The 60948-nt window shown below is 28.7% G+C and overlaps 8 protein-coding genes and 1 long non-coding RNA gene across 24 annotated transcripts in view; 3 read left to right on the top strand and 6 right to left on the bottom strand.

The window, feature by feature from the left end:
- Positions 1–2519: 2519 nt before the first annotated feature.
- LOC126925547 (mitochondrial import inner membrane translocase subunit Tim29) lies at positions 2520–4283 on the top strand. Its single transcript, XM_050741206.1, has 3 exons — positions 2520–2688; positions 3470–3571; positions 3779–4283. The coding sequence occupies exons 1-3, from the start codon at positions 2649–2651 to the stop codon at positions 4168–4170; spliced, it is 534 nt and encodes a 177-aa protein (XP_050597163.1). The 5' UTR covers positions 2520–2648; the 3' UTR covers positions 4171–4283.
- Positions 4284–4357: 74 nt separating this feature from the next.
- LOC126925484 (1,4-alpha-glucan-branching enzyme) lies at positions 4358–8584 on the bottom strand. 2 transcript variants are annotated; one of them, XM_050741071.1, is made up of 10 exons: positions 8259–8584; positions 7948–8117; positions 6977–7218; positions 6651–6860; positions 6235–6542; positions 5947–6147; positions 5495–5847; positions 5230–5414; positions 4875–5163; positions 4358–4811 (listed from the first exon to the last, which is right to left on the bottom strand). In XM_050741071.1, the coding sequence occupies exons 1-10, from the start codon at positions 8369–8371 to the stop codon at positions 4804–4806; spliced, it is 2079 nt and encodes a 692-aa protein (XP_050597028.1). In that variant the 5' UTR covers positions 8372–8584; the 3' UTR covers positions 4358–4803. The 2 variants fall into 2 exon arrangements, with proteins under 2 accessions (XP_050597028.1, XP_050597033.1); XM_050741076.1 differs by having other exon boundaries at positions 8190–8320.
- Positions 8585–9329: 745 nt separating this feature from the next.
- Positions 9330–13766, bottom strand: LOC126925542 (ceramide synthase 6). 3 transcript variants are annotated; one of them, XM_050741169.1, is made up of 9 exons: positions 13603–13766; positions 13189–13286; positions 12885–13074; positions 12467–12584; positions 11166–11278; positions 10673–11003; positions 10468–10586; positions 10249–10393; positions 9330–10162 (listed from the first exon to the last, which is right to left on the bottom strand). In XM_050741169.1, exons 1-9 carry the CDS (start codon positions 13626–13628, stop codon positions 10040–10042), a joined length of 1263 nt encoding a protein of 420 aa, XP_050597126.1. In that variant the 5' UTR covers positions 13629–13766; the 3' UTR covers positions 9330–10039. The 3 variants fall into 3 exon arrangements, with proteins under 3 accessions (XP_050597126.1, XP_050597136.1, XP_050597148.1); XM_050741179.1 differs by lacking the exon at positions 13603–13766 and having other exon boundaries at positions 12885–13088; positions 13156–13432; XM_050741191.1 differs by lacking the exon at positions 13603–13766 and having other exon boundaries at positions 13156–13432.
- Positions 13767–14183: 417 nt separating this feature from the next.
- On the bottom strand, positions 14184–17889 carry LOC126925526 (beta-1,4-glucuronyltransferase 1-like). 2 transcript variants are annotated; one of them, XM_050741155.1, is made up of 4 exons: positions 17181–17889; positions 16031–16419; positions 15456–15657; positions 14184–14773 (listed from the first exon to the last, which is right to left on the bottom strand). In XM_050741155.1, the coding sequence occupies exons 1-4, from the start codon at positions 17724–17726 to the stop codon at positions 14561–14563; spliced, it is 1350 nt and encodes a 449-aa protein (XP_050597112.1). In that variant the 5' UTR covers positions 17727–17889; the 3' UTR covers positions 14184–14560. The 2 variants fall into 2 exon arrangements, with proteins under 2 accessions (XP_050597112.1, XP_050597113.1); XM_050741156.1 differs by having other exon boundaries at positions 15456–15633; positions 17181–17876.
- Positions 17890–19666: 1777 nt separating this feature from the next.
- LOC126925508 (open rectifier potassium channel protein 1-like) lies at positions 19667–30562 on the top strand. 4 transcript variants are annotated; one of them, XM_050741151.1, is made up of 6 exons: positions 19667–19808; positions 22483–22607; positions 25118–25357; positions 27125–27457; positions 27978–28208; positions 29256–30562. In XM_050741151.1, exons 1-6 carry the CDS (start codon positions 19747–19749, stop codon positions 29510–29512), a joined length of 1248 nt encoding a protein of 415 aa, XP_050597108.1. In that variant the 5' UTR covers positions 19667–19746; the 3' UTR covers positions 29513–30562. The 4 variants fall into 4 exon arrangements, with proteins under 4 accessions (XP_050597108.1, XP_050597080.1, XP_050597099.1 ...); XM_050741123.1 differs by having other exon boundaries at positions 19669–19808; positions 22354–22607; XM_050741142.1 differs by having other exon boundaries at positions 19775–19808; positions 22317–22607.
- Positions 30563–30710: 148 nt separating this feature from the next.
- Positions 30711–35254, bottom strand: LOC126925499 (protein tumorous imaginal discs, mitochondrial-like). Of its 3 annotated transcripts, none has more exons than XM_050741110.1 (6): positions 35015–35156; positions 34431–34620; positions 33745–34211; positions 32479–32742; positions 31937–32381; positions 30711–31246 (listed from the first exon to the last, which is right to left on the bottom strand). In XM_050741110.1, the coding sequence occupies exons 3-6, from the start codon at positions 34207–34209 to the stop codon at positions 31050–31052; spliced, it is 1371 nt and encodes a 456-aa protein (XP_050597067.1). In that variant the 5' UTR covers positions 34210–34211; positions 34431–34620; positions 35015–35156; the 3' UTR covers positions 30711–31049. The 3 variants fall into 3 exon arrangements, with proteins under 3 accessions (XP_050597067.1, XP_050597047.1, XP_050597057.1); XM_050741100.1 differs by lacking the exon at positions 34431–34620 and adding an exon at positions 31392–31499 and having other exon boundaries at positions 31020–31246; positions 35015–35254; XM_050741090.1 differs by lacking the exon at positions 34431–34620 and having other exon boundaries at positions 35015–35254.
- A 454-nt stretch (positions 35255–35708) lies between these two features.
- LOC126925548 (uncharacterized) lies at positions 35709–36673 on the top strand. The gene is made up of 2 exons (XR_007713988.1): positions 35709–35857; positions 36376–36673. It is a non-coding gene; the product is annotated as an uncharacterized LOC126925548 (long non-coding RNA).
- A 2529-nt stretch (positions 36674–39202) lies between these two features.
- Positions 39203–51205, bottom strand: LOC126925431 (uncharacterized). The gene is made up of 5 exons (XM_050740963.1): positions 50758–51205; positions 50278–50345; positions 49172–50179; positions 47971–48300; positions 39203–46299 (listed from the first exon to the last, which is right to left on the bottom strand). The coding sequence occupies exons 1-5, from the start codon at positions 51167–51169 to the stop codon at positions 43855–43857; spliced, it is 4263 nt and encodes a 1420-aa protein (XP_050596920.1). The 5' UTR covers positions 51170–51205; the 3' UTR covers positions 39203–43854.
- Positions 51206–52335: 1130 nt separating this feature from the next.
- The window catches only part of LOC126928860 (transcription initiation factor TFIID subunit 3), a 17025-nt gene continuing 8412 nt past the window's right edge, over positions 52336–60948 (bottom strand). For 5 of the 7 annotated variants that reach the window (XM_050744697.1, XM_050744702.1, XM_050744698.1 and 2 more), the window contains 3 exons: positions 59028–59122; positions 55953–56053; positions 52336–55328 (listed from right to left, as the gene is read on the bottom strand). In XM_050744697.1, coding sequence (XP_050600654.1) covers positions 55264–55328; positions 55953–56053; positions 59028–59122 — 261 coding nt within the window. In that variant the 3' untranslated portion in view covers positions 52336–55263. The remainder of the gene's footprint in view (positions 55329–55952; positions 56054–59027; positions 59123–60948) is intronic. The other 2 variants (XM_050744700.1, XM_050744701.1) reach the window with 1 other exon arrangement.

Genomic DNA, 60948 nt, shown 5'->3' with positions numbered 1-60948 from the left:
TAATATTTGGACACAGTACTGTCGCTGTACTTATTGTTTCGCGTGAGAGAAAATGGTTTGTATCGTGTTATTTATTCTACGAGAATACGAACCATTTGTCGTAGCTTGAAAATATCCTAGATATGAAAATTTCTTCCTAAGGGTGCCCTCGGACAATCAATAATATCGCCAATATATCAAAGTTCTCAGTGAAAATAAGGTTTGTCGATAAATATTGGCAATCCATATTGATCCTTTTAATTGAGAATCTTGAAATATTGACAATATACTCGGTGGTCTGGCGCTCTAAGGAGGGCACTGCAAGATCCACTGTCCACGAAGCTTCGTTCCATAAAAGTTTAAGCATAGTCTATTAGACATGGCGATATGTCTACGAAACGTACAGCAAGGTACATTTTACCTCGTTATTAGACTACGGATTTTTCATGCAATTGTGAGAAATTTGAAGATACAAAAATGCATGGGATGCGCATAATACGTAAAAATATATAAGATATCCAAAGTACAGTACTTCTTGTAGTACTTAATGGATAAAACAAATCTCTATCTAGATGCTGTATTTTATCGTATTCGCGAAAATGTGAATTTACATCAGAAATCCGTGGTCTATTCGTTATTCGTTATTAAAACGTCGAGCGACGAGTGAAACCTTTTTCACCCTGTATCGCTGCATTCTCGTTTATAGCTGCAACGTACACCTCGCTACTGACAATGTTAGCGACAGCCGTCGTGATGAAAACATGTAGCGACGAACACCGTTTGCTGCTGTTTCATGGACAGGTGCGCATTACTTCACAATAAACACTGCATGGAAGCGTACTTAGTACTCTAATACGTCTATGAAGCGACTCTTCGTGGACAGTGGGCCTAAAAATAACGTTTAAGTCGATCAAGGAATCATTAATCATAGCGTTATTTATTCTACGAGAATATATACCATTTATCATAGCTCGAAAATACATAATTAGTTTCTTTCCTAAACAATAATAGTTGATTATACAATAAATTCTGAACAAAAAGAAAAGTTGTCACCTTTGTTTCTTAAATTCGATCTAGTCTATTCCTTCTAATAATATCTGCTGCATTTAATACTAATAATAACTTTCAATCTTTTCTCTGTGATAAGATACAAGTTGTCTTGTATCGACTAGTATTCATTCCTTTCCGTGATATGTTAAATCTCTTGATGTATTAAAATATATTGGTGTTAGTTTCTTCTGGCGTCGATTATACAAAAGACTTGCAAAAAATAAATCTGTTTCACGGTTCAAATGATTTCTAAGAATTTCTAGATTGCATAATGTAAACAGAAATCAGAATATTAGCGCGATGTAAAAGTTAGATAAGTTTTTCGTTAAAAATCTACTGTACCGTTAAATGTCATTGTTAAGAAGAAATTGTTTACGTATTTTCAAGATACAATAAATGGTCCATATAAAATAAACAATACGATATTTAAGTCATCTTCTCTTATACAATGCAACAAATACAGAGATAACACCGTACATATGTATATTGCAAGAAAATGATTCTCAAAATTTTGACGAGAAGAATTTATCTGACATTACTTGTCTCGTGTTTCATATTTGGCAGTTGTCTCATGTTTGTTTTAAAAAAAATTTTGCCACGTTATATGTATATATAATCGTTACAATTGAACCTTGTAACAGTTACATTAAACGAGGCGTTGGATAAAAATTAGAATTACGTAAATCGTCGTAATTAATTAGTGTACGTACTTAGCGTTACGTTTAATTATATTTATGAATTTAATGACATTAGGTGGTAATGATAAAATCCGCAATCACTTAGTTGCCAGCCCAATAATACATTAAAGTTTAAAAATATAAATGATTTAATAAATTTAAAACAATGTTATCAATTGTAAGATAGTGACAAAGATCAATAAAGTTTCCTTAATTATTTCAAACCAATAGTTTCAATTTTATTCATCACTACCTTTATACTTACATAATGTTTAACATTTACTTCATTTTATTTGAATGAATGAGAATGTTACTATTACTTTGAATGTAAATTAGCGTATATAATGAATTCTTTTTACAAACACGGAATTTTCAAAAAATTGAAAAATAAAGATATCGGTTGTCTAGATTTCTCAATTTCTATTTTAACTACGTGGATAACCCCAATTTTAATACAACATAAACATCGTACCTGTTTATAGCTGAAAAAATATTATGAATGATGCTATATTCATTTCAACATTGATATTGCAAGTTTAATAAATGCAAATCATAATTATTTCATTTAGTTAGGTATAAATTTCCTTTTTGACGTAATCTTTGTACTAATTATTAATTCCAATTGGTTCAAACAAAATTTAATTTGTCACTTGATTTTGAAATAAACAAAATTTAATGTAAAGTCGTTCCAAAATGTTAAATACAACATTTTAAATCTTCTTCTTCATAATAAATTCTAATTATCAATTTTTGTTCATTTATAGAAGGAGTAACATTTCCTACTACAAAATCTAGAGAGATAATAAACAGATAACTTCAGGCATAAAGTGACGTAAGTAACTAGAATAACTAGAATAACATGTTACAAGCACGCTACAAGTTTAAGATGAACAATTTATATTACCTGGTATTACTGATGTTTTGAGGAAGAAAAGTTTCGAAATGTCAACAATGACGAGAGCAGCGTTTCTCCAACGATGGGGTGAGTAGCTCTCTTATGCTACAATTACTCACATTAATATTCGGACATTATCTCTTTATTTGTTACTTCGTATAATAGAGGATGATCTAATGCTTAGTGCTTATTCTACAAGAATATGTACGATCTATTGTAGCTTGAAAATACGTAAACAATTTCTTCCTAAAAATAATATTGAATAGTACAGTAAGTCTTTAACGAAAAACTGTATTACTTTCACATCATACTAACATTCTGACATTTGTTTACATTCTGCAATCTGGCAATTCTTGGAAACAATTTGAATGCAAAATAGATTTATTTTGTATAATTGTTTTGTATAATGAACGCCAGGAAAAATTAATATCAATATTTTTTAATACATCAGAAGACTTAACATGTCATAAAAAGGAAAGAATAGTAGGTGATAAAAGATAACTTGTAACTTATTATAAAGAAATGAATAAAAGTTATGCAGAAGTTGCACAATTATTAGTATTAATTGCAGCAGATATTAGAAGACATAAAGTCCAAGACTGCATTGAATTTATGAAACAAAGAGGACAACCTCTTTTTTGTCAAAAGTCTATTGTACAATTAAATGTTATTGTTTAGAAAGAATTGTGATTATATTTTCAAGGTATTGTAACTGGTACATATTTTCATAAAATAAACAACATGATTTTTAAAAGAAACAAATACTGAAATTAGTGCTGTGTCTGAATATTACCTCGAGTAATTGTTTATGAGAAAGAAATTTTAGGAAAACAAGATTGCTTTAATTGAAATAAACCTTCATTTGCAGGAAAATATTGGAAGAATCTTTATACAGATTATAAAGAATCAGCATTAGGTGCTGCTAAAGATTGTAAAGAACATCCTATTAGAACATCTATTTATTTTTCTCGTGCGTACATTTATGTCTCATTAACGAACAATAATAATTTTAACAATATTGGTTAAGCACAAAAAGTTATTAGCGTATATTTTTGTTCTGGAGACTAGTAAAAGATTAAAGTATAAAATGAATATAAAGAATACAAATTTTTAATATATGTTTATATTAAAAATTGTTCTTACTATTTTTGACATACTAAAAACTTTATTTAATTAGTTTTAGGATCTTGTGTATATCTGCACAGGCATAATCCAGATGAGTGTTCCTTCAAAGAACATTTATTACAAAATACCATGAAAATAATGCAAGTGGGAGAAGCTATACGTAATCCAATGTCTGTACAATATGTACAATGGTTAGGTCAATGTTACAATGAAGGAATTGTGCGGCGGATGAATTTAGGTATAGTTAGTTTAATCTGGTTAGATGATTATGACGAAATGTGTTCCTTGTACAAAGCTGTTTGTCCTTACTTAAAAACACGATATCTAACCTTTTATCAAAGAGTGGTAGATATTGGATTTTTAGATAAATGGTGGATCTTAGACAATAAAATGCAAGATTACGATGTAAATGAAGCACAATTTAGTGATATAAAATATAAATAAACATAGAAATGAAAAAAGTTATTTATTTTACAAAAAAATAAAAATACGAATTTACAATAACAAACAATCCAACAGCACAACAATATATTTGTTTCTGCATTTAATAACATAAATTTAAGTAATTTATTTTTATCTTGCTCTCTTAAAACCAGAAAATAATTCTATATATTAATGATTAATACACAAATTGAAAAACACAATCCTTTATTAAAAATATTTATAAATACTAAAATTTGGTATCAAAATATAAAACATCTTTTATCATGTTGTACATAATTATTAGTGCAAACTTATTTAATTTGTGTCTTTTGACTACATTATTTTCAAATATAAATATGCATACTTCAATGTGTATGTATATGTGTCAAATATATATGTAAACCTTTATTTAATAAAAGTATTCCTTTAAAAAATGGCATGAGTATTTTGGTTTGTACTTTTCTTTTTTTAACTGTTTTATATTAATTGCACCTCCTGAACTCTTTGCAAAGCTTTAAATATATATTATTTTGTTTTCTTTTACTTAACCTTAACGCTACATATTGATCTAAACTTTGGTAAGAAAAATAGTAACTTTTATTTATATATAACGCTAAAATCAATTCTTCCTCTGGCTATGCCTCCGTAAAGCTCTTAAGTTTCTGAAATTAAGAAATTGATATATGTAAATTATCATTACTATAACCAATATTATAATGACTTACCTCGAACATAAATAATAGCTGTACGACAAGGAATGTAAATCATCATATTATTTGAATAATTAGAAAATGGTTCTGGTTTGGTAAAATGTTGTACATTAGTATCAACACGGTTTTCCCCACCAAAATCTTTATCATCGCTACATAATAGAACCTTATAAGTTCCTGCATTTTTTACTCCAATAGTATAATCAGGAAATGATTTGATTGGATGAAAATTGAACACAAATATAAGTTCTGCTCGATCAAAAACAATTACTTTGTCCTCTTCGTGTTTCCAACTTATATATGCCTATAAAAAGCACATAAGTTTTATCACTGGAGTTAATATACATAAATATTTTTATTTAAACCTTACAGGGTCTGCATGCAGCCATCCATATTTTTCTTCAAGAGTATTTATAGTACGATCCCAATTATTCATAAATTTGTATTTTAGCAACTCATCATCTACTAAATTCCACTGTCTTCTAGCATAATGATAACTATCTGCATTACCAGCTCGTGGAAAATCCAACCATTCCGGATGTCCAAATTCATTACCTAACAGTTTATATATTGAGAAATATATAACTCTAAATTATTAGAAGTTACAATTACAAAAATATGTTTTTAAAACTAACCCATAAAATTTAAGTAACCTTCACCTCCCAACCCGTGTGTAATTAATGTGATAAGATTATGAAGAGCAATTCCACGACTTATGATTGGGTTAGGTGGACTCGTTATACTCATATGCGTGTACATTTCTTTGTCCATAAGCCAAAATGCAATTGTTTTATCACCTACAAGAGCTTGATCATGAGATTCTGAATAAGCCACTGTTTTTTCCATCCATCTTCGATTACTTAGTGCCCAACAAATATCTCCAATACTCCAATCTTCATCTTTCACCTCTTTTAAAAGTTTAATCCATTTATCAGGAATCGCCATAGCTAATCTATAATCAAATCCTACACCGCCTTCAGCAATTGGCCTATAATATTTATAGAAAAAAAAATTAGTAATTAATTTATGAAAAATTTATGCTAAAAGAAAAACTTATTTAACATTGCAATCTTAAAACATTTTATACCTGCAAACCCCAGGCATTCCACTAACATCCTCAGCTATTGTAACAATTTCCGGATACAAACAATGCAGCATATGATTTGCAAGCATTAAATATACTACACCTTCAACATCAACATTAAGACCATAATATTCGTCATAGTGGCCACTAAAACCTTGTCCAAATCCTCTTGAATGATATAACATTGATGTAACTCCATCAAATCTATAAAATTTAATATTACAAGTATTTGCAATGTAAATATTATATGATAAAGTGACATTTTAGTGAATTTAAGGTGTAAGCAAATACCTAAAACCGTCAAAATTATATTCCTCAATGTACCAACGTAAGTTGGAAAGCAAAAATCGCAACACTTCGTATTCTCCATAATTAAAAAGTCTACTGTCCCAAAGCGGATGTTGACCACGATTGCCAGTATGGAAGAAACAAGCATCAGTACCATCGAACATATTTAATCCATCTAATGTATTCTTTGATGCATGTGACTGCACCATATCCAATAAAACATATAAACCATGTTGATGTGCTGTATCTATTAACTGCTTTAATTCTTCTGGTGTACCATAACGAGATGAAGCAGCATAAAATGAAGTCACCTTATTAAATTTAATTAAATATATTGAAATATATATATTGAAATTTAACATTCACATACATTAGTTTTATAAACAAACCTTTTAAGATTATCCATGATAGGTACACACCTGATATCCAAAACTTGCATAATAGGCATGCTCCATAATAGCCATCAGTTGAATAGCATTATAGCCTTGTCTTACAATGCGAGGAATTATTTTTTCAGCAAATTCTAAATATGTGCCAACTTTCAATTCTTGAGTGGCAATACCAACATGACATTCATATATTCTGAGACTTTCTGGCTTTTTTGGTTTGGAATATTTAAATTTATAAACCTGAATAAAAATATGTCACTTTGAGGTCTTAATATATACTATGAAATTAATTGAAAATAATGTAAATTTCTAGTTGTATAAAGTAATTATATACATATTTATGTACATATATATACATTTTCAGATGATGGATGCCATATACGTTGTTTATATGTAACACTTTCTGCTCGATTTTGTGTAACATATGTAGCCCAAGGGCTTAATCGTTCCAATAATTCATTGTTATGATCTTTTACAATTATTTTGACTTCTGAAAGATGTTTTATAGGGCAACTACCATCGGCATTAGGAGGTAAATGTAATTCCCATTTACCATAATCCAATTTTTTGTATGAATTAGCTGTCTTATTCCAACCATCTGGAAACAAAAATATAAAAATATTATAATGTTTAAAATACTTTTGTTTCATACATCTCTTATGCAACAAACAAAAATATTAGAACCTATAATAGATATAAACCATATCTGAAAATCTGTAAACAGAAAATTTGCAAACATATCCTATATCTTAAGATTTTAAGACCAATAAAAAAGTTTTATTTTATATTATATATATATCATTAAAAAAACATAGGTATTTTTAAGCTCTAAATGAACCATACATTCAATTTTGAAATATGTATATATAATACACATAGTACAAAATTTTCTCTGATTTTTACAAAAATTAATATATTAACAAACATTTGCTTCCCAATCTCATTTTTTGATTAGAATTATATTAATATTATAAATAAATAAAAAATGCATTAATTCACTGGATTATATACAAACAAATATATCATGCTATATCCTTTAAAATAAATACAATGACACAATTGAATACAGTGGTATTTAATAATTAACATGTTAAATGTTCAATTACTTTGACATGACTTTTCATTTAGGCTTCATTTATAAAGCATTTCATGATCAAATTTTCTTTTATACAAAATAACTACAATCAGTGGACTGTTGGTGGCCTATGCAATGTTCAATGTGTTAATTATATTCTATATTGATCAATTGAATAAGCTGTTTCTGTTACATTTGCTTTTTTACAATTTTATATTAGTTTCACATAATTTATAGTTTTAGTCTACTTACTAAAATCTCCCATTAAAAATAATTCTTGTGCACCTGGTGCCCATTCTTTTGCAATAACACTATTGTCTTCTTTTATATGAATTCCAAAAGTTTTATAACCTTCTGAAAATTTATCCAAAGTGCCATCGCCGGTTTCCACTTTTTCTACATAGTCTTTAAATAAAGCATATCTGGTAAAAAAAAATTATTTTACATATAAACACTTTTTGATGTCATTTAGATAATTCTTTATCCTGAATTACCTTAATTGTATCTAAAACTATACATATCCAAAGCAGACATTTACATATATTTAAAAATGTACATAATACCTTTTGCGAATCTCATTTTCATAAGGTTTTAGGTATGGATCTCTTTCCAATAAAGCATTTATTTCTGGAACTTCGACTTCAGAAGGATCCATACTTGACCATTTTCCTCCCATATTTATCTTTTTTAAATAAATTTATTAAAAAATAAATAGCGATCGATTTAAAGTCTAACGAGACTTTATACTTCACTCAAATTCAGATAACACTTCAAGGTGACCCTCAGTATAATTCTATCGGTCGAATCTCTACCGGCCAAAAAAATAATACGATTTTGTAAAGTATGTATTTGCAATGAAACGACTTTTAAGAGTGGAAGCTTTACGATTTAACGATGTCTATCAAATATGGCGAATAATTTACTATAATTGGCGCTAATTTCAAATTTTTATCATTCGTTATACAGTACATAATGTATGATATTAGAAATGACCCAAATCATTTCTTCCTATTTTAAATTTTCTAAGTATTTAATATATTATAATTCGGCTGCAAATTTATATGCAAATTCATATTTTTAAGAATATAATTAAAACAGTGGAATCGCAATGGAGAATTGTCTTATTTGCCAAGTGTTATAGAAAGTAATATACAATCACCCCGCAAAATAAATTAATGCTCCCGCCAAAAATTTAAATCTAAAATTGTTAACTTACTTTCCAAAGGGACTGTATGTATATACTTTGGATATTTTATACCTATATTTTTTTATATTGTGTGCAGTCTATCCGCAGTCTATGTAATTATAATATTTATAAAGAATAACAACAAATAATAATACATAATTTATATATATGATAATTATCATCATTATTGTAATCATTATTATTGTATATTATTAACATTTACGTCTATATTTGTAAATTAGATTATACAAATCACAATACTGATAAAGTAATTAAAACATGTAGAAACAAGACAGGTTATACATTAAAGAATATTACAATCAATATTTATTTACAAATTTCTCCTCTTGCTTGTCATATATGTAAATAAATTAGTGCATATTATATATTTTCTAGATTTTTATTCATAGTGCTTTGATAACTTTTATAGTCTAAATATCAATGTACATTTTGGAAAGTAAAATGAACAATACATTTATTTTTATATAAGAAACACTAATATTACAATAATTAAATTAATTAAATATTCTCAGAGAATTATAATAAAGGAGGTTAATTAAAGAAAAAGTGGATTAAACTTATTTGATACATTATTATTAATTTCCTTAATTCAAAAATTTTGGACATTATTTGTAAAACATATAAGAGAATAAATAAGCATTATTAAACATAATGAAGTACTAAACTTTAAGAAGATTTAGAAATTACAAATATTGAACGTTTTTAAACTTTGGTCCATCATTTGTTTGACTAAATAATCAAAATTTACTTAAAAAGGAAGAAAAACACGATTTCTTAAATTATTAAATAAGATATATATAAATAAATGGTATGAGTAATAATAAAAAGAATAATTCGTAGTTCTTAATATTCACTCTTTCACACGTAAAAACATTAAAATAATGAGTGATTGTTTCATGAAACAATTAGATGACATCTTTGTGGTGCTAGATTATTTTAAAAAATAACTAAAGAAGGCGAATGTTTTAAAGGTCAATAACCTTTTTAATAACTTTATCGAAGTTAAGGTTTTTAATTATCATACTACGATAAATGCAAGGGTTTATTAAATTCGCTGAAATTAATTGGCGCCCGGCTAAATATTTGAATTCTTGCCTTATTACTGTTGCAATAACCTTTTTTCTAGAAAGTTATTTGTTAGTGAACCTTCTGTCTGGAATTTTGCTTGGTAACATAATTTGTAGAATTATTTAGTGGTGTACTATCAATGGAGTTATCTGAAATATCTTCACTGCTGCTACTACGAATATCACCTTCCATCTGAAAAATTACAAGTATAAATTAAAATTCTGAAACATTTCACAATTACATTTAATTTATATGGTATCAAGAAGTGTAATACTTACTTGGCCGGCATAGAAAGCGTTGTATGCGATTTTAAGAATTAAATATGTCCAGATCATGTGAAGGAATAACAATAAAATTAGCAAAGAATTGAAAATATAATATGCTGGGAACATAGGTACTATTTTAGGTGCCTTTATCGATGTGCTGCAACATTTAATGTAACATGAACAAATTAATTGTATGGAAATATATTAGAAATTAAAATTATCAGAACATACCTATAAATTATCCAAAATGGGTAAACACCAATACGTGTGATAATCCATAGGACTGTAAAAATGACGAATATACAATCACATAATTTCTGGTAGTTAGCATATTTAGCCATTTTTGCAGCCTAAAAAAATATATGTATTTTCCATGTACATGTCAAATCTGTCATATCAGTATTACATACCAGCAGTTTGAATAAGGCATACTTACTTCTAGAAAAATATCTGCACAATCATGCACTAATAACACCAATGAGCCAATTCTGGTTAGGTTTCCAACCCATGAAAAGCACATTAATATAATAGTAGCTATATGGTGAATGAACATTTGCCAAAAATCTTTTCTTTTTACATCAAAAAATTGAGAAAAACTTAGAGACCAGTAAAACGCCATTGATATCATATAGTACCACCATATATCATTTGAAACTGGATGATATGGATAATTATAATAACAGTGATTTATGTCCCATAACCATGGCTTGTTCCATAAAATAATTAGTCCGTAGAGAAATGAGTATATGTAATATAAACATCGCCAGCTGTAACAAAAGAATAGATTATACTAAATATTTAAAGATAAATATATATAGACATAGCATGAATTTCATTGCAAAATTTACTTTATCATATTATTAACTTTTATATAAACGAAAAATTGAGAAGTATATTTCGTTTTTTATATTTCACTCTAAAAATCTAACCTGTTTTCACAAAATTTTGTAAGTGTTGATGGCTTATCCTGAGTACGTCTTAATCGCAACCATCTTTCTACTTGTCGTTCAGACCAATCTAATTGTTTAGCCAGTGCCAGGATCTTAAAATATATCCACATATTACAAAAAACCCCATAACATTTAATTTCTCAGTTGCTTTGATTTAGATTATATGAATCTGTTTGAAGAAATTAATATTGAACACACAATTTAGAACTGAACAAATTTTTTATGCTCTCAATATAATTGTTGTTTAATATCATGGTGTATTGTAGTATTGAAGATCAACATTGATTTACTATAATTACTATTTACCATAACTATCTATTAAATATTTCTAAACTATTTTTCTCTTTACATATTAACTGAGTAAAATGGATAATAACAAAATATTCATTAATTAAATTTTACTATTCAAATAGTTATCAACATTTTTATAATAAAATATGCAAATAAAATAGATTGAAATAACATATTTACAATTAAATTTTTATTTGGATAAGAACCAGCACAAAAGATATTTGACACAGTGTTAAAAGCGACATTATTACATAATGCATACTACATGACAAGAATAGAAACAGAAAGAATACACTTTGAATTAGGGATAATGAGAAGTTGCTGGGACATGGTAGCACAGATGAACATAGATTTCGGAGAAAATGCTGTGAGAAACTGAAGATAATGGAGAAAGAGGTACCAGACAAAAAGGGGAAGCGGATCACCCAGCTATGGCGTAAACTATAGCAATTTGGACATGGAAATAATAACACATTATAGGAAACAGAGGAAAGCAACATACAACAAACAATAATAGAAACTACATCCAAAACACTATAGGAAGATGACAATGTATACGGAAATCAGACGAATCACGTTGAGAAGTAAAAATAATAAATAATAACAATGGAAATAAAAAAAGCAAATATGAGAATTAGCAAACTTCATAAAGAGAAACACAAAGTTAGAAGGTTTCTGCTTAGATGAATAGAAAGACCAAAGAAGAACAATCAGAACAAGAACAAAATACCAAAGACTGACACATAGAAATTTTGTAGTAATCTGTATATTAAATTAAGATATAAATATATCTAAACAGATAGTGAATTAAGATTTAGCTTTAAGGAATAAGCCAGGGTAGAAACAAACTGTATCAAGCATGCACATATATAGAAAGATTATAATAGGCATAAGCCTCAATACAATAAACAAATACAATACAATTCATTCTTATTTATTAAAATTTTATTAATGACATCAAGAAACCAGTTATTTTAATGCATGCTTACCTGTTTATGTTTAATTTTTCTGCTACGATAGGCTTTTTCTAATATTTCATTTGGTGTAGCTTTTTTTGTTCTTGTATTTTTTATACCAAGGGACTTACCAATGGGTGCAAAACAGTACCTATAAAAAGATTAATAAAACATGTAATTTCAATTAATTGAGTTGATGTAAGAGTTTAGAATGTCCTTGCATAGTATCATGTGATCTTTTTCTATGTAATACACATTATTATAACATGTCAAAGATTATGTGTGTATTATAATTTAACTTACATTGAAAGTTTAATGAAATACTTAAAAAATGAAATTCCAATAATAAAGAATTTCAAAAGATATAAAATATAAATATTTACTTAAATACGCTATAACCTTAGTTCAATTACAAATTTGATATATTATTACAAAAGAATAGAGTGATTACCTTTCTAGGGCGTATCTAATTATCAAAAGAATAAATGCCATAGGCAGAGGATAAATTAAATGTTGATAGTCTGCATATTTATTATCTGAATTTGGTTTGATATCTTCCCACGTTATATTAGGCGGTAACCAAACATCAGTTGACCAAAAAGCCGACGATACATTCCTTAATATATCCATTATTAGAATTCCTGCAATTGATGATCTATATTTTAATTCCAGTAAATATTCACTAAATGTTATAAAACCGAAATAATTAAAGGAATACATACTTAATCTGCTTTAATAAAGCAAACTTTAACTACCTTCCTCTGCTTGTACGCCACCGCTCGAAGATTGAGCCTGTAGCTTCAATCTCCAATACACGCGTAACTTAGTTTTCCTTTTGACTCTTATTTCTGTTCTTGTTTTCAAATAAACAGATAACTTATCATTATCTTTTTTTCCACAAAATTCTTACTCAAAATCGATTATTCGAATTAATATCTATTTTTATTGCACAACTATTATTTACGAATATTAAATGTACATTAGACGTGTATGTAATCATTCTGATAAAAAACATTTTATGGATAACCTCGTTTTTAATCCAAGCAGGAAAGTAATAGTAACGAATATAAGATTTTAATTTTTCTTAAGAAATATCAAAATTTGTCACAAAAAATAAAAAAAATTACTAAGATTATAATATATATTTTTATGAATTATTTATGCCTTACCTTGTTATGGTCTTACATATATACATATGTACATATCGCGATTGGCATACGAAGTATTATTTACGAAATTTTATAATCTATCTGTATCGAATTATGTATTTTAATACTTAAAACAGGCATTAAAAATTAATCTGTACTCGTTGTTAGTTTCGCATTATCACAGTGCCGTATTAAGGAAAACTAATACCTTAAACTTAAACTTACAATTACCTAAGTTCTTATATTAAATATACATTACTATAAATTAATTGTCGTTTTAATAAAATTATGCATAAATTATTTGTAATTGCAAAAAATTGAAAAATATTGTTTAAATTAACATGGTTACTTAATTTCGTAGATAAGTATAATATTTAAAGTAAATACTTACATCTAAGAAAAAATCCGTCCGATAATCTAACATTTCAAAACGTATGAAACATGCTTAGGTAAATATATTTTTTTATCATTAATATTTACAGATGTAGTATGGGAAAAATATTCTAAGGTTTTTATACAAAACCTTAACTTTTATATTTGTTTTATCAAACAAATGCAGTAACGCTTTAGTTGGGAGAATATATTTATATTCTTTACACGTATCTATCTTTATATTTTTTATGTATAATAACAAAATTCCTCAATGTTCAGTGGAACTAAAAAATGAAAATAATAATATATTATACTATTACTAAGTAATAATAAACTATTGTGATATATTCATTATTCAGGGAGTTACTGCTACGAGACATTTTATGTTTTGTATTTTAAATAGGCACATATTTTCAGTTAATTTTATAAATATAAAAACACTTTTTTATAATGGATGGTAGTATAGATACAACGTATCATTTATACAGATAACAATATTAGAAAACAAACAGCATTTATCTAGCTACTTCGTGTATCTTTAAAAGTTTATTTTATTCCTACAGTAAAAGCGATTACTCTGTATACTGATTTCCTTTATCAAAAAATATTATTGCGCGCATTTGCGATTAACAGGATATTGTTTCAATAAACGTCTAATTATACGTTGATAGATACGAGCGTTCCTTCTCTCGTGAGGTTTTAAAAATTCTCGTTTTGCTTTGTCAATCTTTATTGTTTTTCGTTTAATACCTGGTGTATGGACTAAAAAGGCACCATCAAGTATAATTAGTCGATAGCGTAAAAGACACATCTCGAACATCTATAATAAAATATTGAAAATTAATATAACATGTTTCTTACACAATTTATTATTATTTATAAAATTTATTATTCATATGACATTCTGTTTTAAAAATCTACCATTATGAAACTACTCATAACAACAATAATAGTAACAACAACAACAACAACAACAATTTATTTGTACTTAAGGCCAATAGCCTATTACAAGCAGGTTGTTGCATTCTTATTCCTAGTTTCTTACACTATATTGTATCCTTACATTGAGCTTTTAATTACCATATTATATTGCTGCTTTATTGTGTTATATTGCTCATCTTTTTCTTAATAATTAGTATCTATCCTAGTATGTACAGTACAGTTAACGAAATTAATTGAAATTTAAAATGATATTTTTTATGATTAATCGTTAATCTGTAGTTACTATGTATATTTTTATTATAAATAACCTGTAAATACTAAAATTTATATGTATATAAAATTGTTATAAATTTATATAAATTAATTATAAATTCATTATAAATTTAATTAATTAAATTTAACAAATTTAATTTTTATAAATCCTTTCATTATGGTAGATCTTCTAAAATGGAATGTTACACTAATTTTTATTAATACATATGTGCATAAAATTGTATAAAACAAGTATAATTCTATTAGTATTTTATTTCTGTTGTAAATCTGTCGAATACGCGCAATACCTGACTCATTTTATCTTGTCTGCCTTCCCAAGACATTTCTTCAGCATAAAAGGGATCATTTTGCGTTCCTATGAATACAGGCTCCCATCTATGATATGGATATTCCCTTTTCGTAATAATAAGAGGTTTCACTTTGCCCGGATCAGGTCTAATTAACCATCTACTAAGTCCAGGGAACCTTTGACAATGTGAACAGAGAAATCTATAAACCAGGAATTCTCTGTAAAATCCTTTCTATCTTCTCATTTATGGTTATACAGTGGCTAAAAGAAACTATTTGTACATACTTTTATATTCTAATGAAACATTCTTTTATTAAGTTCTACGTTTCATTTACGTAATATCAAATTTTGACGACAATCATATGAAAATATGTACCATTAAGTGATACAAATTTTATTATAATTGGACCTAGTTAACTATAACAAACGCAGTAGTGTACAAATACTTTTTTCTTTTTTTCTTGTTGCTAGTCTATATAACGTAATACATGTTAATATATATAAAATTAAAACAACCCTCCGATATGAATTTTGTAAAATCATTTTCGCACAGTTGTAATTATTTTTACAAACCTGTGAAAATAAACGGCTAGACCAGCCTTCGTTGCTAAAAGTAATTCCTTTTTTGTCAATGGTGGCACTTCATTTGATTCTATCTCAAATACTGGTACCACGAATACGATTCTGCCTTTTGGTGTTTTTTCCCGGTCAATTTCCATAAAGCCGGATGCTAATCTTTGGCTAGGTAATAATTCGATATCGGTTACTAGAACACGAGTCGTGTTTGCTTGAATTCTGGCTACATTTCTGGCTACGTTAATAGGATAAATCATGTTTCTTCGTTTCCTTTCTGTCGCTCCATCTCCTCTTTGAAGATCGGATGCCGCACAGTCACCATGAATTCGAGTAATCTGTCCTAAAGCTGGTGGACGACTCGCCGGAAATATCAAATGAACAGAAACCTGCGAAAGGGCATACGTTAAAACTGTAGTTAGTACTTCCGTGTACTTACGTGTGTATTCATCTCTATATTTAACCCATATAATTTTATATAGATACGATGCGATGTATTTTAGTAATTAAAAAAAACTAATTAAATGTACTTATGTTTACTCACATGTTTTATAGAGATTATTTAGAAACAATGTAATTTACTTTATTCTTTTCATACAATTTTTAAGGTAGAGGAAATTTAAAATCTTGCATTTCACTTTAAAGAGCATAATTTTTATAAAACATGATTAGCAGTATTTCTGACCGTGACAGTAGAAAATTATAGCGTGCTGTTAATTACGTAGAGTAGAGGACAGAAATAAGTGGACAGGCAGTGTAGATAGGTATCAATGAATTTTCCTTAAAGACAGTTTGTTTACGGAAAGGTGTAAATGTTAATTTCAAATTAACTAAACTAACTAAATAATCTATATACCATAAGAATATATAACAAACAAAATCTAAGTACTAAAATCTAAGCAATACTAGCACTAGTTCGACGATACCTACTTCCTTTAACTATCCACGTATCTTTGTCCCAGATTGCATTTTTTAAGATACGATTGCTTTCGTATCGCAAGCAAAGTAATTGGCGCTGACTAAATTAAAATTGAACGAAAATTGATATAGTCGCGATGGAGAATAGATTTAGACATGCGGTATGCATATAATGCCTGAAGTTTAATCATACTACTAGCGACTCATTTTGAGAGCGAGTGCATAGGGAAACCTTGTACATTTCAGGTTCGCATCGACAGGCCCGATCGAGGAGAGCAACGGCGATACCAGCGTCGAGGCCAGGCGCGAAAACGGCCAAGCTTAATGGACCCTCCCATCTCCGAGCTAATTCCACGATTCCATAGACTTGATCTGCAGTGGCGTGCGTACAGAGGGTCACCCGAGGCAGCTTGTTCCTCTCCTCGGTTCCGCGCAATACAAACGGTAGAATTCTGTAGGGGCTCTTCTCACCGATTTCGGGGCTCCAGGTGACTTTGGATGCCGGATACGAAAGCATATTCGGCAGGCCATGGTACCATCTGCAGAAACTTGTGTTCCTAGGTTGCAGACCTGCCATGTACATGCCGGCTACGAAAGCAAGTGCTCCAGTCTGTACATCTTGCTGAAAACTTGAATAAGTCTTTGGTATTAAGATATCGCTAGTACCGATCACCAGTATCGGTAAATCGAATCCACGATCGATCAAGAGACGACCAATCAGGAGAAAGAAGAACATTAAACTCGACCAGATTAGGAATTTTCGACCAGAGCAACGCATTGTCGTTAAAGAGACGATTTTCCATGTTCTAAACGCGGTAAATTCATTGAACTGAGATGTACTTGGGCACTGCTGTTGCTGTTCAGGCAAGACGAGGCCGTCAATTTTGGATCGATACAGCGCAGGCGTGCCTACCTTTGATACAATTCGCCAGAATTTAAACCTACGAAAACAAAAACTTCAGCTTAAATTCACAGAAAAACTCAGCTCAAATTTTTAGTAACCGCTATAAAATAAATGGCAACTAAAACGACGACTAGACTATACCATTTCATTTTTTATGGGTATGGCATTAAATGTATTTGTATGGCTATAGGTATTGTAATAAAATTATTATATTAATTTATATACATACATGTGATCTTGTACAATAGAAAAAACGTTTGTGTACGTGCATGAACACATATCTATGTATATTATGAGATGTACCTACCTATGTATATTGTACTTTGTAATAATACCTTGAATATAGCTAGTAGGATTATACGTAAGCTATTTAAAGTTATTATTAGTGGTTTAATGCCATCAACAGATCATTATTGTCGTGTTTGTTATGGAGAATTTCAAGGTTGCCTTTATCCAGCGTTTGTATTATGATATTATCGCGATGAAACATCTTTTTGCGGTTCATTAAAAATGATCAACTTTCCAGTAAAACTCTATGTAGACGATCATGTCGTTGGCTATAGACCTATCCCACAAATACAGATTTAACAATTTATCGTGAATTAAATATCTGGTATTTCATTGTGCACAAACTGAAACCTTATCTAGGTGGAAATTCCTTTTAAAGTATGGTATAGATGGTTGGCTAGGTGATAATCGTTCGCGTTTACCTTTGGGATTATTGTATTAGGAATGTAGTTTACTTTACGTTGCCACTAACGATCCAATGAGAAAATAAAATACAGTTTTATCAGCCTCGTACATAAACAAAAATATTCACTCGCTGCATACGGTTGATCGCCAATATGACGTGAGAAACCAATTTTAATATACGGGGTGTATCGTAATATATGGGACACGCTTCAAAAGTGAGCAGGAGTCACAAAAACAGTGGAAAAAGTTCGTGTCAACATGTGTCCTCTCTGATCTTGTGTCAAAGTTAGTAGCCGTTTTAGTGTTTCAGTAATCCACAACTGTTTGCCTTCATATTATAGAATGTTCCGTTTCAGAAGCACGCTTTATGAATTTTCATTTTTCACACAGGTACTTTTGTGGTCTTGAATGACTGTAGTCATTGAAATCGCTTTGAGAGTGGCTACAATGGCAGGTGTTCAAAAATACGTGGTTGCATTTAAACAAATGACGGCGAACTTCAAATATTCTAAGCGCATCCAGCGGATAAAACGTTTTGACAGCCATATGATGGCCCTCTTGGAACCAAACAATTTTTGTTTCAAACATTTCTCTTTATCTCAAAAATTAAAACAAGTATTCATGTGACTCACCCTGTAGAACTATTAAAGCGACAGTTCTGTCGCTAGTGACTCGTGGCCTAAATCTGTCTAAATGTCTCCGCTAAATTTTACCGTTTCAAATACCGCCCCAAATTTTATCAATATAATCACGATAGTTGTGTTTTATGGGAGTGCTAATGGAATATTAAAATGTTTTGTATAACGTACACATCAAAATTTTGTACAAGCGTTACGAATCACTGTGTCTACCGTAAATTATTCATATATAATTAGGTCAACATCCGACAATGACCTACCGTGATGTATCTTACTGGAGAAAACGAGGAGAGCGATGAAATTTGGCTAATATCTTCGTGATTTATTCCAAGGTTGTGTTCTAATTTTAGTGTATCGATAGGGAACCATTTACGTTACTACATCCTTCACCGTAGCATGCAATGCGCCAAATCTACGAAATGCTATTCGAAGCCAGTAGTCTGTAAATTGTTCGGAGGAGTATACGGATCGTCTCGTCTTGATTCCTAAACATCGTAATTTTCAAGTTCAACTTTATATTCCTTCCATTCCCTTTCATTTATGATGTACCAACCGCGTTTATTATGTGTGGTCGTGCCTACATATTGATGCGTGGACTTTCATTCAATGGTCATACGTGTATACAGTAAGTACATGAGTAGATTTAAAGAAGACATAATCACCGGTATGATAAATACGTACACATACATTATATGACCTTTAAGTGCAGCTTTATCAGCTTTGTTTTTCTGTTATCACGCAGCTCCTTTTTTAAACGTTTACTTTGAGATTACATTTACATCACAAACGCGAAGGAAAAGGAGCATGCATTCGATATCTAGGAAAATAGAAACATAAGTATTGTTTATGATTTTTAAGCATCGAGCATATACTACGACTGACCTATAGTACATTCGAGTGGTTCGAACTTAGTATTCTTTAAACAGAGATTAAACAAATAATTCTACGTATTTCTTAACTATATTTGAAGTACAAGTATAATAAGTATAATTATATGACAGTTAAAAAATGAAAGAACATATAAATAATACAACTCTTATTTTTGTAAATTTGTTTGACATGATTACTCAACGAAATATGTATGTGAAAAAATAATACCAACAATTACAGATGGAAAATATGCTAAAATAAATCATTTCTAACGGATAGTTAAATATCGAAAATTAATTTAATAAATCTTTAAACTTTTCATTATATTAAACTTACTATTAATACGTTATGTAAGCTTTTATTACGATCATACAGGGTGACACAGAAATTAGGTTTTGTTATCTTGCTCTTCCGAATGGTGAAAAAAGATTATAGTATAAATATCAATAAGCTTGGCCAAGTTGCCGAATAGTTACCTCCTTACTGATTTTGATGCCCTTGAAATATATTGTCGAGATTATACATATATAGGGTGGTTGGTTCTAGTTTCCGTACTATGCACAAAAGTATGTCATAGTGACATATAAGGAATGGAAAGAGTAACAAATATTCCAACCACTGAATTGAAGATGAAAGAGGGAGGGTAATGGTAGTACAGGGTAGTAAAGAAGTAGGCTATCGAAGTAGTGGAGAGATTTTTTCATTCGACAACGGAAGATTTGCAACCTGCAAACTCTAAAAATTAAGAAACTTTGGGGATATGTGGAGAAAACACAGAAATGTATCAAGCAAATTTGTTCTCCTGTTCAGATTCATTTTAAGGGGGTGAAATTGACCTCTGAAAATCCGGTGATTTTATAAATGACAACCCTATTCTCCTATCTCTTCCTCTCTTAGTACGCCAGAAGCTTAGCAGTATTTTAATAATTGTTATAGCAGTATCTATAGCAATCTTTTAATAAGTGATTTAATGTGCCTATCTCTAACCTACATAAAATACATTTTCTCTTTTCCTCTTTCAACCAGTAACGATTTCCCCGTCTACAGGCCTTTGGCTGCCTCCTTTTCCTTCATTCTCCAGATATTTCGCTTTACCCACTACTCTTATGTACATATTTGTACCTATTATTATATTTGGCATTCCAAATTCTATTATATTGCATCTTGACCTTGCAACTGTTCGTCCCTTTCCGTCAGAACTTTAAAATTATATCAATCTCCTGCTGTTTTAGATTTTCTATACCTAGCTGGTTGCAGTCACTTCTCTTGCTCTGATACTTTCTGTTCTTTCAATTTTCCTTTCTTTTTCTTTTACGCATTCTTTATCTAATAATCCACCTACACCTCTTCTTATACTCTCTTCATATCACAAAGCTCTTGCCTCTGCTCTAACCCCAACCTTCTCTTTCTCTCTGAGCTTTGCCTGGTATTATATACTTAGGTGTGCAGTAATCTAGACCTAGCACCGCCTCAAGTAACTTTATCTAGCATAATTGAATAATTAAATTTCCGTAAGTGATCGACTAGAGAAGATAAATAGAATATATAGATAAAATATATAAAGAAACTAAATAGAATCAAAATGGTTACTATTCATATTTTGAACTAACGCAGAAATTTGTTTTCATTATTTCAGATGTTGTTGCAATTGTAAGTCATAAATGAATTAGAAAATTTTCTAATATTACATGCATTAATAAGATGTTAAGAACAAATTATAATAATATTATATGAAATAAGAACATAAAATAAGCTATAACTCTTACGTAAATTTTACAAAGGCAATACATATAACGATGACCACGAAATGGAACGAACATTCCTATCATTATCTCTTTTAAATACACCTAGAAATAAATAAAAAATAAAACTTGAAAATATCAAAAGTATCAAAAGATGCTCGAATTTAAATCCATTAAATATAAAATGCTACTACCAAACAGTTTCCTCTTGTACAAACATCTCTTACGAACCAGTTTCAACCCAAAACTTCTTTGTTCCTCTGTAAATATTCTTTATAAATTAAATTTGTGCATACTGAAAGGTCATGGATAAATAGTTATGAAATGGAAACGATTGCATCACCAGTGCAGTAGTTATATGTGTAAAGAAAGAAGTTACACATTACCTCGATTACCTTGATACATTGATGTAGAACCAACAAAGGACTAGGTTAAAGAAAGAAATCGCTATTGATGATAGCATTGTACTTCATAAGCGGAGGAACCTTGACCTTTGTCAATGGACGTGCCCCTTTTCCCAGCACCGCCAATCCTTGGGGGTGTTCCGACGCCCGTTAGTGATGTTATAGACGTTGCGAAGTTGACACCTGTTTCGCTGTCCGCCGTTACATGCGCTCGTAAACAACATGCCGGGAAGAAAATGCACAGGGCGATCAAGATCCACAAAATACGACATTCTGCCCATAGGAACGTAATACATCCGAAATCGAAGGACGAGATCGGACATCGCGTTACCGAGTTTCACATAACGATGACCGAACAGCAGAGGCACAACCAGAATGAAGACGACAACGATGTAGTTTTTGCAATAGGTATGGCTAATTTTCCTCGAGTGTTTTAACATCGTATGATAACGTATTAAAGATATTTACGTTTATGTATCGTTGATTAAATTTTAACAGTGTTTGTCAAGATTGTGTACAGTACAGTGTACGGATTGTGTACAGTGATCATATTGTGTACAGGGGTTGGACAAAATAATGGAAACACCTCTTATGCGTCATATACATATTATGCATGCATAAATACATATATTTTATTTTCTCCAACTCCTGTATATTCAAGTAAACGTCATTGGAAAATATACTATTTTCAAAGTGAATTCTTTAGAATGTTTAGACGTAGAGACGTGTATCTTACATAAATTATATAACAGTTTAACTCTTCACGGTCCTGTGATCTTCACATTTTTTTATGTTTTCTTCTTAGTTTCAGTTTTAAATACACCTCATATAAATAACTTATACAAGTCGATATATTAACTTAATTTGACAAAGATATATCAATGTAAGTATGTTGGAACACAAAAGGATATTAAAATTACGAACCAGTTAGAACATATGTGTGTATATGAAATGATCATTCCACGTGTAAATCTAGTTCTAATCACATAGTTTTATATTATGTTGTGAAATATTCATTTGCTCTTTTGATATGTGTACGTTTAGGTTTACTACTACCACCTCTACACTTAGTTACTCGTTAATTGATTATTTAATAATAGATGAAAGCTAATTATACTTATACTTAATAAAGTCATTTATTAGAGACAGGCCGAATTTAAACGACGATAGATAATAATAATAATAATTCCTTAGGTATAATCATTCTTTATAATAACTCAAAATTTTACGCTTTTTTACATAAGACATATAAAAATGTTTATATGAACATATAAAACGCATAAAGCATAAATTTACAACAATACTAAATAAAATAATAAAAGTAAGAGAAAGTAAAATTAAAATAAACCAAACCATTTTGGCGATAGTTTTAAAATATTTCTAAGCTTCTGTAATTATTTCATGACAAAATCTTTATCTTTATTTTTCTATCTTTAGTATACATATACATGTATACTATACAATAATTTTAAATAATACTATATAATTTGCAGAATTGTACAGGAATATAAGTTTGATGACTATATCACCGGTTGGATGTATATGCTATTTCTGGTTTCATTAATAATAACGCGTTAAGAAGAACTAAATCAATACGTAAGGAAAAACCAAATGTAGGACAGTGAAACTTACTGTAGAGTTTAAAATTGGAAGTTAAGCCTAAGAAAATTTAGATGAATTTCAAGATGCGTATATACTGTACTGTACTATATAATTGTAATTCAAATTAAAGAAATATATTGACAATATACACAATAAATTCAACGAAGTAATAACATTTCATGCATTACAGGAACATATCTATGTACGTATACAGGATCGAATCGAATAACATGTATGTATGGGCTATAGACAAGCGGGCATATGATAATTCCTTATAAAAAAATAGGGAGAAAATATCGAATAACATTTTTTCGTTCGAAGCTTAATTTCTGAGAAAATCGAGTTTGAAAATTTTTCTAAGACGCTTGATCGTGACTAATTAGCGACTGGGTAAGAGTAAACAGTCAATAGGAGATTATTGTACGTGCAAAAATAAGTAAAAATACTTTCCATTTAAGGTTTCATTCCCAAGAAAATAAAGTTTGGGTGCCGCTGTTTGGCACAACATTGATAGTGGCACAACCCGAAAGATATATATTTTAGAGAAGAGTTTTTTTCAAATTTACAAAGAAATCTTCGCGAGTCGTTTCAACGATGTTATAAGGCTGACTTAATACAAGCTATGCGACTATTCGCGAAAGCAATATAACTTTCCACTTGTCGCAAAACGACTGAAGATGAGCCAGTGTTGTAAAACTAAGGCCAGATTGATAACAGCATAAGTAATAATTTTTCCTTATGACGCAAAACCGATGGAATTATAAATATTTACTGTTTTACATGATAAAAATAGAAACATAGTGTAGTTTAAAATTTGTTGAGTTATGCCACTATCAATGCCAAGCACCGATATGCTTAGTTAAGAACAGGCCTGATTCACGCGCATGATATGTTTTCAAATTTATTTTTCTCGAAAACAAAGAATCTTGTGAAAAATTTGTTCCACTTATTTTCGATTTATTTTCATGTATAGGATAATTTCCTGACGATTATTTACTCATACTCGGTGATCAGCCAAGTTCAAGTATACGCTAGTCAAATTTTCTTCTTATTTTTTCATAAGAAATCACCTCACGCCCACCTGTACATGTTATTGTGCCAGACCTTGTATTCTTAAAGATTTGCGAGGCTCGTCGTTACTAGAGACAATGCTATATTTAACTATAATGATTTTGAATAAAGAAAATATATTTCCTTTTTATCATCATTTTTTATCATCTACGTGATACATTATAAAGCAAGAAAATCACTTTTAAAGGTTGCATTAAAATTATATACTTTGGAAGTATAGTAATAATTTAGTCTATTATTCTTAGATACACCTACAACAATTTCGGAAGACATCTCTCCGCGATGCAAAACGACCGCAAATTCCGAAAAACCGACGAAATCAATTGCTATTCAAACAACAGTTGGACTACCATTGCGACTCAGGGTTTTACCATCCGTTAAAGATATCGTCGAAGAAGAAGATGTAGCTTCGTCAAATGTAAAAGGATTTTCGAAAATATGGAGACATATTAGATTTCTAGGAAGATTATCACTCTCGATGTTTGGTAAAAATACATTGATATCTCCTCTTTCGCTCATAATTTATTATTGCTATTAGAAAATAGTGTATCGAAGATATTTTTCATAAAATATACATATAGTGGCTCATGAAAGTATTCGAACACTTACCACACAATATTTTTATGAATATTGTTTTTGTCCCCACAAAACTAAACTTATAATACTAGAATTTGAAATCAATCCGAAAATGGATATAGAAGTCGCAAGACATTTATCGCTAAACGTACATTTAGTGCGAAATTAGTGTACAACACGACAGTAGTCTTAAACATTCAGTTACAGTAGAACTCTACTTATCTGAACTCCAACTATTGAAACGAAACTTTAGTTAAGTTAGTAATTTAGTCGTTTAACTGAACTCTTACTGGTTGAATTCACCTATCTGAAGAGCTCCTATTATGTGAACAAAGAATAATAGGTACTGGGGAAAAGTGGTGAACTTCTATTACAGAAAGTCCAATTATAGAGGAGTTTTCAAACAAGAACAGCTGCAGAAACTAAAAGTCGAAGCTTTACTCGTATAAGTGCTAAAGATGGTCTCGCTACATACCGTATTCTATGAATATAACGCATAATTGACTGTTGAAATACTTTGTTGATTTTTGCGAAACGTATGCTTCCAATAAATATCTTGTAACCTCTATTACATTTTCAGATCCGATTTTCAGACTCGAGGTAGGAGTAATAATCGAGGTCGAGTCTCGTTACGGTGCTAATGAGATTTTCAAATATTTCACATAGTATACAGGGTGTAACAGAACGTGTGAGACTCGCTCGAGGAGTTGGTTGTAAATCTAAAAACAATGAGAGAAGTTTATATAAACGTATACTCTATCTTTGTTTATGAGATATAAAGAATTTTGCAAACAGTGAAAACTCTATTGATGATGTTAATATATTAAGGTTCAGAATGGAACAAGCTTTTCGACAAATTCAGGAATCATTCAGAATGTAATCGGATCCACGATAAGACGTTTACAGGATTACCTCTAAATACAACGTGGTCATTTTCTGTGAAGGTAATTAGTAAGGGTATACCAAAGTACCCAAAGTTGCTGGTACCCGAGGCTTGGATCTGGTCTGCATTTTTTTAATTTTACAATCGGATTTTCTACCTTTAGATTTGAAATGATGTTCCACATTTGACTATAAGAAACGATACGAAATATCGGGAGTACGCAGACGTTACAAACTTTGGGGATCACGACACAATCTCGAGTAGAATTCTCGACCCCATCCAAACTCGAAATATCGAGTATCCGCGCACCTCTAATAATTAGATAACACAAAATAAAAACAGAAAATTCGTTATATCGCATAAACCAATACAGATAGAAGATATATACATATATATGGACTTTCTCCATTGTCCTTAGGTGTACAATGAGCTCTCGAAGCGAAGCTTTTCAAATCAAAGCTTTTAGGAGTGTTTGAATATTTTCGTATGCCATCGTACAGAGTGTTCGGCTACAGATGTTTCATAATTTAAGGGGTGATTCTTGACGCCGAAATAAGACGAGAATCAAGAATAAAAAATTGCGTTTTCGGCTTTGTTTTTATTGATAATTAAAAATAAACCAAAATATCCCTGCACGCAAGTAAACCTCCTGATACGAACGAAAGGAGGTCAACCTAAGCAGCGGGGCGTACAGTGATTTATTGAAAAAAATGATTCTCATATCGATAAACAATTTTAATGTGTAATTCGCTTTTACTATTTTTAGTTAACAAACGTGGTTTACGTATTATAGGATTGACGTGGTTACTTACCATTTGGGCAATTGCTGGTGCAGTGGCTTTTTGTGTCATTGAGGGACCTCGGGAACGTGAGCAAGTTGTAAAATTGAAGGATATGCAGAAAGATTTAGCAGTTGGCTTAGCGACGGAATTGAGACAGTTGCGTACAGAAAAAGAAGAAGACGTAGAACCGCTTTGGAGTAACAAAGTGCATCAATATGTAGAGAAACACGAGCAGTTGCTATTGATGGCAGTTAGTTCTGGATATGGCGAAAGTGGAAATAGTGGACAACTTTGGACGTTTCCGGGTTGTATCTTATTTGCGCTTTCACTTCTCACCACTCTTGGTAATTAAAATGTTGTTTCTGTAGCAAATAAATGCTTCTTAATTATTGCGATAAATATAAAAAAGGAGAAATACAAACGGTATTAGTTTCAAGTGCAAGATTTTAATATGCACATTGTATTGTTTCTTTAAATAATTAGTGTAAAATGTAACATTAGCAAACTTAGGAGAGATAACGAATAGACTGCGGATTTTTATGGAAATTTATATTTTTGAGAATATAATTGATAGAATTAAACCTCGGTACAAAATTGTTTTACCTAACAAATATTATGGAAAGCATTATACATCGAATAGTTTACATGTCTTTCGTGCTATGTATATGTGTAATTTTGCACTTTCTAATTTCCTATAAGTTCACAAAAATGCGCAGTCTGATAACTAATCTTTCGAAAAATATGATCGGGCGCTTACTTTTATTTATTTTATACTGTTTTTAGATGCTTAAGCAACATAGTTACGTATAGGCACATATATTTGTTTACTTTTGCCAGTTTGTAATATGCCTTTATTTCTCTTAGGTTTTGGTGCCCCGGTTCCACGAACGACAGCTGGTCGAACAGTAACTGTTATTTTTGCAGCAATTGGTATACCTGCACATTTTCTTTTAGTTATGAATCTTGGTCTTCTGTTAGCAGTACGATTGCAAAGATATGCTATATCGAGGATACTTGAAGGATACGAACAAACAGAGCTAAGTTATACACCGCCAGTACCAAAATGGGTTAAGGTAGTGCCCTTCGTTTGTGTAGGTAATTATAAAATCATAATGCCCATGTATATACACTTGTAATATTCATATAATTTTTCCATGAGATTGGTTAATATAACGTTATCACGATTAGTGATCCGAAAAAGTAAAAACCTGGAGTAAATTTATATGTCTGTTAACTTTACGCGATTAATTACAAACAGGACAGTTTTAGGGGATCCCATTGAAACCATTGACACAGATTTCGCCGATGAATATTTACTAACACTAAATTTGACCGACACAAGATTTCATAGACCACAGCTGACGACAGCTTCGATTGACTGGCAGTATTAGCACAAGGAAGTAAGAGAGGACTTTTACTTAGATAGATTTTATGCTATAGATGATTGATAGCCTGCCACCTTACGGTGTACGGATTAAGGAACTAATCCAAACCAAATATCGAACACAAACTAGCAATTAAATAAGTTTTGGTTTGTAAATTTCAATTAATTTACGATAATCTTGAATGTAATTTCAATACAAATCAATATCAAATTCGTGGTTTGTGTTAAGTTTGGGTTAGCATTTTTAACCCGGCTGCTGTAAAGCGGTCGGCCACCGATTTTATCTGCAGCAATAAACTTACATGCATAAATAAAAATCCGCTCTTATTTGCCTGTGCTGATACTGACAGTCATACTGCCAAACATAATAATTATGTTGAAGCTGTTGTTGATGTAGTCTGGTGTCGGTCAACTGTGTTGTTGGGCAAGTCTGATGCTGGTAAAATTTAGTGTCAGTAAATATGTCATCGGTGATTTCAATGGGACTTGTTTTAGGGATCTCTGGAGTCATAAAATCTGATTCAAGTAGTATTTTTTATTAGGATAAAAATATGGCCTTATAAGGCATGTTTCATGTTAAAAAAGCAAAACTTTGCCAATTGATTTAAAATATGACTTTAAGTAAATAATGTCATATACAGGGTGAAACAAAATTAAGGTCGATAAAAATTACCACTCAGAATAACTCGTTATTATCGCAGAGATAGTACCATGTTCGAATATTAATATGAGTAACTATACATTATTTTCAATTACAGCCACTTACTATCTGCTGGGAGTCTTGTGTTTTGGAGTAGCTAGATCCAGGCCAATTGCAGCAAGTGTCCTATTTCCTTTAGATTTTACTGCTGCTGGTGGTCTTTCAACAATAGTTGGCTATGTGCGAGTATTATACGGTCTTTACTTGGAAGGTGCAGTCACTATTGCTGCTATTGCGGTTGCGGTTTTGGGTGTATCAACTACTCAGAACTTGACCAATATTGGTCTCAAATATGGTTTATTAATCGAAGCTTAGTATTTTCAAGAAACGTTTTATATTTCGAATATATGACTATCTTAAAGATAATTTGTCATAAAGCTATTTCGTTGTAATGCATATTTCACTGAATTGCATTAAACTATACATATCAGTAAAATGTAATTTCAACATCGATAATTTTCAGAATAAAATTTTATAAGAAATTATAAATATATAAAACACAATAGAATTCTATGTTCCACATTTACACCATATGTTTTAATTACAAAGTATATATTATAAATAACAATATTCTTCAGCTATAACATCATAATTTATTAGCATTCGTAAGATAATACGAAACACGATATCGGCATAAAATGAATAAAATAATTGAATATATACATACATATATATACAATACTTCATACGTCACAAACTCCAGAATCGATAAAATTATTTCATGAATATTTTATATAATATTTATAGAAATACTTTTAAATTATGTAAATATTTAATATCCCTAGTTAGGAATATCCAATAAATTAACGTTCTTCGTAGGCAGCAGGTGTAATGAAACACATTCTGCATCAATTAGTAAGAATCTTTAATTACTACGAATATTAACACACTGTATTTTCACATGCATAAAGATATCATTGTACATACAGTAAATATTAATATATGACAAGAATAATGAAAATTTTGATATGAAAACATAAAATGTGTTAGAAATCACATTTCTTTCATCTTTTATTAAAGATAATTAACATGATATTTATCTCTTTCAATCAATAAATTTTCTTCATTCTGTTGTACTTACATTAAAAAAATTCAATATTGATATTTACAAAATGATATTTATCGTGTAACTTTCTAGTATGACTATACTATACTTGCCAAATTAAAAAATCATGTATATGTATATATATCTGTATTACTTGAACCCTAAACATTTGATTACTGAAGAAATTATTTAAAGTAAAATACTGATTTAAAATCATAATATGGACATTATCTATAATCTATTATTATATATTGTTTATATTTTACACATACTTCTGCATTTGTAATCAATGTAAACTAATAAATTAAATTTATACTTTATAGTTTTGTTTCATTTGCGATAAATTAATTTATACTAAACGTAGTGAAATGAAATTCAAGATATTAAAATTAATAATAAAATGTTAAACATATAAATTTGTTTTGGATAGTATGGTATGGAATGAAGGATATAGCGATAAAACATAAGTAGAAATATGACAGTTTGCATAGTTTATTACACAAGTGATATAACTATAATTATCTATTAATTCTGATACTTCGGTAACTATTAATCTTTGTATGAATACATTTGCACAAATACATTAGCAAACTATATTAATCAAATAAACAATATTCCCAGCATATAATTACGTTTGAAAAAGTGGATTACACAGTGGATTACACACATTAGTCAATTTGTTTGAAATTTAAGTAATATTTATAACATCGATGCATCAGAATCTTTTACATGGTAATAACTTTTACTTTTATATCTCTTGTTTAATTACTTCTAGCGTTGCTGCAAATAATTTTTTAGTCATTGAATTTACGATACTTTTCGTCTTCTCATTGTGTCAACATCTTCATTTATCGAGCTACTGCTTTTCTTTTCACTATTATTTTGAGATGTATCTTCTTCGCATTTAGAAGACCCAGAGTTTATATGAGAAATACCCTTGTCATCTAATGCTATTCGTATGGATTCCAACAAATCCAAAGGACCAGCATAACTTTGTTTAGTTCCTGTAGGTAAAACAAATGTAATAAAGTAGAATTTCTCAGAATAATCTATATTAAAAAATCACACTTTATTATTAACTTATTAATCGGGCAGATGAATTATACAGAAAAAAATAATTTTTGCGTTTCCTCCTAAAAATTCACTCACCCAAGTTTTACCCAAATATTGCTTTCTTGATTTTGTTAAGGAGACCATCATTTTCATCATTTGGTTCACTTTGTGTTTTCTGTCTCGCTTGAGTTTTTACTTTTGGACCTGCCAAAAAAGTACGTATACTCTCGAGGTAATAGAACTTGTAAAGTAAAGTAATTACGGAGATATATAAAACTTGTTTGATTATTAAGTTATTTGTTATGCAATCTGTTAACATTCTTTTATTCTTCAAAAACATATTTTATTAATATGAAACGCTAATGAAACGCATATATAAATTTTTACATCATTTATTTAATTAGCAAGGCCAGGTACACATGAGGAAACTCAAGCGACACACAAATCTAATCTTATACTTGATTTTACGAGAAACAAAAATTATTGAAAAAATTCTATTCGGAATATTTATAACTTCAAAATTGTTACTAAGTTTAATTTATTATATAAAGAAGAAAAAAGAAGACAAAAATTTTATTAATTTTTCTCTACTTTTGTAATGTACTGTTCACAGTATCATGATTCATCATGTTTATCCTTACCATCTGTTTTATATGTTATGCTATATATAGTTCCAGGTGTATCATCTTCAAGTTCAGCATAAGCTTGGAGTAATGCCAATTGTTTATCAGTTAATTTTGTAGGTACAACAATTTTAATTTGTACATAATGGTCTCCATATCCTATACCATTCACTTTTTTCATTCCTTTATTATTAAGTCGAATTTTAGTATGGGACGAAGTGCCAGGCCGAATTTGTATAGTATGATCTTCATAAACGCCTTCTATTCTTATTGTACCACCCAGTACTGCTTGTGATAACGAAATTTCAGCATCTGTATGTATGTCTGCACCATCTCTTCGAAAGTATTTCGATTTTTCCACACGGAATGTTATAAATACTTCTTTATTACCAACAGCCATCCGAATAGTTTGACCATCTTCGACACCAGCTGGTACTGGGACTGTTACTTTCCTGCGTTGCACCTATTAAAATATTTTATTGCAAAACAATTATGACATACAGAAATATTTATTTAAAAAAATTTATTTAATTTTAATTAACACAAAAATGTATTTGTACCGTTTGTCCTTTTGCTTGACATTCCGTGCATGGATATTTAATGAACATTCTGCTACCATGACAATAACGACAAGTAGATCTCATTACAAAAGGGCCAGTACTAATCGTTTCCATTCCAGTTCCATTGCAATACTGGCACCTAACTGCTTTCGTTCCTGGTTCACATCGTGACCCTAAACATTTTGGGCACTTATCTACTACATTTAACTGAATATCTTTATTCACTCCTCTGGCAGCTTGAGAAAATGTTAAATTCATAACAACCTAAAAATCAGAGAAATAAAGCTTATAAATAATTAATATACCAAAATGTATAACATAATAGCATCCCACAAAGAAACAACTTTATCAGGATATTTGACCACTCTGGTTATTCTGAATCAAGAAGATGATATATGCAATGAATCCGGTTCATTTATGTTGAGATATTCATTGCTTATTTTACTTCAGCAACATTAGAAATTAAACTTATAATTCTGAGACATTCTATATATATACATATATACAGTAGAACACCCATAATCCAAATACTCTAATATCCGAATGTAATATTTTCCAGTAACGGATACCTCTTTTTGTTTCAAATATGTACATATTTTATTAGCCATTAGTTTATATATAATGTATTCTTTTTTTTATTCGGTCGAGTGAATTCTGATTAGAAAAATTTATTATGCAACTAATAACGTTCAAACTATCGAAACAAAATACGACATAATTAAATAACTCGGAAGTGGTATAAGTGCAACAGAATTAGCAAAAATACATGATGTTGAAAAAGTCACAGTCACAGACATTAAAAATCAAAAACATGATATTAAAAATTATTCAAAGCACATTGATTACTCTGGTGCTGATAACAATAGAAAAATCTTAAATATACTAATGCAAAGAAATGATTTCATCGCAATAAACATGATAATAATGACGATTTTACACGAATGATCACAGCAAACAAAAGTGGTGATGAAGAGATGCCTTCTCATGCTGAAGCATTTGTAATGTTTGTAAAGGGGCTTTAACGTTTTGACATATAGAAAGAATTCTATGCAGTTATTTATATTGAAAAAATTATGTGATTTAGCACCCAGAAAGATATGGGATCTACAAATAGTTGAAAAAACTATCAATTAATCTCAGTGTGTATTTGAATAAATGAAATTTCATATTAGGAAAATGATTGTTCTATTATCCAAAAATTCCATTATCTCTATTTATGTCTCTATTAGTTCAAATAAGGAGACTCTAATCTACATATAAAAGTACCTCTTGAGCTGCTCCAAAACCATAATTTGATTCTTGATAATCTTCAAAATCATTAAAGATATTACTTTGAAATCCACCTTCTCCAAATATCTTCCTAAATAATTCTTCCGGGTTGATGGATGATCTGAATTGCCAACCTTCAGCAAAATTTTCAGCATGGCCACCACCATGGCCCTGTCCCATCCCCATTTGTTCTGATGTGGCTCCCCACGTGTCATACTCTTTTCTTTTCTGATCATCACTTAGTACTTCATATGCTTCTGAAACTTCTTGAAACTTTCTACTTGCATCTGGATCTCCTTTATTTGTATCAGGGTGATACTTTTTAGCAAGCTGATAATAAGCCTTTTTAATATCCTTTGCAGCAGCGTTCTTAGATACGCCCAATATTTCATAATAATTACGTTTTAATAGTTTGCATGTTGTATGTATTCCTCTTTGAACTTTGGATAAATTTTCTATCATATCTGCAATTATATTTAATAAATAACATTTTATATTAGAAAGAATTTTTCTAAATATAATAATAATAATAATAGTGAAAAGTTATTAGTGTTGGAGTTATGAAATGTTTAATATATAGAAGTACAATATGTAGCAAATCAGATGCTGTATTAAATGAATTGATACAATGAATTGTGAAATGTCAGATATCAAACTGTGCATGCTACTATAATAAAACATACCATAGTGTGTGTTGAAATAAATGGAAGATATATTGATTATATGCTGTTGAGTTAATATCTTATTGACAAAAACATTTTATAACTCCAAAATTAATGGTTTTTGAAACAATGATTATTAAAATATTTTTGTTTGTTTTGATGAGTACTATATATATGCTCTAAAAGATTTACTCCAGCTTTTCTATACACCCTATATAAGATAATTTATTTACTTTAAAATTTTGTTAACATAGTTAATAACTTTGACACGTTAGCATAAAATTAACAGATATTTATATTAATATGTTAGAACAAAATTTAAAGAACAAAAGTCAATCTGAGATACTACTATAAACAATTGTTAGGAGTAAAAACGAAAAGCATGTGTTGTGAAATTTCAGGTTATATTTTACTTTGAAAGTTTACTCATTAGAATTGTAAGTAAGAAGACAAGGCATTCATGATATTATATATAATTAAAAATAGAAAATTTTTTCAAAATACCAAGATATATCTAATATGTCAACAAATTTAAAATAAAATATATATTATGAATAAAGTGTGATGTAATCTGCGTAATATTCGTGATCAGACGTATACATTACATTTTCCTGATTTTTTTGAGTTCCAGCTGCCGACACTCAATGCTACTGTTGTAAAAGATCGCTGACACGTGCTACATCTTTGCACAATACCGCATGGAAATTTATTTAATTTACTGTTGCTGATTAAATTAATAGTCTTTGGTCGGAAAATGATTGCAAGTCCTTTGCCGGTCGCCATGTTGCATAAAAGACACATGGCTGCATTATCACGTGACACATTGGGACTATAGCATGTTTTCTGGAAATTATATTAATATCAGATTGAAAAAATTTAACAATTTGAGAAACCTGATAAATTATTTTTGGTTCCTTATTATTTGTTATTAAAATATTATATATCAATGAAATAATTGTTGTAAATTAATCCTTATTTATATCTTTTATTTTAAATTAAGTTTTCATGGACAATGCTTCCATCCTCTGCTTTCAGCAATAGTACATAGTACACGAAAGTATTCGAACCATAATTTATAAATAAAATGGACACAGATTCTACAGTATAGTAGACATTTTTGAAATTGCTGTATTTATTATGGATGGACAACAAATATAAGCACAGCCGTATATATGTATTATTCACAGGTCTGAGTAGGGGGAAGGCTCCCATTCTCCGGCGGGTGGGGGGGGGGGGGAAGCTTAATAATCGGACGATATCGATCAATTTGTTTATAGTAAGCGCTTTGATCCACTTGTTAGAATTTGTAACGCAGCGCAATTTTGTATCTGCAACTTGCAATACTACTGTATTATGTCGATAAATCCATGTATACATATATGCTTACCATAGCCGGTAAGCATAGTCGGGCTGCAGCGTGGCTGTCTGGTAGAACTCATCGCAATTGTGTATGTACATAAAACATTTTTGAAGATCTAAAACACATATCATATATTTTGAAATTTAATTGCTTATGCGTAACATTTTTACATAGAATGCATTTACCAATTAACGTTAAATTAAAGTTTACTGTAAAAATTAATTCAGACAAGCGTTCGCACGCTTCCCGCTCGCATTTCCCCACCACTCCACCGGTTTCCTTCCGGTCAAATTGAAAATTGTCTTGCAATAATTTAGATTACGATCCTTAATATCTTGGATAAACTAAAGTACGCGACATTTAAACCAAGTTGAAACTTATAGCTACCAGTCGATATTTTTTATTTTTCATTGAATTGCATGCGATCGAGGCGTACCTTGATTAACTGGTATAGGTGAATCTGTTAAATACTTTCAGCAGTCTTTATAGCGAGCGTCAAATGAATTTATTTTTAATTAATATTATTCAAAAATGATTATCGTATTCTTACATTTTATTTTTTATACTGTAAGACAAGTGAAATTAATATTTCTTTGTGTGTTTCAGGTTTACTTTTGCTGCAACATCAGGAAACTACAACGAAAAGCACAGAACTTTTATCACGTCAATAAAAGTAGTTGTAGTTAGTTCTAAATAGTTGTAATTAGCTATACTTCATTACATTACGTGTTTTGTAACTATGCTTTGGATTTACAATTGTATTTATATTATAACAAGTGCTATAAATTATTAATTCCTGAAATATGGCATGAAACGCAACTGCTAATTTATAGGTTTAAAGACATGTTTGTACAATAATTATATTGTAAAAATAAGTATAAATTATACATGATTAAAACCAGAATTAAGCTGTATTTCTTATATGTTCTATCTGTATGTCTTATCTGTAATACAGATAGTTAGGTACGTTAATCACTATTGAATTAGCAGTAATTGTAAAGATTATTGTATAATTTTTTAAATTCAATGAATAAACAGGTTCTCTAAAGCGAATTCGAATGTCTTATCATTGATCCTTAACTTCGTCCATCTCGCTTCATTGTACTCTCTTATCATTTTCATAAGTTAAAACAAGGGAAATGTCAAAAAATTAAAAAATTTCGAAAATGTAAATAAAAAAGCCAATGTATGTAAACACTCAACAATTCTGAGAATTTGAGGACATTTCTTGAAATTTTGGCAGGTATACCAATATGACGTCCTTTCTTGGAATTTTGGTGATACCTGGAATATGAGGTCATTTTCAAGAACCGCCGAAATTGTGTCATCTTTTATGCTGTTATGTTCTCCTGATACAAACTCGAAAAATATTATGGACGGGCCAAGAATTTCACACTGAAATTGTGCCATCTCCTATGATATCATGTTTTCCTAACATAAAATTTTAAAAACAAAGAAAAAAAAGGTTAACTTCCTTTTCATTATTTTATTAACTGAAAGACTTGGAAATTATTATTATATTATTACCATACAGGGTGGTCAGCTACAGGTGTCAGGATATTTATGAGATGAAAATGAAGAATTAAAAAATTGTTTTTTAGTTATTAACAATTAAAAATCGTCCAAAATGGCCCTGCGCGCGAGCAAACCTCCTTACACGAACAAGAGGAGGTCAACCTAAGCAGCGGAGCTTCTGTATGGAACATTTTTTCGTATCATTCGTATTTTTCGAAATATTTGAGCGTTTCCAGCTGAACAAGGCATACCGTATTTTTCAAATAATAAATCGCAGTATGGTTGACCAAAAGTAATTTATTTTTCTTCTTTAAAAACTCGATGTGAAATGAATTCTACATATGTGATAAGTATAATATGTAAAACTACATACTACTATATTCATAATTTTGTACAGTTTTTACATGATTAACATAATATAACTATATTGTGTATAATAGCGTGTTTAGTTAACTATTGTGTATATCCCCTGTACCGATTTCTTTACAAGTGTGTATCTCTAACTCTTATATCGTTCTTTAACCATACATGTATTTATGTCACGTAAAAGTCATTAGATATTTACACATATACAGATTAATTCAATTCCGTATATTCTCAGACCTTTCGATCAATCCTTTCAGCTGCCATTATGTGCATCTTTATAATTTCTATAATAAGAGATATATGTATGTATGTGTGTTCGTTTCGCGAAACGAGTCATCGTGTCTTAGTATATTTTTTAACAACTAAAGAATTTAGTAAATAGTGTAGTAGTATAATAGTAAATAAAAAGTAAATAAAAGTAGTAAAATAGTAAATAATGTAGTAGAAATCATGCATCCAAGAAACTAAAACACGTTTATGAAAAGAAATGACTACAGATTTTAATATTCATTGATTTTAACAACCAATTGCTTTCCCGTAATAACTTAAAAGGGAAAGTTAAAAGTTAAAAGGGAATTAATGATGTCCTTGTAACAGATAGGTAGATCAGACAAATGAAAATACCAAATTTCAACTTCAAAAGTACATTTGGGAAATTATAGGTAAATGAAATTGATTAAAAATAATGATACCATCCTAGATAATTATGTTTATACAATGTATATCGTACACGTATGTATTAAGAGGGCAATGAAACAGAACCTACATATTTACCTACATATACATATACTATACGCTGTATAATTACGTGTACATCATGAAATCTTTTGATCCAGATAAATAGCGAATATTAGAGTATTAACTTATTCAGTATTGTATTCCGAAGAGAAGTAATAACGTTAAGGAAGAAATATTTTAAAGAAGAATAATTAGAAACTTATAAATATTGAATTATAATTGAAATAACATTCGATTAAACTTTTTGACTATACTTGATAATCCCATAAGGGTGCCGTTAGTCTATCAATATGTATACGTATATGTATGTATATTGTCAATATTTCAAGGTTCTCGACTAAAAGGATCAATATATATATATGTATATTGCCAATACAATATTGTCAATATTTGTTAACAAACCGCATTTTCCTTGAGAACCTTCTAATGTTGACGATATTATTGATTGCCTGACGGCACCCTAATAATCTCACAATCAGTATATTACATCTTAGATAAAATAAGATATTGAATAATGTAGGCTATTGCATTCAATAATACCTCGGTGTATTCGATTTCTATTATTTTCTTCTTAAAAGAAATAACTAACATCCTATCGCATCTCAATTCAGTGTTTTATCGAACTAATTTTTAATAATATTTAAATATTAAAATAAACTATATTTCTCTCTGTTAAGTATCAACATTTATTTTACTTCGTACTTTTTCAACATTATATCTGTATTATTGTAATGTAATACAAATTTATCGACAAATATACTATGGATAACTTGATCTTACAAGCAACTCCTTTCGTATAAAACAAACTTGGATATCGTGTTTCTCTCTTACGTGTATTTACATCGATGATGATTACTGTACATATATCGACATAAAGAGAATCATTTATACGTATGTATTTCCGGTTATCTTCTCCACCCACTCGTTCTCAAAATAAAATCAATTCAGAAACAAAATTAAGTGCAATTAAATGGGATCAGAGCTGTGTATCCTATATTTATCCCCTACCTAGTGAAAATAATCGTAACGTCTATAAATTGATTAACCATAGTGATTTATGACGAATAGACTAAAGGCACCTCAAAGTCCACAATATTTTATGTTTAGCACCTGTGTCGTTTCATTTTATACGAAGCTTCTTCATTTGGACAAAATCGTAAAAGTCTTCTCGCTTTTGTAAAACCGAATACATACATGTATATCGTTATTGTAAGTACATGCATCAATTCGATGCTATACGTATACATCTTGTCATATATTTTACGAAACATAAAAATCTTTCCCCGAAACAAAATAAGACTTGATTATTAACGAGTGTTTATAAAATATAAACTAATAGGTATAAACATTAAAGTGCTTTTTGTGAAAATAATTATTATTTATATATATGTATATCATATAGTGGCATATACATGATTATACATTATCTAAAACTATATATGAAAGTATTTAAATTTAAATGTTATTAATAAATCATGTTAATATAAGAACCTGTATTTTAAAAATAATTCAATAATGAAATGTAACATACCTCTTAAACAAACATCGCATCTTCATCCTTTTGTAGTTACTCTGCACCAAAGTTTTAAATTAGTCTAAATTATGATTACCTCAATGTGCACTTTCTATATTCGTAAATATTTCGTTCTTATAAATGCAAAAATGTAATCGTCGACACAATAAAGTACTTTCAGTGCAACAAAATCGCTATAATACATACAAGTGAGAAGACTTTTGCAATTATTTACAAATATCTAATAATTTATGACAGAATAAAGTAAGTATTTTGTTGTTATTTCAATTTGGTCCAATTTGAAAGACGACTATAGATTAAGTACGCCTTTAACAAGTTTTCCTTTAGTACGTGTAATAACATAAAGCATAGCAAAACGAATAATAATTTGTTTTCAGTTTCTGTTCGGTCCAATTACTATGTTGATAATATATACAGAGTAGTACAGAACATGCTGGACCCACTTCAAGAACCGATTACACATGTAAAAACAATGAAAAACATTCATATATATGTATGCTTCGTCTGTCTTTGTTTATAAGATAAAACGAATTTTGTAACCAGAGCAAATGTTGAAATACTAGATACAATACTAAATACAACAAATTGGAGAAAGCATCAGGAATCATTCAGAGTGTATTCAAATCCATGATAAGACGTCTACTGGCTTGCCTTGAAATGCAAGGTGCTGATCTTCAGCATCTTCTATAAAGGTAATTAGGTAACGCAAAATCAAAATAAAGTTCGTTCTATCTGATAAACAAAGACAGATAGTTAGTATGTCCGCACGGGTTTCTTTTTCTTTTAGGTGTACAATCAGCTCCCAAAGTGGCTCCCACATGTTCTGTAATACCCTGTATATAATATAGATTCTCAAAATTCTTCCATAAATAAAATTTATGGAAATTTAATTAGCGTGGGATCAATAGAATGTTTTGTAGTCATTCTTTTTATAATAATTACTATAAATTACTTTTTATATGCCTGTCAGTGGTATAGATACTTAGATACACTTACATAAATTAAAGCATGAAAAGAAATATAATGTTAATTACAAGTTATTCTATATATCTGTAAATAAAGTAATTTCATTTACGACTAATTGGAAAAGAACAAAATATTATAAAATCGATGGAATTATTTACTCCTTCTGACTTGTGTCTTTTATGTTTGTTACGTCTTTCTTATCTAAAATATTATTCTAATAAAATTATTTAAAGGAGTCATCAGTAAATAGAGTTTGAAAAACATTGTTGATGTATCTCTAAAGCATTAATAAAATACTGTTTGTAAAACGTAATATAAAAAACATGACTAAATGCTGCTGTAATTCAACACTAAAGAACTATTAGATGTTTTGTAATATTAAAATTTATTGTTATATATTATAATCGTGACTCGACATAGGTGCGTTGCAAAACAATTGAAATCGTTCAATATTAAACTTAAATAGGAATAGAACAAAGAAATCACCACATGACACAAGCATGTAAAAAATATTTTTAATGTTAGAGTCTGAGGATCTTAAAATCTGAGATTTTTTTGAAAACAAACTAGTACATTAATATTATGTGTATGAATTTAGCATATCATATAAATATATATATATATATAACTTAATGTGATATTCTTAATAATAACCGATGTGTAAATGTTACTAATATTATTATTCATAGTGCAATACATGTAAGATGATATCAAATAACTTAAAATTAAAGAAAATATTCGCAATATGTAGCTTTGAAATAATAACATAATCAGTACTGTACACACTGATATGTGAAAAATAAAAGAACGAAAAAGAATATAAAGGAATATTACAAAATAATATATTTTTTATCATAAACGGCAGACTCTTTATAGTGTAAAGTATTTTAAAGATAACATATACACAAACTACTCTAGATATTTCATAAAATATGATGTATTTGAAATTTTAAGTGTTTACTCGATAGATTTTGTTTCATAGGTATTACAACCAAAAACCAGACAATGCATTTAAAATTATTTAAAGTAACACTAGTAAAATATATTGCATAATATTGTTCTTTTTTATGTTTTACTGAAAAATAAAGTTTACAAATGAAAGTAGCGATCGAAAATTCTGCAGTATTCAACGATTAAATAGAATACTTCTTTGAATCTTAGAGAAAATTCAAAATTAAATAAAACAAAAGGATGCGCAAACATGATCATTGAATGATGCAGATGTTATGCTTGTAGCAATAATGATTGTAAAATTTGTTAAAGTAGAATGCTATTTTGTAGAAAATTTATTATTTTAATGAAAAGAATTTCTTTATCCTAGAAGAATATACAAATCATACGAACGTTTTTTTGTTTTCTACTGCTTTATCAGTACTAAGTGTAAACTGAAATTTTCCAAAAGTTAGTATCTATATAAATAATTTTTAATTTTAGACATAAATAAAGTTAAATAGGCCAATTATAATTTTTGTAGAACAGAATATATTAACTTATACGAATATTAATTTCTTACAACAGTTTATACTGTTAAATAATGTTCTGTATGCACAAATCTACACGGTCATTTACCGGTACTTTACCCAGGAAGGCAAGTTCTTTTTTGTATACATTTAACCGAGTGCGGAAAGTATATTATGATTTGTTGTTGCAACAGTTCGCTGTATCAATTGTTAATCATTAATTAAACTAAATATTATTTGTATGTATATGACACAGTAAGGCTACTTATAGATACATATCGAGCGTGTTATCCAAGCTCATCTTCGTCGAGTTTGTCGCATAAATAAAAATTCTTTAAATATAAAAAACTAGCGCTTAATATAGTTTCGCCGGCAATATATTACGAATTGGACTTACGTGACAGAGACATAAAAATACGCGTGTAATTTTGTTAATGTACAGCTTTTGGTAGAACGTTATATTTTTTTCATTTAATAACCACTACATAAGATATAGTTTCTCTTTTTATCATTAAAATGAATTTTAAGTAATTTACAAGTTAGAACAATCCTTTCCTTAGACCGGTTATCAAGTTTCACTCTTTAGTTTCTATCTGTTTAAACAAGGAAAGTAAAATTTTAAAGTAAATTAATATCTTCAACTTGTGGAGAATGTTCAATGCAACTATAAATAATTTACATTCTATCTTCTTTTCCAACTATTCCATATATACATATACACACGCACGTACGCACCCGCACATATACATATACACGTATGCACGCATATAAGCGCATGCAACTGTACATGCAGTATGTGCATATAAACATGCATAAAATCATACGCATACACACACCCACACACATAACATACGCGTAGCCCTCACACGCACATACGTACATACATTTATATGTACATATGTTTACAGTTCAGATAAGATTTGTTGCACAAATCCTCGAATAGAGCAATGTATTAATCTATGTACAATGTACGGCACTAACGTGTCGATCGAATTTCTGATCACAAATTTGTACAAATTTCTTTTGTACATATATCATATTGGTCAACTATTCTATAAATATTTATTTAATCTTCTTTTCACTCTCAACAGTATATGAGACGCTCAAGGATTTTATAGTAAAATAATTTTTGCCATTCAATTTTGGAAAGTGCTTTTAGACGATAATACTACTTTTACAGTTTCAATTTTCTTGCTAAGGCTAAGGCGTGTAGAATTGCATGGAAATGATGACGTAGCAAATTTTCAATTAGTAATAGTTCTAACTGGTCTTTGCGTAAAATGTAACAATTATTTCTACTTTGATGACGTCTGACATATTTTTATGATACTTCTTATTTTGGTAAGCGTCTCATATTTCTGTAAATTCGGATGTACAATATAAATGTATTATACCCAAATCAGTTAGAATCCACACACATAATATTATCGGCATATGAGCTCGACCGTGCGGACTGTTATGTCTAGTAAGCAGATTGTACTATAGCTTAAGATAATTTTCACCTTTTCACGTCGATACGACGGTATTTGTCGTTGTTGTCTGAGCCACTGTTGTCACTGTTATCAAACTTAATGTTGTGCCGAGAGTACTCTCCTCTGTCGTTGCTGTTGTGACAACGTCTTTTTCTATACACGCTCTTTTTGGCTCCTTATGTTCTTCGGATGAACTCGACTTTCTTTTGTGATTTGAACTCGATGAATGAGAACGACTCGATGCTGCATCATCCTTCGATGAACGACTGCTAGATGATCTTTTCTGTCCATCCCTTCCATGACTGTGGTGCCCGTCCCTCCTTTTTTCCAATTTCCTATCGCCATCTTTACTATCCGTTCGGTCGGTACTTTTACTAGAAATGTTACAATCTTTGGGCAGTGAGATAATTTTCAATGAATCTTCTTTGCTATTACTTTCTGCTGCTTTATTCTCCGATTTATTACACGAAGGGCTTCGATGATGATGTCTCTTGTGATCTCTGTCACGCCTATCTCGATCTCTTCTGTCTTTATGCCGCTGATTCCTAGAACTTTTATCATCTCTATGCTTTCTTCTAGATTCTGGGTATGCTGCATGCGCCTCGGGTGCTAATTTAGATGGATTTTCATCGCTGCTAACGTTCCTATTATTGTGCCTTTCGGTTTCTGTTAACGGAGACGTAGAGATTATTGAGGAAGAATTTGTTATTTTCGTAGTTGGTAATGAATTTTCTTCACATGTGTTACCACTAGTTAATATACAAACTTTTTCATTTTTTGATCTTTCCTTTGCTTCATCTTCAGCCGTTTCGATTAGCGCTTTTACTGCATTTTCAGTTGCACATTCCATTTTCGATGTGAATGCCAATGTAGTTTCTATCTCCAACAATTGACAATATAGTTCTATTTTTGTCTTATCATCCTTGTACTTCTGCTCGGCGATTTCAAAACTTTCCTTATGAATTTTTTCCAGAATTTCTTTGGAAGCTTCTGCAACACCGGTCCGTAAAGATTGACAGACTTCCTCTACGTCAGTCTTTGATTTATATATTGCAATTTCTAAAGCTTTGTCAACAACTTCTGTTGCGTAAGTTGTCGCTATTAACTGTCGTTGCGTTAACACAGTTGGCTCGAGAATAACGGTGTTACAATCAGAATTTTCATGTTCCAAACAAACATCTGGCGGGCACAATCGTCTCTTACCTTCTTTCGACGAAGATCCCGAAATATTGAATTTATTCGACGATTTAGATTCTGTGATATTTGAAATGCTTTCCTTATTCGATGTAGTATTAATGCTGGATCGACTGTGATGACTTCGATTATGATCTAATTTATGACTACTACAATCATATTTTTTCTTCTCCCCACAATGACTACTGCTACTGCTGCTGCTACTGCTGCTACTGCCACTACTGTGTGAATGATGACTGGATTTTTCATTAGATCGACGACGATCTTCGTGTCTCCTTTCAGATCTCTTATCATCTCTCTTTCCATTGTTTTGTTTTTGTTCTATTGTACTAGTTTTTGCAGGCTTATTGTTAAAAAGATCGGAACAATTATCATTATTCTCTATAGAATCTTTCCTCTTACTTGAAATGGAAGAATGTCTTGTATGGTCTCTGCTCTTACGATCTTCTTTACGTTTTCCATGATGATCTGATTTCTTTAAATTCCCTTGATATTCAGCAGCTCTTTCCTTTGCCTTTTTCTCTTCCAGCGAATCAACAGAATGTTTCTGTTCTACACGTTGACGATTTGTATTTTCTTTTTGTTCATCTCCTATATTCACAGTTTCCAGTGGCTTCTTCTCCTTTATACGGTGCTCGTTTCCAACACGTCCATGCCTAACACTTGAATTGTGTTGTGATTCTTGATAATACTGTTTTAATCTAACGTGCCATGCTATACTTGAAACTGCGGAAACCGTTCTAAACTGATGAATTATATTACGCGGTAAAAAGTAAATATCATTATCATACAAATTTATTCTAGCATAACGGATACCCTGTCTACGTAATTGATTTAATTTAGCGTCTTCAACCCATTGTACACATTGTGATATCGGTGGTTCATGGAGATCTAATTGTAATTTTTCGACTAGTTCAGGAAAATCGCCAGCATAAAAAGCTACAACATCTTTTGTAATTCTGTTATATTCCGATGGTTGTCCACCATGAACAGCTTTTAATATACCAACTGCTGCTGTTGTCATCCTATCTAATCCATGACCAACATGATCTGCATGTGCCTTGGTACGGTCTTCAAACATATATTCACGAGCTTCACTAAGGCGTGGCAAATACTGTAGATTTCGCAACTCATTAATGCCCGTTCTGCGCCGTTTATAAGGACTTTTATTTATATCGGCTGTTGGAACTAATTGTTCACCTGGTCTGATCCATAAAATTGGACCATCATTTGATTCTTCAGGAGTGTCCATCTTTACAATAGATAATGGACCCCAAGGCATAGTCTAAAATAAAAAGGTAAGGACTTAGTAAGTTATGTACGCAAACATAAATTCATCTTTCGTGGAAATATGCATTTCCTGTCTTTTCTTTTCTAACAAAATATTCTTTTTGAGGCTGTTTTATGATTGAATAATATCTATCAATGCTTCATTGAGAATTATTGTAAATAGTTCCTACTGCATTTAATCTATAATGTAAGTTAAATCATTCGGATTTCTAGCTTTTTTTTAAATGAAAATTTTATCTCTTGGCTTAATTGTATGTACATTTATATGATTTATTCTTTCTCCAATATAAGCTGAAATAAATAATTATTTTAATGTTTCCCTACAAATAAAGTATATTATTATGTTGATACATCAAAAGTTTTAGGATATTTTTAAATTTATATTATAATGTACAATATGAAAAGAAACAAACTAATATTTCAGAATCAAATATCCTATACTATGTATCTATAGCCTACGTTTAATAAAAATATGTATTATTAAATCGATAAAAATTTGTGAGCATGTACTAATATATATTGGGGATATTAGACATATTTAAAATTTTATATTTTTTTAAAGTTGAAACAAAATACTTGATCAAAATTGCCAACCAATTATAGAATATTAAATGTTCTTGTACTGTCTTACATACATCTAGTAAAGAATCAAAAATTGCTTCTTCTACCAATTTATACCAGGTATGTAAATATGAAACCGGAATTTTTGTATAGAAAATACACGTTTATTCTATGAAAATGATTAAAAATATTTTATTCGAAGTATTGCCCATCGCTAGCTATACATTTTTCCCACCTGTCTGGCAATTGGTGGATGCCACGCCAAAAAAACTGTCGCTCTTTTGAGGCAAACCAGTCATCAAGGCATTTTCGTACATTCTCGTAAAAAGTGAGGTGCTGGTCAGAAAGTGCGTGTCCCATCGATGCAAATAAATAGTAATCGGACGGAGCCAAGTCTGGTGAGTAAGCCGCGTGCGAAAGTATTTCCCAACTGAACGCTTCAATCGTTTCCTTGACCGGTTTTGCTGTATGCGATGGTGCATTATCATGAAGGAAAATTACTTTGTGTTGCCTTTTTTGATATTATGGTCGTTTTTCACGCAAAGCTTGATTCAAATCGGTCATTTGGTGTCAACGCTATTACAAACTATGCTGTTGTATGAAACTTGTATTGTTCTGAGTCGAAAATGTTTGTGAGATGTCAACAAAGACTTTTGACATCAATGACGCGGTTTAGTGATAACTACATTATCAGCTAGGGCCATCTATAGGCAAATTCCGGTTTCATACTTACAGGCCTGATAAATTCACAGATAATGACCAATACTTTTAAAGAAAAATTAAAATAATCAATAAATGTTTTCATCTTTGTATCATTTACTTATTTATAACTATCTATAATACAGATCACAGATTACCAATATAATCATATATCAGAAATATATCAGTATACTCGTAATTGCTGTACAGATTGTTGTAAAATAATTATAATATCAATATTATACAACATAACCTTATATAGAATAGCATAAGAACAAAATTAATAATTTTATATTTGAAACCATGTTTTCCAAAAACTACATATGTAAACAACAAAAAAAATATATTCTATTTCTTTAGTAAATCTAATTATTTATTTCGTTTAAAATATGAAACCAATACTTACCAATTTTAAAAATGTATTCTCTTCTAATTTCTGTAGAAGATCTGGGAAATATCCGCCAACTTCTTCATGAACAGTTCCTACAAGACTTATTTGGTGGAGAGGCCCATATCTAACAGTACCATTACTATAAGCTTTACACACTTGTTCTTTGTACTGTACCATAGTTGTAGTTTCTATATCACTGCTTCTCCCTAATACACCATTTTTAACAGTCAATGTAGGATAATTATCTGCCATGTAATCCAAGAGATCAGGAAGATATGCTGCAGCATTGTGCACTATTCCCATAACATGATACGCATTACCATTTTCATCCTCTCCAAAAACTACCTATAATATTGAATTTTTCTATTTACATTTTGTTACATTATATAATGTACAACTTATATTAGTTCATATTCTCTGCATCATCTAAAATCAATTTTAATAGACCATATTAACCAATCATATGTTATTTTAAAATAATTATAACACATTGAAGTAATATTAAAATGCAATTATTTTAGACAATTATATTGATTTATATTAGCAATTTTCAATTATTATTAATATAACTTTTTAACTCATACATGTGCATACAGAACATTATTTAACAGTATAAACTGTTGTAAGAAATTAATATTCGTATAAGTTAATATATTCTGTTCTACAAAAATTATAATTGGCCTATTTAACTTTATTTATGTCTAAAATTAAAAATTATTTATATAGATACTAACTTTTGGAAAATTTCAGTTTACACTTAGTACTGATAAAGCAGTAGAAAACAAAAGAACGTTCGTATGATTTGTATATTCTTCTAGGATAAAGAAATTCTTTTCATTAAAATAATAAATTTTCTACAAAATAGCATTCTACTTTAACAAATTTTACAATCATTATTGCTACAAGCATAACATCTGCATCATTCAATGATCATGTTTGCGCATCCTTTTGTTTTACTTAATTTTGAATTTTCTCTAAGATTCAAAGAAGTATTCTATTTAATCGTTGAATACTGCAGAATTTTCGATCGCTACTTTCATTTGCAAACTTTATTTTCCAGTAAAACATAAAAAAGAACAATATTATGCAATACATTTTACTAGTGTTACTTTAAATAATTTTAAATGCATTGTCTGGTTTTTGGTTGTAATACCTATGAAACAAAATCTATCGAGTAAACACTTAAAATTTCAAATAACTATTTATATTTACATACTTTAAAATATTCTTGAGCTAATTCCTCTAGTTGCTCATGAGATAGTGTATCAATTTCATCTTGATACATATGCACAACCGTTGCACCACCATTAGGATAAGTCTCTATATGAATGAATTTCTTGTACTTTAGGCCTTCTAATAACTCACTTTTAACTGGTGTATTGGGAAGCATTTTATAATTTTTTGTTTGCAAATTTAACCTGAGATTTTCATTTGTAGATTTTGAAAATGGATGAGACATTGGCTTACTGCTCAATGAAACTATACTACGATCTCGTTTACATTGTACCCCAATATTTGCTCGTTTTATTTTACTACGTTTATAGCATCGTGAGCAATAACGTCGTTCACTATGTTCTTTATTTCTTCTCTCTCTTGAAGATGAGTATGATTTAGAATGGGAACTCGAAGAAGTAGTGCCAATACAATTTACTGATTTATCATGAGACAATGCAGCATCTGTTCGACCAACTATTGTTGTAGCTAAGCTATCACCAGTCCAATCTGATTTAATTATGCCTAATTGCTCTTGAGAATCTGTCAACTCTGTTTTTACTTCAATAAGCTCCAATTTTACATCCCTGTGAATTGTATCCATCTCATTATCTGTTTTTTCTTCATCGATCGATTTTATTTGTGTAACAGGAACTTCTTCAACTTTCTCCAATTGTCCACAAAATGAGTAAGAAAGATTTTTACAAACTTTAGCAGTTAAATTACTTCTGTTCTCCGAGTCATACTTTGCTGTATCCATTACAACAGTGGAGGTCATAATTGGCGATGTCATACTACTAGGAAGTGTTGTATTTGGACTGTTTGGGCTATCAGAAACTCTTGGAGGATAGTCTGGACTTCTTGGGCTACTGATCACTTCACCATTACTTTGAGGGCTTTCCCCTAACTGAGGTGTATTACCATGTTCAAAATTTACACATCCTTCTAATTTTGTTGACAATGTGTGTAGTCCACCAGATACTGTTGCATCTTTACTACATGCTAAGTCAACCTAATAAATAATTATAGATTCTGATTAATAACAACTCAAAAAGCTTTGTTATTTATTACTTCCATATAAATTTCATGAATATAAACAAATATACATACATGAATAGCATGCTGAATTGGTTCAATTAAAGTTTTTACTAATTCATTGTTGCAATGATCTGAATTCCCTATAATACACACATATACATAATATTTATTTTATAATATAAACAATCTTTTAACCTGATTAATAATTTAATACATTTATGTTTATCTTTTATGTAGAAAAATAAATGTTTTGTTTTCATAAAGTATAATAAAAATATATTTTATGTCATACAACAAAAATATATTTCTAGTATCTAATACTTATTAATAAATATTATTAAAACAATTACAGTTATATATAAATATTTACTCTTTTTTTTATACTGTCGTAATAACCTATTAAAATAACTATAAACAATAGTTTCATTGACATAAATATCAACACAATTTTTACATCACACGACCCTTTTTAGTATATCAATTTTTTAAATCAAATCAATATATCAGTTCAGGTATTCGTATAACATCAAATAAAGTTAAATATGATATTACCGTCTGGTTGTTCAGAAATACAGGTACCAGTATCCAGATCATTCCTTTGATTGGACATACTGTGCGATTCCAAGGAAGGCGTACGTAATTCAGTATTAATGGGAATTTTAAAACTAATACGTTCCTCCACATCACCAGAAGAGCTCATGAAATTCACGTTTCTTCGTAATTCGTTCCCTTCCGTGTTTGTATTAAACGATGACGCTGTAGAGAAAATCGTGGGCGTCCTAATTGAATGTAGAGCGAAATCGTCCGAAAATTCGTTTGTCTCTTTGGTAACACTATTCCACGTTGTTCTCGACACTTTTACACTGTTTGTTTCCGCTTGTAATGGGTCAAATACTTGCTGAATCGTATTATTTACATCACATCGTTCGTTTGACACGATACTTGCACCAGTTTCGGATGCCATCTTGGTTCTCTGAGCGACGTCCTGAACATAACGATACTACGCAACATTTGATTGGATACTTCTTAGCCGCCTTTTGAATAGACCTTATTCTATTCGTCTGAAATCGGATAAAGAGTAGGGGTAAGACCAGTAGATATAGAGGTACTATGAACATTTTTATTCATTGGAATCTTCGATCCCCAATCTTATTTTCTCTGTGATTTTTTGATTATAAAGAACTATATATTGCTCATAATTCTCACTTACATTGTATAATAATCAAGCATTTGAATATAAAATACTGCCTGCATTTTGAAATAATTCACGTTTGTTATGAATATATGGTCTTACCTGCAAGTTAAAAATCATTTTTATATTTAAATAACTTAAATTTTATCAAGTTATAATTTTGTTGTTTTTCATCTAAACCGATAATTATTTTCTTTAAAGATTGGTATAAATTTTGAAATAAGACGTAGGAATATCGATAATATGTTGTATTATATGATATAGAAACTTAAATAAAAAAAGAAGAAAAATTATAATAAAATATAATTACACAACGAATTGTACAATATTTTCTTTTGAAACAAAAAATATTGGGAAGAAATAACTTGGAATAAGAAATATTCTCTTCTAAACTTTTTTGTTGCAAAAGATTATAAATATTATATACATTTGTATTTCAGTAAAATAAACGTTCATCAAAATAATTAATTAATTACTATTAAACATTTCAATCGATATAACTCCTCTAAATGTGAATAAAGAAAAAGATGTGTACATATCTTGCCATTTCTACTTCAGACTAAAATTTAAAATTAAACTAGTTGTCACTAGTAATAAGTACATCTGGTAAGTATATATTAGGTAAGTCACCATTTTCCTGTTAATCGACAGCTATCCTTAGAATTACATGTTCGATGGCGATGCTGATATGTTTTATATATCCCCTCTAGTTTTATAAGTTAGTGAATATTGATTTAATATAATCATAAATAGCAATATAACTGCTAAAAATATAATTAATTATCAATATGTAATGATATTCTCTTTATCTTTGTATATGGTTGTATGCTCAATCTAATTAAGGATACAGCAATTACTAATTGTTTTTAATTAAACTAAAATTTATATAAGTTATTCTATTTAGATTTAATTATTTTAACAAAAAAACATTCAATCCGTAACGTTAAGAAACATAATTTTATTTTATAATGTATATAAAAGATAACAAACAACTTAATAGTAAAACACATATGTATAAAAAGAGATAGAACATTTGTAAGATTGCAAAAATTATATATGTATGTATAACACAGAGGATTTTAAGACAAGTAAACTAATTATGAACTAAATCAAAATTAATTCGGTAATTTTTCAACTTTGTATCTACTGTTTATACCTACTTGTCTACAGTAACAAGATTAATATAGAGAACTATCAAATTTAAATCTTGGTTAATATTCATTCTATAGACTTTTAAGTATATAACATACTTTATTCAATTTTTGATAAGCACTGCTTCTATAATACAGTAAAAATGATTTGCATGAATTATATAATTACCATGTACAAAAATTTATATACATTGATTTTTTGCAAGATGAATTTTAATTTTTTATAACAGTAAAAAATGTTTTAGTACGGTATAATTTTATGTTTTTCTTAATTACAGTTCATTTACTTGGAAATCTGTTCATTGTATTACAAATACATTATTATTATTATTATTATTATTATTACATCATTACTCGTTTCTTAATTAAGTATTAATATAAAACTATAAAGTACAATATATTAATTATGTAATTACTTTTTGTAATTGATTCTAATCTTGACTTCATAAGTCCATTTCTATCACATCTATAATGTTCAATCTAATAACAAAAGAAAAAATATATTTGAATTATGAATAACAATGTTCAATATATTATTTTTTATATTTTTTTTTCATATGATATTAAAATTAACCCTAACAACTTCTAAAGTTTTCTGTTACTCACCTATAAAAACTTCTGAATTTATCATTTAACATTTGAATAAAAAGAGAATTAGATAGCAATGAGATAGAATTTAACTTAGTCATATACACTTGGAACAATAAATAATGAATATAATACTTAAATCGTAATATTTTATTTGACTAAGTTTTTGTTCTTATCACATTGAGACCCAACCATGCAATTATATTTTGTAATACCATCTTTATGTATAATAATTAAATTCTAATGCAAATAATCGTTATAAGTGATAGAAATTAAATTGTATGATACATATATATTTATCAATATTTTTATTGTCAACTGAATAGATAGATTTACTCGTTTTAGTGATTTTTATCAGTCTATAAAATGAGTAAATCTATCCATGTAGGTATCAATGTGGTAAGCAATGACATTTATTTCTATAAAAAATATATTTTATATTGTACACCATGCATCATAAGTTTCACAATTATTTAGAAACAATAAACACATAAAATTTCTTATTTACAAAGCAAAAGACAAGTTGTAAAAATAGTCAGAGTTGTAAGGGTTAATATTATAAGCGCAAAACAATTAGCAAATTCTTTTACAATTACAGTTATTGTGGTTCATAGTTATGGGATGATCTGAATTCAGTAAATATGTATAGGTGAAAAAATGTACACAATACATTATGCAGACCTTCCTGCTTTAATAAAACAAAATAGAATCTTCGCGACTGATTTTTAAATGTTACATTATCAGTTTTAACACGTTGATTGCTATACATAAAATATGTTATCTATTATTTGTATTTTTGTAATATGTTATTTGTATTTTTACTATTTTCATATTAATTTTTCATGCTATTAAGTTTATAATTTTAGTGCTTGAGACGAAACATATTCTTTTTTCTAAATTTTCAGGAAATTTGTAAAAATGATATAAATATACAAATAATTCTTGTAAAGAGCTATAATAGAAAATTAAACATCTCATTGATATAATATGATTTAATTAACTCATTCTGTACATAACAATTTTGTATATTGTACATAAAAATATACGGAATTCAAAAAGTGGAAACGTCATTTATCTAATTGTTTAAATAACAGATGGACTACTATGAAAATCATAATCAATATCAAACTATATAAGATCAAAGGTATCATTAAGAATATTTTTGCTAAAAATTAGTTTCTATATTAATAATTTAATATATGAAAAAAAAGAAAATATAAAATGAAGTCCGTCTGTAACATATTTTGCTTAGACATTTATTAAGTTCAGTTATTTTTCTTAAATGATTAATTGAATTAATATAGATATAAATGAATGAATAATCAATATTTGTAATAATATCTAAATTTTGTATCTTTTCCTGAAATAAAAAGATCAAAAGAAATCTGAACAAACTTAAACATATTGATTACAAGAAAATATATCTAACATAATTTCAATTATTTATATGAAACGTATTGAAAATACCACTTATTAATTATTTTGGAGTTCAACAAATAGGTTCAAAAATAAACTGAGTGAAAATTTATTTTACTAGAAGTTTAAACTTGTTCAAAAATTGAATTATTATTCTATAATCTATATCATTTTGAAATTGTATCAAATTAATTGTAGCTGTACATCTATTACATTGTATATTCTACTAGTGTAATATAAATATTTTATATTTCTTTCATCATAAAAAGAATATAATTGTTGCAAAAAATTAATATTATATGATCTTGTCAGTTTTTCAATTAGCTATCAACGTGTTAAGATCAAACAATAAATTTATATTAATGATCACAAAAAATAACATTTTTTAAGTCAACTGGATTGCACTATCTTTCATCTTTTTACTCTGTTTCTTTACAGTCTTAACCTTCATGATAGTCTTCCCAGACTTTCCCTTGATTGGTAGAGATTTTTCTTTTAATGATTTCATTTGTAACTTCACTTCTGCTTTTGATAATTTTTTGCTTTTTATACTCTTTACTCCAAGCTTGCTGTCTTTTTTAACTTTGGTAGTAGTTTGAATCCCTATACCGGATCTTATACAAGACCCGGGTAGCTTGTACTAGGCAGCAACTTTCACTTTTTTCTTCCTCTTTTTCTTCTTTTTATCATGATGAAGTTCTTGTTTTTTGGCTATACAGGTGCGACAGTACCAATCCTCATTGTCAGCTGGTGGTACTTGCATACCAACACACACCCTATATGATTTAAAATATGTAAATTAAGCACACGCACAGAAAACATAAATCAACTAAATCTCGAGGCAAAAAAGAATCCTTAAGTTTTAATTATGTCATTTCATCATCATCGTGTATATTGTAAAGGTAATTGTACTTCGTTATGTTTTCTAAAAAGCAAAGGATAAAGAAAGAAAGCAACAAAGCATTAACAAGATAAAACGTGAGGAAAAAAGCGTAATTTATTGGAGAAACAAAGGGTAAAAAAGTAATAAAAAAAAGAAGCTAAAATAACATAGTGTAAATATAGTGATATTAAAAACTCACAATTAAATTGTAGTTAAGAAAATAATTTAATAATTAAAATTTTTTATTTCTAGTAGATATGTATTTTTTCTATTTTTAATATGTTCTCTAAAAAAGTGATCTGTTATGGTTTTTTGTATTTCAATTTACATAATATTTTTATAATATAAAAAGAAGTGTTAAAGGATACATAATATTAGAATTGTTTATATTTTTAAGTGTTTTAGTCAACTTGTAAAAAGAAAGGTAAAGATATGTTGATTTATATTAGAAAACAGCCTTTCTTAAAAATTTATGGTATAGCTCCAAATAATTATTGTTTTGTCAACATTTACTTACCAATGATACCATGCATCACAATCATCACAACCAACCATAGGTGATCCATCATCTTGGTTACCACATGCAGGACAGAACCAAACTTTATGACCACCTTGATCCTGAAAAACTCATATGACGATAAAAATACAATATACTTCTCTTTTATGATATGTTTGGATAAACCAACCCTTCTTTTGTATTTTGTTAACATGTTAACAATATATTACTAAAAAGATATGTAATGTACATTAAACTCTTAACATATTTAAGAATTGTATCTTATTGTTTATACTGTAATTAGAAAATTGAGGAATTGATAAAAAATATGTGACTAAAGGTACTCAGTAAATGATAAAATTGTTATAGTTCAAAATTAATGAACACTTTTTATATAATTTATATATATATATATATATTATATATTATATATATATTATATATATATATATATATATATATTGTTATATTATATTTTTTATTTTATATATATATATATAATAAAAAATATAATTTTATATATATATAAAATAAAAAATATAATATAACAATTGTATTAAATATTTATTATAATCTGAATAGCAATATTGACATTATGTATGTATACATATATACGCATTTATATATAATTTTATAATGTTATATATGTAAATGCATAATATCTTTAGTAAGCTGAGATATAAATGAAAAGAGATCAAAAGTTGAATGAAACTGAAATATTTGTGAATTAAAGCAGATACATAATTATGATTATTAACATTTATAAACTGATGAAATATCTGTTACGAAAATTAATTAAAATTTTTCATAACAAAACCAATACCTTGAAAGTAATACAGAATTTATATAATTACTATACCACATACATATATTTATATCTATCATTAAATGCAACTTGTGATTCCAAAGAATAATGTATGCTGATGAATTATGATGAATTATGAATAATGTGTGCATGTAATGTACATGAATATAAGTAGGGAAGGAATAACACATTTACACAAAAGTTAAGGTGCTGGTCTGCGGTAATTGTACAAATTTTCACTTGGCCCACAAATATGTTTTATAATAAATGCTCATTTGCAATTTATATTTCAATTATCCAGGAACCAAGTTCTCATTAACTTAGAAAAAAATTATTTAATATTTCAGGTGTATATATTTTATTAGAATTAGATATTTATCATATTTAGTACTGAAAGTTTAATTATATTCAAAATGCTTATTGTCAGATACAATATTTGCATGTCTACCCTTATTTGAATCTAATCTATTCAATAATAATTTTTTCTATATTAAAAAGTAGTACCTATAATAGACAATAAATAAGAAGTCAAATATGAATAATGCACATACAAAGTGAATCACCTAACTTTGGGACCAAAAATTTCTCTACTGTCTTTAATGATATGAGAAAATATTTAAGTAAGGGAATATTTGTTACAGAAGACTAAATATTATGATAGAAATTTTTTTTTAAAGCTATGTTTTTTAAGATTCTAAAGCCATTAACAATGTTTTAAATGATATGATATATTTTTGTTTCTACAACATTGAAGTTGATAGAAAGAAAAATTCAATCATATATAATTTGTGGCTCTCTGGATAGCCTGAAGAGTAATTTTTATAAAAGATAATCTATAATGTAATTAAAAATTGGATTTGTTGAAATAGATGAATAAATATTAAACATAGGACACCAGAAAATTTTATGAGCTAAATATGATTTTCGATGATATTTCAGTTATTATTAGCTATCAGTTATTAATATGAAGAATTTCTTAATATTTACACACACTGTTTCTACTTTAGATTGTATTTCTTAAGAATTATTCTCTAATAATCCAAACTCTATTATTCTTTAAATGACCCAAACATCAACATTATGATTTTTTATGATAATATTTGCTTTTTCATAACAAACTCTTCTATCTGAAACATTTCCTTTCTAACACTAAAAATATGGGAGAAACTTTAGATTTTTATGTTAGATAACTTATCTTGTATAAGACGATGCAATGTATAAACATCAAGATATATGTTGTATGTTATAATTATTTAACTTTATTAGCATATAACATAATTATATATAAAAATAATATTTTCATGTTTATTATATGTTATTAATATATTGGTTGCATTAAACTCTTATTACATAAATTAATCTAAATAAAAGATAATGAAGACTCATTTAAAATATTCTAAACTGATAATTTTAATGAGTAAAGTTTCTGTGTATATTAGTTTCTATACAAATAGAAATCTTGTATGTATTATTGTTTTATATAATTTAATTTGTAGTAGTTATATATTTCTATCTTACTTCATATAGTTTTACATAAAGTTATTTAAATGTACAAATATTCATATATATTAATATCAGCTGTAATATTTATTTGTTTATAAATATTAAAAAGCTTTCTTTTATAGAGGCACAAATAAATATATAAATAAATAGATAGATATAGAGAGAATGAGAAAAGAAGAAAAACAATATCTTATTATATAAGTTTGATTAGCACATATAATCTATAATGTAAGAGAAAAATTATTCTATTTTCAATATAAAATAATTTTACATAAAATAATTTTTAATAAACTTTCATTTATCCAGTTAAAGTTTTATTTGTCAAGTTTTTAAATTTAATTCAAATGCTTTTTCCCACACTCAATTGTCATCATATTTAAACATGAAAATTATAAATTAAATATGTGTATATAAATAAAATTATGAATTATATATATATATATTAATATGTTTAAATCACATATATTATTGTTATAAAATATATACGAAGTTTTTTATAATATAAATATATATTCTTTTTATGTTCATTTATCTATGTATATAGTTACATAAGTTGTAATTGTTATTAAAGGCAGTTTCAAGAAATTTTATAATAGGAATTTAAGAACAGTAAATGTTTTCACATTAAAAGTTGAAAACTTTTCTAACATCATAACCATGATAGATTCAGGCAAAAGCTAAAGACAACGCACAAACCCATATTTTGATAAAATTGACACAGATAGAAAATAGATGATACTTTACAAGGAGTATCTAATGACTTTTGTTTAGAATGGGAATGTACTCACCACAGTAGTGGTTGATGTTGGGGGCAGCGCAATCCTGCCATTTTCTTTGTCTTCCTTAGCATCATCCTTTTTAAGAGCTGCATCTGCTTTCGTCTCTGTGCCGTTAAAACCGTTCGTTATATTCCTAACTGTTTTGCATGCTATGCTTAATAACGACATGCAAGTTGCATGCAATCAACCAATCCTTTGCTATTTCGTAAACTATTTCATATTTCCCCTTTTCTGTATTATAATAGTTATTCATTCAGTTTTAAGAAACTATAAAGTATTTTGTTCATTACATTTCTTATAAAAGAAACATTTTATTATCAATTTAAAGATTGTTTGTTATCTTTAAGTAAATGCTTCAATTAAATTTGTTCATAAAAAGGTATTTATATATTTTTTATAATTTTAGCAAAATAAATTAAAATCATGAGTATATAATCTATTTTTTAAAAATTATAGAGTTATATATAGTTAAGTTATACATTATTATTTCTCTAATGAAAGAAAAGGAATAAATAAGAATAAAAAATAACAGTAAATATATTAAATACTGGGCTTTTTGTAACTTTAAATTACATTTTACTTTTGTGCAAATAATAAATTGATTTATAATTTGCTGGCCCCCGTATTTCTCTAAAAATAGGAGATTAATATAGTATTGTCAATTATTTACTCATTTTATTCACATATATTGCATCAAGTGTATTGTCTCCATATCATTTATTTTATCAACTTTTATGCAAGGAAGTATAATACTACTTTTACATCTTTAGATGTTTTAACATTGCATGTCATATAAAGCTGTAACTGAATTATATTATAATATTTCTGTTAATTTATTGTATTTTAAATGTTCTAATGTAGGATAACACATATTATAGTATAATGCATACATAGATATGAACTACCAAAAAATTAAATTAAAAGTATTTTTTTTCTCTTTTGCCTGTAATTATTTAAAGAAAAAGAAGAAAAAAAAAGAATAAATTTGACCAATTGTATCTAATATCAATTCTTTCAAATGCAATATAAAATATCTACTTTATATTGAAAGAGCAAAAGAATTACTGAATTAAAAATGTTTAGTTATATATAATATATATATATCAATGTGTGTGTATGTATTGATTTAGTATTTTATAAATCTTTTTTTTTTTTAAATTGATTATATTTTTAATGCCATGTATATAAATTTATAAAAAATTTCAAAAAAATTCATAAGCGCCTGTGTTAACTTTCTTCAGTATTCAATATTTTAAAATTATTCCTGTACATTATGTATATAAATAAGATATTAAAATTTATAAAGTAAAGCATAATGTATTTTATTATTACTGGTTATATATAGAATGCTCCTAGACACTCACCTTAAAAAAAAAACTAGAATACTATGTTTAATGTTTTCTTTTTCTTATAGAAATTGCTAAAATTTGTAAATATATTAAATCTTCCATCTTAAAAGATTAAGAAGGAAGGTTGAAAAACTTTGTATATTATACTTTTTGAATGTTACGCATAAGGTCTGAAATTATTATATTTTATAACATGTAATAAAATATAAAATTAATAAAACATAATAAATCAACCTCTTATGAAAAATATTGTATAAAGCTTTTAAACAATTATGTTTTACTAAATATAAAATAACTAATATTTTATTCAAATTTACTTTTTATAAAAATAAGCTATGTGTTTATTTATAGAATATTCATAAAAAGTAATAACATTTTATCAATTAAAATTTTTACATTATTTACAAATTACTTCTAGCAAAAAACTTTTTTGAAAAAAGTTAAAAGACAGGTATCTATATGCTTATTATTAATATGATATAATTGTTCAATAAAATTACTTGTACCAATAAAAATGCCATGCACTTATTTTTTAATAGTTTATGAAAAATATTAATACACTTACTCAAAAAAGCTTTTAG

Source organism: Bombus affinis, chromosome 2, assembly GCF_024516045.1.
Source record: "Bombus affinis isolate iyBomAffi1 chromosome 2, iyBomAffi1.2, whole genome shotgun sequence".
In the NCBI taxonomy this organism is placed as follows: domain Eukaryota; kingdom Metazoa; phylum Arthropoda; class Insecta; order Hymenoptera; family Apidae; genus Bombus; species Bombus affinis.
Note: the sequence above shows the minus strand (reverse complement) of the source record. Positions and strands in the feature narration are given on the sequence as shown.

What these genes read in the sequence shown, in the direction of transcription:
- LOC126925542 (XM_050741169.1), bottom strand. Translation starts at nt 13,628, where the DNA reads ATGTATATATGTAAGACCATAACAAG. An exon ending in ACAAAATTTTGTGAAAACAG is followed by an intron (nt 11,004 to 11,165) that starts GTTAGATTTTTA and finishes CTTTTGTTACAG; the next exon opens with CTGGCGATGTTTATATTACA. An exon ending in CCATTTTGGATAATTTATAG is followed by an intron (nt 10,394 to 10,467) that starts GTATGTTCTGAT and finishes TAAATGTTGCAG; the next exon opens with CACATCGATAAAGGCACCTA.
- LOC126925526 (XM_050741155.1), bottom strand. Translation starts at nt 17,726, where the DNA reads ATGCGTTGCTCTGGTCGAAAATTCCTAATCTGGTCGAGTTTAATGTTC. An exon ending in GCGAACCTGAAATGTACAAG is followed by an intron (nt 16,420 to 17,180) that starts GTTTCCCTATGC and finishes GCCCTTTCGCAG; the next exon opens with GTTTCTGTTCATTTGATATT. An exon ending in GACAAGATAAAATGAGTCAG is followed by an intron (nt 14,774 to 15,455) that starts GTATTGCGCGTA and finishes ATTTTATTATAG; the next exon opens with ATGTTCGAGATGTGTCTTTT.
- LOC126925499 (XM_050741090.1), bottom strand. Translation starts at nt 35,210, where the DNA reads ATGTGTCTTTTATGCAACATGGCGACCGGCAAAGGACTTGCAATCATT. An exon ending in CTCAAAAAAATCAGGAAAAT is followed by an intron (nt 34,212 to 35,014) that starts GTAATGTATACG and finishes ATATAATTGCAG; the next exon opens with ATATGATAGAAAATTTATCC. An exon ending in GTTTTGGAGCAGCTCAAGAG is followed by an intron (nt 32,743 to 33,744) that starts GTACTTTTATAT and finishes TCTGATTTTTAG; the next exon opens with GTTGTTATGAATTTAACATT.
- LOC126925484 (XM_050741071.1), bottom strand. Translation starts at nt 8,371, where the DNA reads ATGGGAGGAAAATGGTCAAGTATGGATCCTTCTGAAGTCGAAGTTCCA. An exon ending in GGCATCCATCATCTGAAAAT is followed by an intron (nt 6,861 to 6,976) that starts GTATATATATGT and finishes ATTTTTATTCAG; the next exon opens with GTTTATAAATTTAAATATTC. An exon ending in TATAATTTTGACGGTTTTAG is followed by an intron (nt 6,148 to 6,234) that starts GTATTTGCTTAC and finishes TAAATTTTATAG; the next exon opens with ATTTGATGGAGTTACATCAA.
- LOC126925547 (XM_050741206.1), top strand. Translation starts at nt 2,649, where the DNA reads ATGTCAACAATGACGAGAGCAGCGTTTCTCCAACGATGGG. An exon ending in AGCGTTTCTCCAACGATGGG is followed by an intron (nt 2,689 to 3,469) that starts GTGAGTAGCTCT and finishes CTTCATTTGCAG; the next exon opens with GAAAATATTGGAAGAATCTT. An exon ending in AACATCTATTTATTTTTCTC is followed by an intron (nt 3,572 to 3,778) that starts GTGCGTACATTT and finishes TTATTTAATTAG; the next exon opens with TTTTAGGATCTTGTGTATAT.
- LOC126925508 (XM_050741123.1), top strand. Translation starts at nt 19,747, where the DNA reads ATGTGTGGTCGTGCCTACATATTGATGCGTGGACTTTCATTCAATGGT. An exon ending in AATGGTCATACGTGTATACA is followed by an intron (nt 19,809 to 22,353) that starts GTAAGTACATGA and finishes GACGCCCGTTAG; the next exon opens with TGATGTTATAGACGTTGCGA. An exon ending in ATTATCACTCTCGATGTTTG is followed by an intron (nt 25,358 to 27,124) that starts GTAAAAATACAT and finishes TACGTATTATAG; the next exon opens with GATTGACGTGGTTACTTACC.
- LOC126925431 (XM_050740963.1), bottom strand. Translation starts at nt 51,169, where the DNA reads ATGGCATCCGAAACTGGTGCAAGTATCGTGTCAAACGAACGATGTGAT. An exon ending in TATTTCTGAACAACCAGACG is followed by an intron (nt 50,346 to 50,757) that starts GTAATATCATAT and finishes TGTGTATTATAG; the next exon opens with GGAATTCAGATCATTGCAAC. An exon ending in AGAATACATTTTTAAAATTG is followed by an intron (nt 46,300 to 47,970) that starts GTAAGTATTGGT and finishes TTTTTATTTTAG; the next exon opens with ACTATGCCTTGGGGTCCATT.